The 71,232-nt window shown below is 45.3% G+C and overlaps 2 protein-coding genes across 7 annotated transcripts; one reads left to right on the top strand and one right to left on the bottom strand.

The window, feature by feature from the left end:
• Window positions 1–24,630: 24,630 nt before the first annotated feature.
• LOC144324916 (ribose-phosphate pyrophosphokinase 1-like) lies at window positions 24,631–48,814 on the top strand. 6 transcript variants are annotated; one of them, XM_077923011.1, is made up of 7 exons: window positions 24,634–24,938; window positions 34,630–34,813; window positions 35,321–35,419; window positions 35,788–35,912; window positions 36,219–36,392; window positions 36,730–36,889; window positions 37,332–48,814. In XM_077923011.1, the coding sequence occupies exons 1-7, from the start codon at window positions 24,817–24,819 to the stop codon at window positions 37,422–37,424; spliced, it is 957 nt and encodes a 318-aa protein (XP_077779137.1). In that variant the 5' UTR covers window positions 24,634–24,816; the 3' UTR covers window positions 37,425–48,814. The 6 variants fall into 6 exon arrangements, with proteins under 6 accessions (XP_077779138.1, XP_077779137.1, XP_077779139.1 ...); XM_077923013.1 differs by having other exon boundaries at window positions 24,637–24,903; XM_077923014.1 differs by lacking the exon at window positions 24,634–24,938 and adding an exon at window positions 24,971–24,990.
• LOC144326468 (myelin proteolipid protein-like) lies at window positions 47,356–53,654 on the bottom strand. Its single transcript, XM_077923017.1, has 7 exons — window positions 53,425–53,654; window positions 52,790–52,976; window positions 52,344–52,500; window positions 50,344–50,512; window positions 49,710–49,783; window positions 49,015–49,080; window positions 47,356–48,059 (listed from the first exon to the last, which is right to left on the bottom strand). The coding sequence occupies exons 1-7, from the start codon at window positions 53,471–53,473 to the stop codon at window positions 47,988–47,990; spliced, it is 774 nt and encodes a 257-aa protein (XP_077779143.1). The 5' UTR covers window positions 53,474–53,654; the 3' UTR covers window positions 47,356–47,987.
• Window positions 53,655–71,232: the final 17,578 nt, after the last annotated feature.

Below are 71,232 nucleotides of genomic sequence, written 5' to 3'. Positions count from 1 at the left end.
CATTAATACTCGGTAAGCACCTTTTTCGTACCCCATGAATATTCCATGCATACCACATTTGCTCAGCTTGGTGCTCTGAGGAGTGTGAACCCACATGTCAGAACCAAAAATTCTCAAGTGTTTAACAAAAGGTTTCCTGCCAAACTACTTTTCATAAGGTGTGCAACCTATTGGTGAAGAAATTCTTCTGTTTTGCACATGAGTAAATCAATTCAAAGCTTCAGCCCCATATGAATCAGGCAAATTAGCATCAGTCAAGTGAGATTTCATTCCCTGCTGGAGCGTTTGATTTGCCCTTTCACAGACACTATTTTGCCATGGAGCTCTGGGATTGGCAACATTATGTTGGATTTCTTTCTCAGCTAGAAAAGCTTCAGATCGCTGAGAAGAGAATTCTCCTCCCCTGTCAGTGAAAAGACAACCCACTTGTCTCTTGTGGACATTCTGCAGCCAAGCACAGAATTCCTTGAACTTAGGAAATGCTTCTGACTTCCGCTTGAGCAAGAAAACAAATATATATTGAAACCTGATCTATCAATACCATGAAATATTGTGCTTTACCTAAAGATGGCTTTAATGGACCAACAAAGTCTGTGTGCACAATTTGGTAGGGCTCTTTGGCTTCCCTGCCAGATATTTTACCCTTTGGAGCAACCTTGACCTTGTGCTCTGCACATGATTTACATTTCATGTGAAACCTGCAGGGTTTAATGGTCATCCCCTTTACCAGATCAGGCATCTTGGCAATGTCCTGAAAATTTAGATGACCAAGCCTCCTGTGATGGTCACGGATACAATTTGCATGCAAAATTTTGTTAGTAGACATTCCACAACACATCTCATTACTTTGCATATCAACATCATCATAGGATAATAAGAATAAGCTGTTCACACAGTCAGCATGTAGAAGGTCTCTTCTGTTCTTCCTGATGATGCATTTATTCCTGCTGAAGGAAATGTTCAAGCATTGCAATGTGAGCTGGGAAATGTTCAGCAAGTTGTCCGCCAAACCTGGAACAAAAAGAACATTACAAATCCAGTTATGATTGATTGGGCCAAAGATATAGGGCATAATATACAAATGGAGGATTGGGAAAGACTCTGGAAAGAAGGTTTAAGATTCACTGCGTGTACAGTCATAAAAGAAAATGTTATGAAAATGATGTATCGATGGTATGTAACACCTGTGAAGTTAGCAAAAATGTATAAGACAAGTAACAAATGCTGGAAATGTAAAGAAAAAGAAGGTACCTTTTACCATATGTGGTGGGAATGTAAGAAGGTAAAATGCTTTTGGGAGATGATTTATAATGAATTGAAGAAAATGTTGAAATATACATTTGTTAAGAAACCAGAAGCATTTTTACTAGGCATTACAGGTAATGAGATAAAGAAGAAAGAAAAGAAGTTATTTTTATATGCAGTGACAGCAGCAAGAATATTGATGGCCCAGAAATGGAAACAGGAGGAATTACCTACGATAGAAGAATGGAGAACTAAAATGATGGATTATGCAGAACTGGACAGAATGACAGGAAGGATCCGGAATCGACGAGATCAAAGATTTACAGAAGATTGGGAAAAGTTTTTCCAATATATGCAAAAACTGAGTGATAATAAAATTACGTTTGTAAGCTTTAAGGAAGCTCTGTGAGGGAAAAGGGTTAAAAGGGCAGAAATGTGTAAAAAGTAACAATAGGAAGGAATGGCAGACAAATTGAGGGAAGCCAAAAAAGAGAAGTAAGATGTAATTAAGATGTGTGGAATGTATAAATTTGTTTTTGTATTAGAAAACCAATAAAAATATATTATAAAAAAAAGAACATTACAAATCGTGGTCTGCCGACTTGGAAGCAATACAGTCCCAACGCCTTCCGATTCCAACGATTGACCTTCCACTTGGTGCACAGTTCCCTTCTGTGGCGTAAACGTGGTAAACAAATGTCAGTCTCAGTCAGTTTTATTGCACATAGCCAAAGGCTGCCGCAATGTACACAGAATTATTTGACAATTAAAAGAAAATATACTGAATTGATAAAAAAGACTTAAAACATTTATATTATTAAAACATTACATATTCTAAACAGAGCTATAAAAGTACCCCAATGTGCAAATAAAAACATTAAACAATAAAATTCATAAGCTAAAATCATCACATGGTCACTAATGTTAAAAACAAAATTAATACAGTGTGCAATTTATACTCAGAGTTTGGTGACAAAGATAGAGCATAGCCTGAGGTAGATAGATAGGATCAAATAAATTCATCTCCTTTACAGTTAATGGCTACCTTGGCTATATAATTTGCTCTAATTTTCCTAGCAGCAGTTGCAAAAAGTGCTACCCGCCAGGTCACATACTTATCTGTGTCTGCAAGGAGATATAAAATCATGTCAAGGGGGTTCTGGCCAGGGGACCCTGTCATTATACGTACCAAAAATCTTTTCCTTGCATCATTATATAACGGACAGTGCAAGATATAATGCATAAGGTCCTCTACTTCAGAACATCCTCTAATGCAAACACGTTCGTTTTTTGGTATGCCTCTGTGTCTCCCATCTCTATAAGCAGAGCTTATTGTATTTAGTCGTAGCTCTGTAAAAGCTTTTCAAAGTTGTGCAAAGGTCAATTCATTAAAATAAGATATGTGTTCGTTGGCCTCTCTAAGTTTAAAATACAATGGGGCGCATGTAGATGTGCACATAGAGTTTAGATCGTTTTTAGTTGCCACTGCCCTTATGGTTCGTTTAAAGATATTTTTCTGTGAATATAAGGGGAGTTCTTTAATCTCAGTCACTGAGAGGTCATATTTGCCCATCAGTTGGGCAGCATGATGTACCCAGTTTTTAAGGGGTAATCCATTTGAGAGCTCAATCAGGCATTTTTTTGGTAGCCTAGTGTTGTCTATCTGTTGAACTCTAAACCAGTAACAGAGAATTCTTTTATCTATTTGGCTCTCTATGCTCAACATGCGAGTTTCCAACCTGACCATGGCAGATTGCACGTCTTTGGGTAAACCTAAAAGAACTCTTAAAAAATAATTCTGTGGGGGTTCCAAACCCGAGACCTTTGAGGTACCCCAAACCTCTGCACCATATAAAATCTGGGCCATTGTTTTTGCTTTATACACAGATAGAGCTGGGTTGACCAAATTTCCACCTTTACAGGCAGCGAATTTCAGAATAGCTTTTGCTGATTTAAAGGCTTGCAACTGAATATTGGATAGTTGTGTATTCCAAGATGCCATTTCTGAATAAATCAATCCCAGATATTTAAACGTATTTACTTGGTTTATGATGTGTTCATCCAAGTGCCAAACATGCTTTTTAGAACGCTTCCCAAATACAATGACCTGCGTCTTATCATAGTTTATAGATAAAGCATTCCTCGTGCAATATGAACTTAATTTTGCAAGCAGCCATCTCAGGCCCACCTGGGTTCTAGATACAAGTACTAGGTCATCAGCATACATTAAAACTGAGAGTTTTTGGTCGAGAATTGTGACAGGGGCAAACTGTAGGCCCTCCAGTTCTTTAACCACGTCATTAATATAAAAATTAAACAGGAAAGGTGCCAAAATGCATCCCTGTTTGACTCCAGTAATGGTCTTAATTCTAGTGGTGAGATGGCCAGCCAGATCCACCTTTACTTGTATTGCTGTGTCAGTATATAATGTTTTGATGAGAAATAATAGATGGAGGTCTATATTTGTCTTTTCCAATTTTTGCCACAATGCATGTCTTGGGACCGTATCAAAAGCTGACTTTAGATCGATAAAAGCAACATATAATTTTTGCTTCAAATTATGGATGTATTTACATAGCAGAAAGTTCATCACAAAGCACTGGTCCAATGTGGATTTCCCTCTTTGGAAACCTGCCTGAACTTCAGATATCACCTTATTTGTATCTGCCCATTCTTCTAGTCTCCCAAGAAGGAGCCTGGCATATAGTTTGGAGGCTACATCTAACAAACTAATGGGTCTATAATTGGCAGGGTTTTTCTTATCACCCTTTTTATATATTGGGGCAATTATACTCAACTTCCACCCTTCAGGTATGCGACCTGAGCTGTTAATGTATGAAAACAATTTTGCAAAAATGGGAGACCAGAAATCAGGTCTTATCTTATAGATCTCCATTGGGATCATGTCTTCTCCTGGAGCTTTATTAGCTAGTTGGCTTGCAATTAGCCTCTTAATCTGATTGGGCGTGACGTCTGGCCATTCTGGCAGTTCTGATAACTGAGTGTAGTAAACTTGTGGGGGTGGGTCAGGACAGGGGCCATATATTCCTGTAAAATATGTCATCCAATCCTTTCCTTGGACAGATGCTTCTAACGAGTAGCCCAGCCCATTTGTGCCTTGGGCAACCAGATGCCAAAATTTTCGTGAATCCTTTTGAAGTGCTGCATCTCCCAATGCTTTCCACTGTTGTTCATAATATATTTGTTTCTTGCTTTTAAGTAATAATTTATAATTGTATCGTAATTGGGCTACCTCAGCTTGTAGAGCAAGATTGTGCTTATCCTGTTTTGACTTCAATTTTCTAAGTTCCCTAGCTAGGAATTTTTTGCTATTCTGACATTCCTTATCAAACCAAGTCTGTCTCTTAAACTTTTTGTTTTTTATCACACTAGTTGTGGTCATCAGTGGGCGCATTCGGTTGATTATGTTCTCATAAAGTCCGATTATGTTTCCTGTTTCTAACAACATTTCCCCCTTTAATAAAGCAAATTCATGGGAGTCCAGGGTCTGAATCATTTTTTCTTGGGCCTGTGCATTCCATTTTAACCTTCTTTTTCCAAGTATCAGATATTCTGTTTCATCCAATAATTTAGGAAAGGCAGGAGAAACGAATGATGTCAGAGATAACTCAAGTGGAAAGTGGTCACTTCCAGCTCTGGGAATTATCCTGAAGGTATCTCGGTTAACTGGCACATTATTAGATGTTAGGATATAATCTATGGTGCTAGTAAATCCTCTGGGGGAGATAAAAGTAAAATAACCCTCCTGATCCCCTTGACCGTGCCCATTGCATAACAAAAGGTTATGCTTAATTATAAGTTCACAAAGATATTTCCCAGCCCGATTAGAGGTGGTGTCCATTGCAGCCCTCTGACAGATTTCGGGTTCATCCTCCAAGTTTAGTCCAGATAATATTGTATTTTGTGGGGAAACAAGGCCGATCCGGGCATTGAAGTCACCTCCCAAGACAAGCCGAGGGTTAGGTGACAGAGAGTCTATACTTTCGAGTAGTTGGTCAAGTTTTTCCCAATATAGTGGTGCCTCGCAAGACGAAATTAATTCGTTCCGCAAGTTTTTTCTTCTTGCGAGTTTTTCGTCTTGCGAAGCACGGTTTCCCATAGGAATGCATTGAAAATCAATTAATGCGTTCCTATGAAAACCGCCTTCAGACCAGGTCCGGGGACAGTCTGTCCCCCGACCTCTTCTGAAGGCTGGGGGGGGGGGGGACAAGGGCTTTTCTTCCCACCCCCAGCATTTTAAAAAACCCCGGGACAGCGGAGGACTTCTCCGCTGTCCGGGGCGATCTTAAAATGCTGGCGGGCGGCATTTTAAAATCGCCCCGGGACAGCGGAGGACTTCTCCGCTGTCCGGGGCGATTTAAAAGCCCCTGGGAAGGCAGGCAGGGGGGACAAAGACTTTTGCCCCCCGCCAGCCTTCAGAAGAGATCCTGGACCTCTTCTGAAGGCCGGCGGGGGGCAAAAGTCTTTGCTCCCCCCTGCCTGCCTTCCCGGGAGAGCGGGAGAGCGGAAAGCTATCGTGGACGGTTTTTGAAGGCAGGCGGGGGGAGCAAAGACTTTCGCCCCCGCCCACCTTCAGAAGAGGTCCTGGACCTCTTCTGAAGGCCGGTGGGGGGCAAAAGTCTTTGCTCCCCCCTGCCTGCCTTCCCGGGAGAGCGGAGAAACGCAGCGCGAAGCAAGCCCATAGGGAAATTCGTCTTGCGAAGCAACTCGCAAACGGAAAACCCTTTCGTCTTGCGGGTTTTCCGTCTTGCGAGGCATTCGTCTTGCGGGGCACCACTGTATGATCTCAGTTCCCCACAAGACTTTACTGGAGGTATGTACACACAGATGAAATAAGTATTTCTCAGGAGACTATCAGAAAGGGACAACACTAAAAAATTAGGGGTGGTCAACGAGGGACACTGTTGAATTGATACATTAAGAGAGGTTGACACCAGCACCGCCAGCCCCCCACTAGGCCTTCCATACTTTACAGTTTTAAGAGCTGGTTGAGTGTAACTTGTAAAACCCTGTAATTCAACCATAGTGCCCTCTTTTGCCCAGGTTTCTTGAAGAAAGATGATATCGTGTTTGTAGATAAGAACAGAAATCACTGTCTTGGATCTTGTTCGTCCACCCTGTTACATTCCATGAGAGAAGTTTAATTGTTTTACAGTGATTTACTCTTAGTCAGTTGTTGGCCAATGTACTCTCGGAGTTTACCAGATTTTGAGGCAACAGAGTATTGCTAATGCTAGTGGAATAATCCAGATGTTCGATTATTTCAGTCGTCGTACATAAAGTGTAGCAGGAGACCCCCCCCCTTCATTACATCGTAATGCACAAGCACCACACGCACACCCCTCACCTCCCCGAGCCTTCTAGAGGGGCATCCCCCCCAAAAAAGCCTTCCGTAAATAAGGAAGCACTAGCTCCGCACAGAAGCCCTTTTATTTTTCATGTATTTTCCGTAACACTCCACCTCGCCCTATCTTTATTATGGGTAGACCGGTCAGTCGGCTGCCGCTTCAGCCAATCAGCGCTACCGAACAACGCCCCTTGTGGCGGCCACGCAGGTACTGGAGGCAGCAGGCGCCCGCTTTTCTATCTTTGACAGTTCTCAAATACAAAGTTTCCGAGTTCAATTGACCGTGACTGATTTAATCAAAATGTTGCCACCCGTTTCCGGAAAGGTGAAAGTGCTTTGAACTTCAAGGATAGTATTCTTTATAAATTCACCATAAATCAGCCGTATATCGGATTTTCACCGGGCCACTTTTATTCTGCTTCACATTACAAGGACTATCAAAGGGGGGTGGCCTGATACCAGTCGGCCACAATCCCTTGACCGAGCAGGCACGTACTCTGCAGCCCTTCCCAGTTGACACAACAGCTCTGATAGCCTGCTTGATGGGCTCAGACGGAAGACTATCAAGGACACAAACGGACTGCATACACTAGTGTATTCAACACAGACTTTGACAAAGAAACCATGGCCGGATTCCCTCAGGGGGGCAGGAAACTGCGCCTTTTCCTTTGTCTTCAGAAATGACTCATGGGGAGGGAAAGTGGGGGCTCCGGCCAGGTGTCAGGATACTCGGATTACCTGTGCAACCCCTCCCCTGACCCCTCCTGTTTTTAATGTAGTCATGATGTAAATATGATGTATGTCTAGGGGAGTAATTTAGGGGATTAGGAACTAATAAAAGTGGGGGTCTTCTTTTGTTCGGGGCTTCCATCTTGCTTCACTTTGTGGGCGGTGGGAGTCCTGTCGCGACAGTCTTTCTTCAATAAAGACCGAGCCTACAGGCTGCTGATTTGCTCCAAAGTTGCTCTGGTTGGTGTCTTGGTTTCTGCCCAAGGGAGCCCTCGGATTTTCCGGTAACAAAAGTACTCACATTTGTAATCACTGGGCCTTTTCTTTGCAAATTGCTTGCCAATGGGGATTCCTTGGGTGTATTTCCTGACTCCTCCTCTTCTAAATATCTCATCTTTGTCCAATACTCCAGTGGTTCTATAGTTATCATTCTGTTGTGGCCATTGGGTCTATTATCAGCCTCTGCCTCCGGTGCTTTAATCTCTTTCAATGTCTGGCTCATAAGATCAAGCCTCTTGATAACTGTTTGTTGCTCTTCCTGAGGGAGATTCCTAAAGGAGCTGAGAAAATCCTCTTCCAAAGGATTTACTTTTTTTAAAAAAATTATATTTTATTAGGATTTTTCCAAAAAATTAACAGCCAACGAAAGTCAACAAAAATCACAAAAAACAGACAACAAACATCAAAAATCCAAACAGAAAAACAGAAAAAAGAAGAATGCAAAAGAAAAAATTTAGCATAAAAAAAACCTCTTTCATATTGGTAACTTTCAAAACCTTATTCTCTTTACTTCCACCCGCCTTCCCTTCTTGTATTCCACTTTAAAAATTAGTTCAGCAAGATCATTCATTATTTATTTTAAACCTTTATCCCTCCCTTTATAGTCTTATTTATCTTAATCGCTAGAAACCCCTTCATTTCATTTTCAGAGCCCTCAGCATTCATAAATTTTACAGTATTTTTGTAGATAGACTTTAAACTTCTTCCAGTCCTCTTCCACCTGCTCCTCTCCTTGATCTCGGATTCTGCCGGTCATTTCTGCCAGTTCCATATAGTCTATTACTTGCATCTGCCATTCTTCCAAGGTGGGTAGATCTTGCGTCTTCCAATGCTTTGCAATAAGTATTCTTGCTGCTGCTGTAGCATACATAAAAAAGGTTCTATCCTTCTTTGGCACCAATTGGCTGACTATGCCCAGGAGAAAGGCCTCTGGTTTCTTCAGAAAAGTATACTTAAATACCTTTTTCGGTTCATTATAGATCATTTCCCAGAACGCCTTAATCCTTGGGCACGTCCACCAAAGGTGAAAGAATGTTCCTTCAGTTTCTTTACATTTCCAACACTTGTTATCAGGCAAATGATAAATTTTTGCAAGCTTGACTGGTGTCATGTACCACCTATAAATCATTTTCATAATATTTTCTCTTAAGGCATTACATGCCGTAAATTTCATACCGGTGGTCCACAACCATTTCCAGTCAGCAAACATAATATTATGACCAATGTCTTGTGCCCATTTTATCATAGCCGATTTAACCGTTTCATCCTCAGTATTCCATTTCAACAGCATATCATACATTCTCGACAATATCTTAGCATTGGGTTCTAGCAGTTCTGTTTCCAACTTTGATTTTTCCACCTGGAAGCCATTTTTCCTGTCCAAATTATAGGCCTCTCTTACTTGAAAATAATGTAACCAATCCTGCACCTTATTTTTAAGTTTCTCCTAACTCTGCAATTTCAACCTGTCCCCTTCTTGTTCCAAAATTTCTGAATATCTCGGCCATTTAGATTCCATATTGAGCTTTTTAACAGCTTTAGCCTCCATTGGCGACAACCACCTAGGAGTCTTACTTTCCAACAAATCTTTGTATCTAGTCCAGACATTAAATAATGCTTTCCTGACAATATGATTTTTAAAACCTTTATGAGCTTTAGCCTTATCATACCACAGATATGCATGCCACCCAAAAACATTATTAAAACCTTCTAGATCCAAAATGTCTGTGTTCTCAAGAAGTAGCCATTCCTTCAGCCAGCAAAAGGCTGCTGCTTCATAATATAACTTAAAGTCCGGCAGGGCAAACCCCCCTCTATTCTTAGTATCAGTAAGGATTTTGTATTTTATTCTGGGCTTTTTGCCCTGCCAGACAAATCTAGAAATTTCTTTTTGCCACTTCTTGAAACAGTCCATCTTGTCAATAATTTGTAACGTCTGAAACAAAAACAACATTCTTGGCAGTACATTCATTTTGATAACCGCAATTCTACCCAATAAGGAAAGCTTCAAGTTTGTCAAAATTTCAAGATCTTTTTTCACTTCTGACCAACACTTCTCGTAATTATCTTTAAATAGATTAACATTTTTAGAAGTCATATTCACCCCTAGGTATTTCACTTTTTTCACCAATGATAAGCCTGTTTCTCCCTGAAACCTTTCCTTCTCAGTCGATGTTAAATTCTTCTCCAAAACCATAGTTTTCGATTTATTCAATTTAAAACCTGCCACCTGACCAAATTCTTGTATTATTTCCAAAGCTCTTTTAGTACTAGGAATTGGCTCCTGTAATGTCAGTACTAGGTCATCTGCATATGCTTTAAGTTTATAATGTTTAACTCCGACCTGTATGCCCTGAATCTGTTGGTCCCTTCTAATCATGTTCAGCAAGACCTCCAGGACTGAAATAAAAAGCAGAGGGGAAATTGGGCAGCCTTGTCGTGTCCCTTTCTCTATCTTAACTTCTTCTGTGACTGCATTATTCACTATTAATTTTGCCTTTTGTTCTGAATAAATCACACCTATACCGTTTCCAAACCTTTCTCCCACCCCCATCCCTTGCAAATTTTTCCTCATAAAAGTCCAAGAAATATTGTCAAAGGCTTTCTCCGCATCAATAAATATCAAAACAGCTTTTGTGTTAATATTAACTTGCAATTTTTCCAAAATGTCAATCAAATTCCTCGTATTATTTGACATATATCTGCCTGGAAGAAAGCCAGCTTGGTCTTTATGTATCATTCCAACTAAAACTTTTTTCAATCTTTTAGCCAAAATGTCAGCAAAAATTTTGTGATCCACATTAAGTAGGGATATGGGGCGGTAGTTCTTAAGTTGTGTCTTTTCAGACTCATTTTTCGGTATGAGTGTGATATAAGCCTCTTTCCACGATTCCGGCGCTCTTTTCCCCTCCATAATTTCATTACAAACCTCCATTAACGGTTGGATTAAGTAGTCTTTCAAAACTTTGTAGTATTTGGAGGATAGCCCATCCGGGCCTGGAGACTTGCCTAGTTGCAAATTCTTTATAGCACCTTCAACCTCCTGTTCAGAAATTTTTTCATTCAATATTAATTTATTCTCTTGAGATATTTTTTGTAATCCATTTGTTTCTAAAAATTTCTCAATTTTGATCTCATTCTGTGGCCCTTGTGCATACAGTTGTTTAAAGTATCTCTGGAAATAGTCTTTAATTTCCTTTGGGTTTTGTATGTTCCTTCCATTTACTTCCAGATTAGTCACGGTGTTTAGTTTTTGTCTTTTCTTCAGCTGCCAAGCTAGCAGCTTTCCACACTTATTAGCCGATTCAAATGTTTTTTGTCTCATCTGTTTGATCTTCCATTCTATGTCCTGATTAACCATTTTCAGATATTGTGCTTGATATGATTTAATTTCTCGCAGAATCTCCTGTGACTTAGGTTTAGACCTTAATCTCTTCTCTCCTTCTTTAATTTTCTCTAGAATCTTTTCTTTTCTCTCCTCTTGAAGTCTCCTCTTTATAGCATTTTGTTGAATCAAAAAACCTCTCATTACAGCTTTACTTGCGTCCCAGATTCCTCTTTTTTCCACCGTAGTCTTCAAATTTATTTCAAAATAATCTTTTATAGTTTTTGGGGCCTTCTTAATAATTTCTGGATCTCTAAACAAGGTGTCATTCATTCTCCATCTGAAGGAACCAATCGGTGTTAGTTTCATATCCATTCTCACAGGGTTATGGTCGGAGCAGATTTTTGGACAGATTTCCACCTTTCGAATCTTGGGTGCCATCCCTCTTGTGATCCAAATTTGGTCAATTCGTGTCCAGGTCATATTGGCTTCAGAGAAAAAAGTCCCCTCTCTGCCTAGAGGGTTTTTAGTTCTCCAAATGTCAATCAAGTCCATATTGTCTGTCATTTCAAAAAAAGTCTTTGGTAGTCTTCCATCTTTTGTGACTAACTGTCTTTCAGATTTATCCATATTTGTCGACACAACACCATTCATGTCTCCCATCAAAATGATATTTTGATCCATGTAATCCAACAAAGTCTCATGCAGTTTCTTATAAAATTCTGATTTCCCCTCATTAGGTGCATAGACTCCAATTATTAATACTTTCTCTCCTTGAAATTGTATTTCAATTGCTACAAATCGTCCGTGTTCATCTTTAAAGAGAAATTTTGGTGATAGTTTCTCTTTTGCATATATCACAACTCCTCTTTTTTTTACTTTGTCCGATGAAATAAATTCTTGGCCTAGTCGCTTATTTATCAATAGCTTCCTGTGGAGTCTTGTTATATGTGTTTCTTGTAGACAAATCAGGTCTAATTGTTCCTTTTTTAACATATGAAAAATTCTCTTCCTCTTGCTAGGGGAATTCAAACCCCTGATGTTCCAGGTTAACATCTGCAGAGACATGTTATGGTTATTGTAAAGTTCCTCCGACCGCTCCTAAGAGTTGCTCTTGTTCTGACGGTTGTGTCTCTTTCTCTAGTTGGTCCAACCCCAAGGGGTGTCTTCCCAAATCAAGTGGTCCCAATCCTGATATTTCCGGTTCTTTTGTTCTGGCCTCTCTTCGCAGGTCTTCACCAAAGTCTCTCAGGAAGCTCACTTTATCTTCCTTTGATCTTATCTTTATTTTCTTTCCTTTGAATGTGAACGAGAGGCCTTGCGGGAATTCCCACCTAAACGGAATGTTGTTTTTCCTTAGTAGGCCTACCAAATCTCCGTAGTTAGCTCTGAGATCCAGTAAATATTTTGGGATATCTTTGAAAATTTCAATTCTCTCACTTTCTATCACGAGTGCTTTCTGGTAGTGGAGATTCAATATTTTATCTCTTTCTTCCTTTGACCTTAACGAAATTAAGCAGTCTCTTGCTCTATTTTTTCTTTTAACCCTTCCCAGTCGGAAAGCACTCACTATCTTAAATTCTTCCTTTTGTGGATCCAGGTCCCAGAAAGCTTCAAATTCCGATGTAAGAAATTCAATTAGTTCCCCTTCTTCTGATTCTGGGACCGCCCTTATTCTCAAATTAGTCTGTTTCTCTTTAAGTTCAATCAGAGAGAATTGTGCCTTGTAATCACCCAATTTTCTATTTATTGGCGGTATCTTCTCCTCCACCGCCAAAACCCTCTCTTTCGCTTCCTCTGCTGTCTTCTTTGTCTCCTTGGATTCCTGCAGCAACTTGTCAATGGCCTGGGTATTAGAGTTCACTTTCTGCCCCACGTCGCTCACTTTCTGCCCTAGGTCATTGATAGTTGAAGTGTTTAAATCAATCTTAGCTGTCAAGTTTTGTAGAGCTGAAATAATCTTATCTAATGTCGTAGAATCCGTTCCTGCTCCTTTTGGTTCTTCTCTTTCTATGGCTTGTGGGGTAGGTAGTCCTGTTACAGATGCTCTTCTGTGCAATTGTTGTTGCTGTGCCAGTAATTGCTGCTGTAGTCTAGTTTTAGCTCTTGTTGATTTCTATTGAGACTTCTCCTGCGCCTTATCTTGTTGTTTGTCCTGATCCATTACTTAGCCTCTAAGAGTCAAGGTCATTCACACAGCTCACACAACTCCCAGGCTTGTTTCTTAACAATACAAAAGTGACAGCTGCAGTGGAAAATCCCCAGCTATGACACAAAGTTCCTCTAGGGGAGCAGGGGAGCAAAATGTTTCAAAGTGATGATTGTTAAACAGTAGACTTCCCAATGTTATACCAGTAAAGACAATTATAGACTCAGATGTATCCTTAAAAAGTTACCAGTCTCTTGCAGAGATCCACAGTAAAAGTTACAATGTATATAAAGCGGTGCACTCAAAATGACCTTTGAGTTGTTTAAAGCAGTCCGATGTCAAGGATTGAGTGATGGTTTTTTTTACCCCCTTTCCCAACTTATGGGGGGGGGGCTCTTTTGCCGGGCAGTGAGATTTAGCTCTTTAAAATCAATCAATTTCTTTGGTTCAAAGCTCCTTTATCCCTTGCTTTCAATCTATTTACAAGATCGGCAAAGCGGGCTTCCTGTTTACACTTTGCCGATTTCAGATCCAAATTCCGCAATAAAGTCCAAGATCAAAGTCAGAATCAAGTTCAAAGTTCGCTTATATTAGTTCTTATTCTTTGATCTTCTCCAAATTCCCCAGTTCTTACTCACGGGTAGATGTTTCAATTCGATGTTTCACAGGAAAAAGGTCAGCGCTCTCCGGTAATTGCTGTGCAGCTTCACTCCGCAGAAGTAGCGATCGACCCTCAGCACAGCGCGAACCCCCGCTCCGCTCCGAAGCTCTTTACAGAGCTTCTTTGACAGCTCGGGGGGGGGGGCGCAAAATGTGCCCGCTGGGTCCCACGGCCCCAGGCTTCTCCCGCCTGCGGGTTTTTTAAGGGTCCTCCGCTTTCGCTGCAGCGGTGGACCCGATTTCCGCGGAGCTTCTCCCTCCGATTCAGAGGGAATCCGCCATTACCGCTGGCGCCGCCTCCGGAAGCCCCCTCTTCCAAAGGATTTACAGAGTGCTCAGATTCCTGAAGATGATTGTCTAGAGGAATCGGCTGTTCCTTTTGGCTCACCTGGTTATTTTGATGTTGGGCATGATCCTGCGGATTCAACTCAGGCATGTCTGTTTCCTCCCCACCTGCCAAGTTTTTTTGTGATGTCATTACTTCCATTGGGGATCCAGGTTTTGGTTTTGTGAGCCCCTCTGAAGCAGCAGTCCTCATCTTACAACAACAACAGAATTACGAAATACCCGGGTTGGAAAAACTCCTCTGCTTGACAATCTGCATTTCAGCTTGTGAATCAGTGAGGGCAGTCTAGTAGAGGAAAAAGTTAACATAATTTTTTGGATTTGATTTGTGGTATTCAAGAGTTCAGTCCTAACAAGGTCGATCTCTGTAAGTCCAATGCCAAGTAAGTCTGATAAATGTCATTTGGAACGCTGGGCACCTTTCCAGCTAGGAGATTGATCTGGCCTTCCACAAATTGTCATGCAGATCTTTTTTGGTTGGAAGATTAAATAAGAAGAGTTTGTTTTAAGAGCCTCTGCGCGTTCTATGTTGAGCTTAGGGGTCTGCTCTTGTCGCCAATTCCCTTTGGTACTATGGTGTTCTGTTGATGCCTGCTTGTTATTAACTGATAAACTGTGGACCTCTTTGGATAATTGGGTTATTTGAGGCAATACCTCTAATTTGTTGGAAGATATGCTCAACTGTTCTTGCAATTAGAGTTAATTGGGTGCTATCCCTACTTGTTATTCCTTCCTCTCTTAGCGGCACAGGATCAACTTGCCCCGTTGCTGGATCCAGTTCCACGCTCTCACCTTGAATACTCTCCCCACACTCACAATCATCCTCAAGAGGAGAAAACCGGTTTTTTGTTGGAACTATAAAAGCAGATTTGTTAAAAAAGTCCTCTATTTTAGATTGGGAACCGGTGAGAGAGCTACATCCTCTGGGTCCCTGTGGCGTTTACTAGCAGGCATAGCGTCACTGTGGGGAGTAAACAAGGAGAGGTTTCCCCAACCAAAAAAGAGAGAAAAAATAGAAAGTGCTCAGTTTGTTCAATTTAAGAGCTTCTCTGTGTGGAGACTGCCAGGAGTTTCAGGAAGGGAGAAGGGAGTTGGCGGTTAATAGCTAGCAGCTGGCGGCCTGCCCAGGATGCTTCACAGAGCTTGCCCAAGATGTTTCTCATAGCATAGACAAGAAGGTTGGTAAGTTTAAAAGTAGAGAAGTAAAAAAGGAAAAATTACTTCCCTGGGTGGCAGTCAATGCTAATTACAGTCCTGTTATCTGCGGAGCTCCGAAGCCTGCTTGCTAAGCCATCGCCATCTTGGAGTCCGTCTATCTCGGCAAAGATGGTGGGTCGCCCCAGAATCTATAGCAAAAGACTTCTGGGTTCCTGGACTGTAACAGCGTGTGTTTCGACATGCAGAGGGTCGGGAGGCCAGCTGGCAAGCCCCAGTTGTGCCATCTCCATCCATCGGCCCGTGCTCCGACGTAAATCAGCAATCTGGACTTCAAAGGCCAGGGCACGCTATTAGCAGAGTGCACTGCACACACAGAATAGGCATGAGGCTTGTGAAGTCATACTACAGCTACAGATTTATTAAACATAAATCAAGACAAAGAAACATGTCTGTCTCTCACGTCATCTCAGGGAGAACGGGAAAAGCAAAAGCTATACACACAATGGAAGTTCCCAGCATACTGCACTGGAATGTAAACAGACATGTGACACGTAACAATCTCATGCCTGTTCCTTAAGGTGGAACGGAATTCTCAAAATCTGCCCCATTTCCATGTAACCTGTGGTGCAGTATTTCAACCCAACTGCAACCGCTGCACATAAACCTTAAGATGTTCTTTGTTAACAACCTTAGACAACAGATCTGCAGGAATTTTGTTTCCTGGCATGTAGGACACCTGAATGAGTCCTTTCTGGATATACTCCCTTGCACGATGTAACTTTATCTGCAAGTATTTGGTTATTTGCTTGCAACTCTCTGAGGCTAGCAAAGCCAAACAGGACCTGTTGTCTTGATAAACCTGTATAGGACATTTAACAGTAACCCTGACATCCTTAAACAGTTGCAACAACCATTCACAATCCATAAGAGAATATGACAGTGCATTGAGTTCAGCTTCACAAGAGCTTAGGCTTACTGTGGTTTGCCTTTTGCACAGCCAATCCAACAGACACTGGTTGTACGTGTAGCACACCCCGGACGTGCTTGTGCCATCTGTGGTGTCACTGCCAAAACTTGCATCTGCAAAGATTTCAAGACCTCCAGACTTCTGATTAGTGAATCTGAGTCTGTAGTGCATAGTACCTTTTAGATAGCGTGCTATGTGCTTGAGAGCTTTCCAGTCCTGAACAGTAGGATTGTTAGCATGTCTGCTTACAGCTATATCAGGTCTTGAACATCTGGCAATGAAGTTCAGTTTGCCTAGAATGCATCTGTACAATGTAGTGTCAGAAAATGCTTCACCAGTATCATCTACCTGGAAACCTGATACCATCAGTGTGTCCACAGGATTTGCATCAACCGAATTCAGCCTGGTCAACACATCAGCAATTTTTTGCATTTGGTGTACCAAGTTTTTCTCTACTTTCAGAGAAAGATAGTTGGATACCTCACTGTGATGGGATGATGAGCTGCTTGTGCGTAAAATGCAAGTCCCTCAGAGTTTGGTCAAGTTCTCAAACCTCTGCCTGCGACGGAGCCCCTCCGGCATGGCTGCGTCAGTCGCTAGCAGAATCCGAAAGTGGTCGCTTTCGGAATCTCTTCCAACATAAAAGCTCCTTAACGGAAACACGTCTTCTGGACTCTCGGCGTGACAGTTTCCGGCGAGGCCTCCCCACTGTTTTCGCTGGAAGTGTCTCTGAGCCATCCCTCCGACTCACTTTCCCTTGGAGTCCCTTCTCTCCCCCTACTGGTTCCCTCTTCAGCTGCTACGTCTCTCTCAACCTCAGTGAGCCTTTCCACCTCCCGTCCTTCCGATGGCAGTTCCCTGACACTCACCAAGATCCTTCATGTCAGAGTGCTCTTTCAGCTGAGCACCTTAAAAGGAACAGGCATGACTGTTGTGTGTCACATGCCTGTTTACATTCCAGCACAGCTTGCTGGGAACTTCTGTTTGTATATTGCTTTTCCTATACTGCTGTTTGCTTGGACATGGAGGGAAGCAGACATGTTTTTCCTTTGTTCCTGAACTATGCTGAATAAACGCCTGTAAATAATGCTTACACATGTCTCTGTCCGCCACTTCCATTGTGAAGATTTATTCACTCTGCTGATAAGAGCATACTCAGTCTCTAAAGGTTTCTGAGGCTCGAGTCACTGATTGATGCTGTTCCGAGAACCGGAGTTCGCCCGGGTGCCGGCTGGTGGCTGGAGCCAGCTGGAGGCCTGCCAAATGCCCCCGTCTTCCTGGCAGCATCCCAACAACAGGGTTTTGGGCCAAGATCCACGGCACTTACAGGAGAGTAAGGCTGCTGATGGCTGCTGCGAGACCCAGCAGAGACAGAGGTATGTGAAGCCGATTGTCCCGGCTGAGGCTTGAGGGCTTTGGAAGTCCGTGCCAAGAAGCAATTAGGCTGGAGAGAAGCAGGCCTCATAATTTACGACCTGCTAGAGATAAGGCGCCTGTGAAGAGACTACTGTTTCCTGGCTGCAGGAATGGATCTCTTACAGGCAACGTCCGATGGGGCTCCATGCCCACGTCTTAATGGCTACAATTATCAGAACTGGGCAAGGTACTGCAAGGGTCAGATGAGAAGGTTTGGGGTGTGGCACACTGTTTCTGAGGATCCCCCCGCCCCTCTGACAGATGCATGCCCTCTGACAGATGCATGGGTTGCAGCAGATTCAAGAGCCATGGGAATAATTCTGCTCCAGAAGAGTTAATTACCCTGGCTGGAAAAGCCAGCTCGCGTGAGATGTGGCAGGGGCTGGAGGCCTCACATCTCCGACAAGAAGCTGGGTCTGTGTTGCTTTACTTCAGAAAGCTGCACAAAAAGCGTTTGGGGCCAGAGGAAGACCTTAGAGCGTATGTCTTGCATTTGCAGCATCTGAGACAGGAATTAGTTCAAAGAGGTTTCACCATGCTGGAATCTCTGTTTGCTATCTTGATATTGGATTCTGCAGACAATAGTTATCACACTGTTGCAAGCCAGCTGGCAACTTTACCTGTGCAGGAGCTCACTGCTTCAAAGGTTTTGGTGACCCTCCAAAATGAATGTGCTAGGAGGAACGCAGCGGAACCAGCTTGTGTGTTTCAGGGGGGAGCAGTGTGGGACAGCATTCCAGCCTCCAGGGGGAGCCAAGGTGTTGGCAGCTGTGAAGTGCTGGCACTGTGGAAATGAAGGCCACTTGCAGCGTCTTTGTCCAAAGGCTAAAGGGAAACAAAAGAAAAAGCCTGCAGATGGCCGGAAGCAGGGAGGGGGTGAGAAACCCAGGCCTGTGCAAAACAAGACTTTGTTTGCTAGCACTGCTGCTCCAAAGGCCAAAAGCCATTTTATTGTCAATTCTGGAGCCACGAGGCACATCTGTGGAAATTGACACCTGTTTATTTCCTTTACGCCTCAGGTTGGGGAATCCAACAGGCTGATGGTAAGACTTTGATAACTGCAGGAGTCGGGACAGTGAAACTGGCAAGTCTGCACACCACCATCAGCAAAGTACTTTTTGTTCCACATTCTGCAGACAATTTGCTCAGCGTCCCACAGCTGACTGAGCAAGACTTTGAGATTTTTCTTCAAGAAGGGCATCTGCGTTATTAAGAAGGGCAAAGAGGACATTTTGCATGCTAAGTTTGTAGATGGCTTGTTCTTGCTAACTTATGATGACAAAGCTGTTGATGTGTCTAATGTTGAATCTTGTTGTGTTGCACAAACTAACAAAGTTCTTCATTCAGGTTGTATTCACGAACAGCACAGAAGATTTGGTCACATGTCATGGCAGGCACTGGCCAAGATGCCTGGGATGGTTCAGGGTTTGACCATAAAGCCCTGTAAGTTTCACATGAAATGTGTCTCTTGTGCAGAAAACAAAGTGAAGGTTGCTCCCAAAGGCAAAGTGTCTAACAGACAGGCTTCCAAGCCCTATCAGCTAGTCCACGCAGACCTGGTTGGTCCACTTGCACTCTCTTTGGGTGGAGCAAGGTACTTCATGGTTTTAATTTATTCTTTTTCCAGGTACATTCATGTGTTTGTGCTCAAGCAAAAGTCAGAAGCGTTTCCTAGGCTCAAGGCGTTCTGTGCTTGGTTGGAAAATGCCCACAATAAACGCATTGCTTGTTTATTTTCTGATCGAGCAGCATCCCAACAGTTTTGTGTGTGTTCTTTTTAATGTAGATATTTGTGTATATTGAATGTTAATTGGAAACTTGGATTCTATTTTAAATTGTATATGTATAATGGGTAACCGGGCTGGAGGGAAAGTACAGGAAGTGGTGTTTCCTGGGAAAGTGGCCTTGACAAAGTGATAAGGTACTGTTGTAAAACTGACTGTTTTGAGAACCAGGGTAGGCAGAGTGAATTGCTTTAATTTCACTTGGTTCTGAGTATTTTGAGTAGTTTAAAACATGGCAAGGGACAAGGTTTGCTTGGAATTGAGGGGACTTTTTTCTGTGTGGAAAGAAGAATTGATCAAAGAGGTGAAGGAAATTTGGGATAAGTTATCAGACAAGATTTGTGCCGGAATGGACGAAAATATTGAAATGGTGTTAGAATCTACTACTAGGATAGAGCCATTGTTAACAGAAGCAGTGAATGTCTTGGAGCAAGGAAGGGAGGAAAAATTAGGAAAAATGGATGAGACTAATATGGAAAAAATTCAGGAGACATGTAGGGTAGATATGGATGGTAGGGGTGGAAAGCAGGCAACACTTGAGGATGCCTCGATGGTTGAAAAGAGGTTGAAAATACAGTCTCTGAGACAAAGAGCAGCCTATGATGAAGGTGCGCACGATCTTAAACATGAGTCATCTGATAATCACCTTCTGGTGAAATATAAGTATGCCAAAGTTAGGAAAAAGAATGGGAAATATTTGTTATACAGTGAGGGGGGAATGTATTTGATCCCCTGCTAAATATGCCCGTTTGCCCAATGTAGTGGAAATGCAGAAGACAATTGTATTTCGAGGAGTTAGGTGGCATGTCCCTTTCCCTTTAACATCCCCAGTTTAAGTCTTGTGTTTCACACACCTGTCGGGAGTTTCTTGGGTTCTTCTGTGTTGCAAGTGCTGGCTGGATGCCGGCTGCAGGTAGTGGGAGACTCTCAGCCGCTCTGTATTAATCCTGAGTAATGCCAGGTACACTTAATTACATCAAGGCAGGCTATAAAAGCCATAGGTGGGAGGGGCCTGGTGAGCTTCCGCCCAGATCAAAGGACCTGATGCTGGGAGACTGACGTCGGGGTCTTTCTCCTGCTGCTCTACCTGGGGCTCTGAGCAGCTGAAGGGTAGCCCCTGTTGGGGATGTTTTAAGTTATGCTTTGTATGCCTGCTGTTTATTTGTTAATAAAACTGTTGTGGTTCCCCTTCCACCTCCTCATTCCTTTTGTCCTGATATCCTTGGAAAGAACTGCTGTATTTGGCAGCACACCCTCTGACAAAGAAATGACCAGTCCATAATTGTAATCGTAGGTGTATTGTAGCTGTGAGAGACAGAATAACAACAGGAAAATTTCCAGGCCTCCCCATGTCTATTATGCCCTTTATTCTCTCCTCCTCCCTAATCGTTCTTGCAATGACTTCCAATACCAAATTAAATAGCAATGGAGTTTAGGATTTAAAAAAAAAAACACTCTAAAATTTAAAATGGAAATGGGGGAAAATGAGAATTTTGATTTTAAAAAAATTAAAATGCAATAATATTTTTTTAAAAAATCAAAATAAACAGGGGCTTTGGCTGGCTCAATTGTCCCATCAGCCCATTGGATGACAGACCTGAAAGAATTTAAAGGATTTTAAAAGTTATAAAATTTAAAATTAAAATGGGAAAAAATGAGAATTTTTATTTTTTAAAAAAATTATGTGGGTTAAAAAACAACAACAACAAAACCCACACAGGAGCCTTGGCTGGCTTGACTGACATCTCCGCCCATTGGCTGACGGACCTGAAGGAAGGCATGTGCCTCAACGGGTTTTGGTACAACCATGGAATTCCCTAAATATCACCTTCCAGGACCGGGACAAATGTCCGGAGTGGCGGTCATGGGCGGAGCTTCAGACCGGGAAGGAGGATGGGGTGAGTGGCCACCCCCGAACGTCCCCCAAAATAATTGCAAATTAAATCACGATTTCATTCACAATTTAATTCACGGTTTAAAGGTTTAAATCACGATGTCAGAGAGGATTCTGTTGAGCAATGGACAGAAGAGGCAGAACAGGGGGCGGAGTGTAGCCAGGGAGAGCAGGGGCTCAGGGATGCTAGAGAGTCCTGCAACCACCCAGAGGCCCGGGAAGGAAGCTCAGACTCAGGAAGGGAGGTGGCTTTCAAATCAGCACAGATAAGGAGGAAAATGAAATGTAAGGATCAAAGGCGTATTGCGCGATTCCCAAGACTGCTTTGTTGGCGTGGGAATCGTAGGAAGCCACTCAACGTGTTCAGACGCGTAATTCTGAACTGTAGCTGTTCTTGTATATATGTAATAAAGACTGTAAATCTCATGCTGATTGTGTTGGAGTGTTACCTTTACACCACCTTTACACAAGATTTAACTCACAATTTCATTGATTTAGTTCCCAGTTTAAGGATTTAAATCACTATTCCAACCACGATTTAATTCACGATTTAAAGATTTGAATCGTTCCAATTACGATTTCACTCACAATTTGTCATGATTTAATTCACATTTTAATTCATGATTTAGAGATTTAAATCATGATCACGATTTAATTCAAGATTTTAATATTTAAATCATGATTTCTATCGCAATTTCTATCGCGATGGAAACCCTTCTTCCATCAGATTTGATTTAAATCCTTCCTTTACTGAAAGGTACAGCCTTGCTGTCATCCTCTTAATACAGACAAGTATCATTTTCAGAGCAGGGTGAATTTTATTTAAATTTGTTTTATTTAATTCCTTTATAATATGTATTTTATTTTATAATATTATATTATATTTTGTTTATTACATAGTATGAATATTCTATATTTTATATTTATTTTATAATATATATTTTATTATGTATTATATTTATATTATTCATTTTATGATAATATTAATTTTAAATATTTAATTTTATTCCAATTCAATCGATTGACTTGAGGGAAATCATCTCTTTACTGAAAGGTTCAGCCTTGCTGGCATCTGATTTTATTTTTATTTTTGAAGAAAATCGTTGGTTTTGATCCCATTTTAGGGCGCCCTCGCCTACAGCCTCAACTACTTCATCTACGCCACCTGGGTGCTACTTTTCTTGTTCCTGGCCGTGCTTCTCATTTGAGGTTTCGCACCCTACGCCTGCAGGTCGGGGATCCCCGAGGTAAGGCCAACTTTATTGATTTATTTCCAATGATTAAAATCCAATCTAAACCACATTTTCTCTAAGTCATATATACGTGTGTGTGTGTGTGTGTGTGTGTGTGTGTGTTCAAGCCAATTTTGGTGCAACTTCTCACGTGCTAGATTTCTGGCTGTGGGGATTTCATCCCCTCCTACTCCTGAAATATGAATAATTATTATAAATAGCATGATTGTCAACAGTATGAACATAATAAATAAAAAATGATTATGCATAGTATAAATAATTATAGAAATGAAATAAGTAATTATGAATATTAATATAAATAAAATGAATAATCATAACTATTATACTTGAAATATACTAGAAATATGGATCCCTAGATTTCTAGCTGTGGGGATTCCGTTCCCTCCTGCTCTCAAAATCCGAATGGGGATTTAAATCACCGGCATCTTTTCAACTAAAAATGTGGCGGGGGTTCATAATAATCAACCCCTTTGGCGACAGCCGCCTGGTCCTCTTCTATGCTGAGTTCCACGCCCCCTGGCACCTCCTCGAACTTGTGCCCTTCGTCCTGATGGGTGTCTTTGGTGGGCTCTGGAGCACCGCCTTCATCCGTGCCAACATCGCCTGGGAAACCCCAGAATTAAAAACTACAATGTCACTTTTTCTGTGTGCCATTGCATGTCTCTTCTTGAGTGAACATGCAATGTAAATCCTGGAAAATTTAATTGAAAATTCCATTTAAATTTATGGAAAAGATTAATTTAATTCTCCTGGATTTCTTCCCCGCAGGCAGCGCAAGACCACCTGGCTGGGCCGCTACCCGGTGGCTGAGGTCATGGTGGTGACGGCGGCCACAGCCATTTTGGCCTTCCCCAACCAGTAAACGTGCATGAGCACCAGCAAACTCATCTTGGAGCTCTTAAACGACTGCGGGCGCCTCAACACCTCGCAGCTCTGCGACTACATCAGCAACGGCACCCCCAGGGGTGCACCACACCATGTGGCAGCTGGCGCTGGCTCTCAAGGGCGTTGTCACCGTCTTCACCTTCGGGATGAAGGTTAGAGCAGTCTGGGCAGGTATGGCACCGAGATTGCACTGGTTTGGCACTGATTGTGCTCATATTGTTCTGATTGCGCTGATACTGCACAGATTTTGCTAATATTGCACAAATATTACGTTGATTGCGCTGATTGTGCTCATATTGCACTAATATTGTGCTGATACTGTGAAGGGCAAACATACCGCTGTGCATGCCTGGGTGGTGCCATGAACATCGTCCTCCCCTAAACCCCGATTCTGGTGGCTGGTAGTGGGTACAGCTGGGCACTATGTTTCCCTCCTGCTCCCCTGGCACCCACCTTGTGGGGAGTACAGCTGGGCGCTACATTTCCCATGCTGCTGAAACCTCCCTGTCAGGGCAGAGCCAGGACGCTCTGAGTCCCCATACATAGCTGAGCATGGGCGCTTAGAGACAGGAGCAGAAGAGGAATATGTGTATGCGGAAGAGGAGGGAGAAGAGCCCAGTGGGGCAGCGTCAACTCCCAACTGGACTCGAGAACCAGGAAGAGGTGGGGGGTGAACAGGCTGACTTACAAGCACCACAAAAGTTAACCTCTGAATGGATGGGGGAGGGAAATTTACATTGCGAGGACAAAAGAAAGGGTCAGAGGCGGGGCTCCCACACTTTAGGTGCTGGAGACCCTTTGTAAATCAACTCGACCTGATGTTGCAAGTTCCTTTCACTTCTTCTCACTTACACTTGCGCTCTGTAGGGGTCCTGCAGACTAAGGAATGTCAAGGGATCGCTATAGATTATTACTACTACTAATAATAAAATAAAAGAATAAAGAATAAAAGACTGGGAGAATTAAGGCGCTGGTGGGGTTTATTCCTCCGTTATTTTCCCGAAAAATAACTTTCCCATCCAGGAAAGAGCACATTTTTTGGCGGAGGGGCGTGCTTTGCTTTCTGCGCAAGCGGCTCCCGGCCCTATTCGCCGCCTCTCTTCTCGCCCTCGCGAAAGCAAGCACGTCTCTGCTTCTGCGCAGGCGCAGCTGTCTTGCGTGGGCGTGCCTCTGGCGTGACGCGCCTGGCGCGCCGCCCGAGGTAATATAAAGGCCCGCTCCCGGACGCGTTTCTCGGCCTGCTGGAGCGGCGCGAGGCGGGCCGCCGCCGGCGGGCCTGTCCCCGGGGTGGAAGAGGGCGAGGCCTCGACATCGCGCTCGGGATCGTCGTTCTCACCGGCGGCGTCGCTGGCCAGCAGGATGCCGAACATCAAGCTCTTCAGCGGCTCCTCGCACCAGGACCTGTCGCAGAGGATCGCCGACCGGCTGGGCCTCGAGCTGAGCAAGGTGGTCACCAAGAAGTTCTCCAACCAGGAGACGTGGTGGGTTGCGCGGATGCGCGGCCGCCGCGGGGCAGACTGGGAAGGGTGCGAGGTACGTGGTGGGTTGGGCGCATGCGCGGCCGCGGGGGGATGCTGAGAAAGATACCGGTAGTTCTCCGAGGCGGCCGAGCCAATGGGTCCGCGGGGAGCGCGCGGGGCAGACTGAGAGCTTTGGTTCCCGCAAGGGACGTGGTGGGTTGAGCGCATGCGCGGCCACGGGACAGTCTGGGAAGGGTAGTTCTCTGAGGCGACCGAGCTAGTGGGTCTGAGGGGATTGCGCAGTTCCCCCAGGCTTGATGTAATGCTGCGTCTCCAGGGGATTGGGGGCATGTCGGCAACTGTAGTTCTCCAAGCAGGAGATGGGGGGAGGGCAGCACTTTGGGAACTGTAGTTTTCCATGAAAGAGATGGGGAGCAGCCTGGGATGTATAGTTTTCCTTGGAGATGGGGGCCTGCACTCTGGAAAGTGTAGTTTCCCGTGAAAGAGATGGGACAGCACTCTGGGAACTCTAGTTTTTTGTGAAGGAGACGGGGAGCAGTCTGCCTGGCAAAGCAACTGGGCTGTGTACGTGACTTGTGAAGAGAGGAATGAAACAGGGATGCAGGGGTGTAGATTGATCAAGAATGGGTCTGGGTAAAAGGCGGATCTACACGGATCCTCATGGATCCTCCACTTTTTAAAAAATAACTCCAACAAATGCAGTGTCAAATCACGCCTACAAACTGGACTAGAAAAAACGTGGGTCCAACACTTTGCCACGCTGCAGCACCACAAAAACATGGATCTGAGGCACGGATCCTCATGAATTCATATGATTTTTATATTGAAACAAAATAAAAACACCATGATACTGTAGACCACATCTTAGTCTGTAGGCAGAACCAAAAAAATCACGCATCCACTGTTTCGTGGTGACGCAATGGCGCAAAAACATGGTTAAAAAACACGGATCCTCATGAATCCTCTTGATTTTTGCACTAGATCAGCCCAAACTCACCGTCAAATTACACATCATGTCCAGGGGCACAGCCTGCACCACAAAAATCACGAATCCACGGCTTCCTGGTCATACCGTGGCCCAGAAACGTGGTTTTGAAGCATGGATCTTCATGGATCCTCACGCTTTTTGCATTGGGCCAACCCAAACTCACTGTCAAATCACATATCATAGCCAGGGGCACAGCCTACACCATAAAAAACTCGGATCCACGCCTGCCTGGCCATACCGTGGCCCAAAAACGTGGTTCCGAAGCATGGATCCTCATGATTTTTGCACAAGACCAGCCCAAAGTCACCATCAGATCAAACATTATGGCCAGGGGCACAGCATGCAACACAAAAATCACGGATCCACGGCTTCCTGGCCATACCGTGGCCCAAAAACGTGGTCCCGAACCAGGGATCCTCGTGGATCTTCACGCTTTTTGCATTGGAGCACCCCAAACTCACTGTCAAATCACACATCATAGCCAGGAGCACAGCCTGCACCACAAAAATCACAGATCCACTGTCATCTGGCAACGGCATGGCCCAAAAACGTGGTTTTGAAGGTCGGATCCGCATGGATCCTAACGCTTTTTGCATTGGGCCACCCCAAATTCACTGTCATATCACACATCATGTCCAGGGGCACAGCCTACACAACAAAAAACTCGGATCCATGGTTATCTGGCAACGCCATGGACCAAAAACGTGGTTTCGAAGCACGGATCCTCATGGATCCTCATGATTTTTGCACTAGATCAGCCCAAAGTCACCATCAGATCAAACATCATGGCCAGGGGCACAGCATCCACCACAAAAATCACGGATCCACGGCTTCCTGGCCATACCGTGGCCCAAAAACGTGGTTTTGAAGGTCGGATCCTCACGGATCCTAACGCTTTTTGCATTGGGCCACCCCAAATTCACTGTCAAATAACACATCATGTCCAGGGGCACAGCCTGCACCACAGAAAACTCAGATCCACGGTTATCTGGCAACAGCATGGCCCAAAGACGTGGTTTTGAAGCACGGTTCCTCATGGATCCTCACACTTTTCGTATTGGGCCAACCCAAACGCACTGTTAAATCACACATCATGTCCAGGGGCACAGCCTGCGCCACGAAAATCACAGATCCATGGCTTCCTGGCCACTCCGTGGCCCAAAAACATGGTTTTGAATCACGGATCCTCATGGATCCTTACGCTTTTCGCATTGGGCCAACCCAAACTCACCGTCAGATCACACGTCATGTCCAGGGGCACAGCCTGCATCACAAAAATCACGAATCCACGGCTTCCTGGTCATACCGTGGCCCAAAAACGTGGTTTTGATGCACGGATCCTCATGGATCCTCACGCTTTTTGCACTAGATCTGCCCAAATTCACCATCAAATCACACATCATAGCCAAGGGCACAGCCTGCACCACAAAAATCACGAATCCACGGCTTCCTGGTCATACCGTGGCCCAGAAACGTGGTTTTGAAGCACGGATCTTCATGGATCCTCACGCTTTTTGCATTGGGCCAACCCAAACTCACTGTCAAATCACATATCATAGCCAGGGGCACAGCCTACACCATAAAAAACTCGGATCCACGCCTGCCTGGCCATACCGTGGCCCAAAAACGTGGTTCCGAAGCATGGATCCTCATGATTTTTGCACAAGACCAGCCCAAAGTCACCATCAGATCAATCATTATGGCCAGGGGCACAGCATGCAACACAAAAATCACGGATCCATGGCTTCCTGGCCATACCGTGGCCCAAAAACGTGGTTCCGAACCAGGGATCCTCGTGGATCTTCACGCTTTTTGCATTGGACCACCCCAAACTCACTGTCAAATCACACATCATAGCCAGGAGCACAGCCTGCACCACAAAAATCACAGATCCACTGTCATCTGGCAATGGCATGGCCCAAAAACGTGGTTTTGAAGGTCGGATCCGCATGGATCCTAACGCTTTTTGCATTGGGCCACCCCAAATTCACTGTCATATCACACATCATGTCCAGGGGCACAGCCTACACAACAAAAAACTCGGATCCATGGTTATCTGGCAACGCCATGGACCAAAAACGTGGTTTCGAAGCACGGATCCTCATGGATCCTCATGATTTTTGCACTAGATCAGCCCAAAGTCACCATCAGATCAAACATCATGGCCAGGGGCACAGCATCCACCACAAAAATCACGGATCCACGGCTTCCTGGCCATACCGTGGCCCAAAAACGTGGTTTTGAAGGTCGGATCCTCACGGATCCTAACGCTTTTTGCATTGGGCCACCCCAAATTCACTGTCAAATAACACATCATGTCCAGGGGCACAGCCTGCACCACAGAAAACTCAGATCCACGGTTATCTGGCAACGGCATGGCCTAAAGACGTGGTTTTGAAGCACGGTTCCTCATGGATCCTCACACTTTTCGTATTGGGCCAACCCAAACGCACTGTTAAATCACACATCATGTCCAGGGGCACAGCCTGCGCCACGAAAATCACGGATCCATGGCTTCCTGGCCACTCCGTGGCCCAAAAACATGGTTTTGAATCACGGATCCTCATGGATCCTTACGCTTTTCGCATTGGGCCAACCCAAACTCACCGTCAGATCACACGTCATGTCCAGGGGCACAGCCTGCATCACAAAAATCATGAATCCACGGCTTCCTGGTCATACCGTGGCCCAAAAACGTGGTTTTGAAGCACGCTTTTTGCATTGGGCCACCCCAAACTCACTGTCAAATCACACATCATAGCCAGGAGCAGAGCCTGCACTACAAAAATCATGGATCCACGGCTTCCTGGCAACGCATTCTTGTCTGGGGGCTTGATGGAAAAACAGAAAAGTGACCCTCACCTAACTCTCCAATGCCCTTCAACAAGAATGCTGTAGGAAATATTGCTAAGCCCAAAGGGAGGTGTCAGGGAACTGACATTGGAGCGAGAGGCGAAGGGAAGGCTCCCAGATGATGCTGGCAAAGGGCCCAGCAGGGGGAGAGGCAGCTCAGTAGAGGGGGAAGCAAATCAGCCCAACACCAGGGATAAAGGGGGGCAGATGGGGAAATCGGAGAGAGGGCTCCAGGACTCTTCACTGGACATCAGCGGAGAGAGCACAGGTCCTCCGCTACCCACGCCCTCCCTGCGCAGAAGACTCCCGCGCAGTGAGAGGAGGAGGAGACTGGGCGTCAAACAACTTTTATGTTGGAAGAGGTTTAAGAAACGCCCACTGACGGATTCTGCTAGCGACTGAGGCAGCCACGATGAGAAGGGCTGTGCAGTCAGAAAGGATTAACAAGGCAATTTAGCCTAGAGAGGCGGCAGTTTACGCACGAGCAACCCATACGCATTACAGGAGCAAGAATTTGCTTCAGCTCACCTTGTTAATGGCAGAGCAAAAGCTATGTGTGTGTCATTCTCAATCAGTCTACTTTCAGGACTGATTTTAGAACCCTCTTATATCAGGCCACATGGTCACTGAAGGTGGCCCCATCATGCAAACATGACTATCCACACAGGGACCATCTATTTTTGTTTTTTTCTGATACTGGATTTTAAGTTACAGTTACATCTTTTAAAACAGCTGTCAGTATATCACACTGTATTCCACTTGCCTTCCAAAGGAACACGTGGCTCTCCCCACATAGCGGGTTAGGTTGAGACTGCTGATCCAAAGTGATCAGTAATTTTTACGGTAATTACAATCCTGCTTTCCCTTGTACCAGCTTACCTTGACTTCAGTAATGCCTTTGAAGAGGTCCCCCATGATATTATTGCAAAAAAACTAGTAAAATGTGGGCTAGACAAAGCTACCGTTAGGTGGATTTGTAATTGGTTGACGGGCTGAACCCAAAGAGTGCTCATCAGTGGCTCACCTTCATCCTGGAAAAAAATGACTATTGGGGTTCCACAAGGTTCTGTCCTGGGCCTGGTGCTATTCAATATTTTTATAAATGATTTGGATGATGGAATAGAGGGCGTGCTAATCAAATTTGCAAATGGCTGCAAACTGGGAGGGGTTGCTAATACACCAGAGGACAGGGTCAGAATTCAAAATGACCTGAATAGCCTAGAGAGCTGGGCCAAAACCAACAATATGCAGTTCAATAGGGAGAAATGTAAGGTACTACACCTGGATAGAAAAAATGAAATGCACAGGTGGGGGACACTTGGCTTGACAACAGTACCTGTGAAAGGGATCTGGGAGTCTTAGTCGACCACAAGCTGAATATGAGTCAACAGTGTGATGTGGCAGCTAAGAACACCAATGCAATTCTGGGCTGCATCAATAGGAGTATAGTGTCTAGATCAAGTGAAGGAATGTTACCACACTATTCTGGTTGGTCAGACTACACCTGAAATACTGTGTCCAGTTGAAGAAGGATATTGTCAAGCTGGAGCATGTCCAGAGGAGGGTGACCAAAATGTAAAAGGTCTGGAATCCAAGCCCTATGAGGAGAGACTTAGGGAGCTGGGTTTGTTTAATCTAGAGAAGAGAAGATTAAGGAGTGACATGATAGCCATGTTTAAATATTTGAAGGGATGTCATGTTGAAGAGGGAGCAAGCTTGTTTTCTGCTGTTCTAGAGACTAGGATGCAGAATAATGGATTCAAACTATGGGAAAAGAGATTCCACCTGGGCGCGGTAATCCAGTCAGGGAAAAAGGGAGGCAGACTATGTTTAGGGCACCGTTTCCAGCCCCTTCCCCTTTTCGGGGTGAGCATAGTGGATCCTAAAAAGGGCTGCTCAGTCATGGATACAGCTGCTGAGCTGCTCAACTGCCCCATTCCTTGAGTCAAAACGACTGACCGCCCATGTGTCAGTTCATGACTAGGGGCTTCACATTCCTGCCCCCGTAGCCATTTAGTGATCGCCATGGGGGGAGGATTTGGGGGGGTTGTGTTGGGTTTTTGGAAGACACCTGTGCGTGAATTTGTTTTATGTGTGTAGATCAGTGCACGCTGACCAACGCACAGTCTTCGCAGTAGGGCTCTGTTCTGATGGCATGAGTAGTCACGGCGAACTGGTGGATCCTATCTGCTGCAGCCTTCATCTGCCTTCACAGCCGTTGTAACACACTGCTTGTTATCACCCGCCTGTTCTGCCATTGAGGACTTCTTGGATCATTCTTTGTCTAGCTCCTTCCCTGTTATGTACTAAGCTTGGATCCTAGAACAATAGGCAAGTAGGATCCTAGAATGCAAGAACTGATTGGCTTGCAGGAAAAGACCAATCAGGCTCCAGGAGGGAAGCAGAATCAGCCAGTCAGACGGGACTCATTGTGAAAATAATGTATATAAAAGCCTGAGGTTTGGGGGGAATTCAGTCACTGTTTTACAAGCTGCAATAAAGAGCATGAAATCACTACAGGACTCTGAGCATATTTAATTTTCTTTGACCTTACCACCTTGGGTGACCCTGCTGGGAGTACGAGATTCCCAACGGCTTCGCTCACAAGGGTCATAGGAATGTGCAAGCCCACTCACCATGACAAGTGAGAGAACTGAGATAGATTGCACTGAGCCCTGGTCTCATTAGACAAAGTGTTCCACCAAAAAGGCTCTGGCTCTGGTTGAGGACAGCTGGATATGTTTTGGGCCAGGGACCACCAGTAGGTTGCTGTTAGATGAGCGTCACACTCATTGGAAGATAATTCCCACAGATAAGAAAGGTCACAGACTGTTTAGGGCTTTAAAGATTAGCACCAAAACATTGAACCTGATTCAATACTCCACCTGGAGCCAATCCAGCTGATGAACAACCAACTGAATGTGGGATCTCCACAAAGTCCAAGTAAGAACTCATGCATCTGCATTTTAGACCATTTGGAGTTTCTGGAGCAGTCTCAAGGGTAGCCCTGCATCTCTCTCTCTCACTCTCTCTATCACATTTATACCCTGCACTCCCCGGCTCAGGTGTACAGCAAGTTAAAGTAGTCTAGTCTGCAGGTGACTACTGCATGGATCACCATGGCTAGGTTGGAAAGGGACAGGTACGGTACCGATTGCCTAACCTGACATAGATTCAAAAATTCCAGTTTGGCTACACTTGTGACCAATGCCTCCATAGAGACAGAAGCATCCAGAATCACACCGGGATTCCTGATGGCAGCTACAGGTGACTATTGCGCCCCATGAAGAGCTGGGAGCTGGCAAACCAAACTGAAATTATTCTGGCCCAGCCATTGGACGCCCATCTTTAATGGATAGAGATTCAGCCGACTCCGTTTCCTCCATCCCAGCACACCCACCTAAAAATTGGCCAATATATCCAGGGTAGCATCTGGCCAGGGCCATGAAGCAGTAGATCCATGATGTTTGTGGTCAGATCTGTAGTTATGTACAAGATATTTGAATAAAGCGTGACTTTGGGGTTCCCCAATGCAAAAAGTGTGAGGATCCATGAGGATCTGTGCTTCAAAACCATGTTTTGGGGCCATGGAGTGGCCAGGAAGCCGTGGATCCGTGATTTTTGTGGTGCAGGCTGTGCCCCTGGCCATGATGTGTGATTTGATGGTGAGTTTGGGCTGATCTAGTGCAAAAAGCGTGAGGATCCATGAGGATCCATGCTTCAAAACCACCTTTTTTGGTCCACGATATGGCCAGGAAGCCGTGGATCCGAGTTTTTTGTTGTGCAGGCTGTGCCCCTGGACATGATGTGTGATTTGACAGTGAGTTTGGGTTGGCCCAATGCAAAAAGTGTGAGGATCCGTGAGGATCCGTGCTTCGAAACCACGTTTTTGGGCCACGGTATGGCCAGGCAGGCGTGGATCCAATTTTTTTGTGGTGTAGGCTGTGCCCCTGGCTATGATATGTGATTTGACAGTGGGTTTGGGTTGGCCCAATGCAAAAAGCGTGAGGATCCATGAGGATCCGTGCTTCGGAACCACGTTTTTGGGCCACGGTATGGCCAGGAAGCTGTGGAGCCGTGATTTTTGTGGTGGGTGCTGTGCCCCTGGCCATGATGTTTGATCTGATGGTGACTTTGGGCTGGTCTTGTGCAAAAATCATGAGGATCCATGCTTCGGTACCACGTTTTTGGGCCACGGTATGGCCAGGCAGGCGTGGATCCAATTTTTTGTGGTGTAGGCTGTGCCCCTGGCTATGATATGTGATTTGACAGTGGGTTTGGGTTGGCCCAATGCAAAAAGCGTGAGCATCCGTGCTTCGGAACCACGTTTTTGGGCCACGGTATGGCCAGGAAGCCGTGGATCCGTGATTTTTGTGGTGGATGCTGTGCCCCTGGCCATGATGTTTGATCTGACGGTGACTTTGGGCTGGTCTTGTGCAAAAATCATGAGGATCCATGCTTCGGAACCACGTTTTTGGGCCACGGTATGGCCAGGAAGCCGTGGATCTGTGATTTTTGTGGTGGGTGCTGTGCCCCTGGCCATGATGTTTGATCTGACGGTGACTTTGGGCTGGTCTTGTGCAAAAATCATGAGGATCCGTGTTTTTTAACCATGTTTTTGCGCCCCTGCGGCCCCACGAAATAGTGGATGCATGATTTTTTTGATGCTGTCTACAGAGTAAGACATGGTCTACAGTATCATGGTGGTTTTATTTAATTTGAATGAAAAAATCATATGAATTCACGAGGATCCGTCTAGATCCGCCTTTTACCTTTTTCCATCAAGAATCATATCAAAATAGTTTAAACCCAGTCAACGCAATGCTTTCATTGCTGACACAGATGGCTTACTCTATATTTGTTATAATTCCTCATAGCAATCCCACCTGATCACTACAGAAACTGTAGTTCTCCAAACAGGAGATGGGACAGAACTCTGGGAACTGTAGTTTTCCACGAAAGAAACACTGAGCACCACTCTGAGAACTCTATTTTTCCATTAAGGAGATGGGCAGCACTGTGGGAATTGTAGTTTTCCGAAAGGTGGATTTGATTTAAATCCCTAGTCAGTAAAACTTGATTTAAATCATTTTTTAACAGAAAGACTCATTTTTGCTGGTATAATCTTTCTATTGACAACCAGATGAAGGTTTTCTTTTAGGAATGATAAATTTTCAGAGTCGTTTGTACAGTTATATCAAAAATGACTGATTTGGTTCTACTCTTAGAAATACACTGACAGATAATTATGAAATTATGATGAGGTTTATTAAGTTAATGGTTTCCATTTGGACAACTTTTCTGCTGTGCTTGATTGGAAAGATAACCATTGCCTTAATTACAGTCTAAACAATTTATTTCACTAAAACAATAACATGATAGCATATGGATCCATGTTTGTTAACTGGTGTGATTCCACAATTTTTTTTAACAAAGACTGTGTTTTAGCACACACGAAAAGCTTATTTCCTGATATATTATTCTTATTATTATTATCCCTAATCCCTATTCCTAAGTTCTATTGCTGTCTCTAACCCTTATCTTTAACCATAACCATAACAACAACAATTATAGGCTACAACTGAACTAGTTACAAAATAATCAATCCTTATTTCCCGCTCAATAGCCTTTGGACTAGAACATATCTCAAAGAGAAAATTTTTAGAAAGTGTTTTAATTTAAAAATCCAGTTTGAATCAAAAATACCCCTATAAATGGAAAATATCCAGTTTAAATTGGGGGGGGGGGGGAGTCTGATTTAAATTGGGAAAAAACTGATTTAATTAAATAAATAAATCTGATTTAAAAATTTTTTTTAAAAAAAGAATCCTTGAATCTTTCTCCCCGCAGCGTGGAGATCGGTGAGAGCGTGCGCGGCGAGGACGTCTACATTGTCCAGAGCGGCTGCGGTGAGATCAATGACCACCTGATGGAGCTGCTCATAATGATCAACGCCTGCAAGATTGCGTCTGCCAGCCGAGTGACAGCAGTCATTCCCTGCTTCCCCTACGCCCGGCAGGACAAGAAGGACAAGGTTTCCGGGGGGACGGGATTACTGACGCACCAGGGAGGGGGTGAAGTTGCCCGGCGGACTGGACTGAGGGCAGCCATGCCCCAGTCTTGCTAGCTAAGCTGGGTTATAAAGGTAAAGGTAAAGGACCCCTAAAAGTTAAGTCCAGTTGTGAACGACTCTGGGGTTGCTGCGTTCATCTCGCTTTACTGGCTGAGGGAGCCGACAGTTTTTCCGGGTCATATGGCCAGCATGACTAAGCCACTTCTGGCGAAACCAGAGCAGTGCACGGAAATTTCACGGAAAGGCTGGGTTATATATAGGTGGGATGAATTGGAGACCTGCCTGCTAGGCATGCTGGGAGTTGGAGTCTGGCTAGCTAGGCCTGATTGTAGCTGGGATCCTAGCTGCTAGGTAGGATGGGAGTTGGAGTCCTGCTAGCTATGCTGGGTTATAGGTGGGATCCTGCCTGCTAGGCCTGATGGGAATTGTAGCACGGCGCCCGTTTCAACAGCCCCCTTTCCATTGCAGAGCCGGGCGCCCATCTCCGCCAAGCTCATCGCCAACATGCTCTCGGTGGCCGGCGCCGACCACATCATCACCATGGACCTGCACGCCTCTCAGATCCAGGTGGCGCCTCCAGGGCTCATCTAGTCCAGCCCGCATAGCCACGTGTGAACTTTCTGAATATTATGACTATTCAACACTTATGTTAATAATGTACTTTTAAATTTTAATTATTATTGATTTTGTGAAATATTTGAGCGCTTTTTTGGAGGGGATTTTCAGGCCAATACAGTATTATTACGTTGACTATGTTACTAAGGTCTGCTTTTTATGACGTTTTCCAACTGCTTTTATCAGATTAATAATGATGATGATGATGATGATGGGGAAGCCCAGCCAGATGGACGGGGGTATATGTTTGTTTGTTTGTTTGTTTGTTTGTTTGTTTGTTTGCTTATTTATTCATTCATTCATTCTGCTTCCTGTCCCAGGGCTTCTTTGACATCCCTGTCGACAACCTGTATGCCGAGCCGGCCGTTATGAAGTGGATCAAGGAGAACATCGCCGAGTGGAAGAACTGCACCATCGTCTCGCCGGACGCCGGGGGGGCCAAAAGGTGACCCCAGAATTTCCCAAAATTTGTCACAGGTCCCTTCCAACTCTACCATTCAGAGATTCTGCATTGAGATTCCTGCTTTGCCGGGGGACGGACTGGATGACCCCCGGGGTCCTTCCCAGCTGCTCCATCCTATTAATCTCCCATTATAATAATAATAGTAATAATAATAATAATTAATACCTTTGCTTCTCCATATTAAGAGGGTGCCAGCAAGGCTGAATTTTTCCATAAAAATGGATTTAAATAATAATAATAAAAGTATTTTAAATCAAGACATCTCAACCTAGAACCTCCTTCTCCCAGGGTGACATCCATCGCCGACCACCTGAACGTCGACTTTGCCCTCATCCACAAGGAGCGCAAGAAGGCCAGCGGGGTCGACCACATGGTCCTGGTGGGCGATGTCAAGGACCGGGCGGCCATCTTGGTGGACGACATGGCCGACACCTGTGGGACCATCTGCCACGCTGCCGACAAGTGAGTCTGATTTAAGTGGTGGGGAAATCTAATTTAAAATTTAAAAAATCCAGTTTAAGTGGGGGGGAAATTCTGTTTTAAATCAAAAAAATCAATTTAAATTTTAACAATCTGGTTAAAATTTTAAAAAATCTGATTTAAATGCTTAAAAAATCTGATTTAAATGCTTAAAAAATCTGATTTAAATGCTTAAAAAATCTGATTTAAATTGAAAAAAAATCTGATTTAAATAAAAAATATTCAGATTATTATTATTTTTAAAAATCATTGATTTATACCCACCCTGCTTGGAAGGCAACCCCTGTGGTCATCCAGCCCAACCCGCTTTCCCCCGCAGGCTCCTCTCGGCAGGCGCCACCCGAGTCTACGCCATCCTGACGCATGGTATCTTCTCCGGCCCAGCCATCTCCCGGATTAACGGCGCAGGGTTCGAGGCCATTGTCGTCACCAACACCATCCCGCAGGAGGAGAAGATGAAGCACTGCCCCAAAATTCAGGTAGGGGGATTATTATTGTTATTGTTACTATCTATCTGGCACGTTCCTGATCATTCTCACATCTTTCATCAGCTTCGTCATTTATTACTATTATTAATTATTTTTATAATCTCTGGCACGTTTCTGGTCATTCTCACATCTTCCAATGTCAATTGTTTATTATTATAATTTATTATCATTATTTCTCTGGTCTGTCCCAGATCATTTGGCCCCTTCCTCGTGCCAACTTGCCGCATCCCGTGACTTTTAATTTCTATTCTTTGTCTATCGTCTAGTTTTATTGTGATGGCCGAGGGCTGGCGCAAGTCAAGATTCATTCATTCGTTCGTTCATTCGTTCGTCTTTTTTGCTATTGCCAAGGGCTGACGCAAATACTCATTCATATCACACACTATAACCCGGCGCCCAGTTAACCCTGCCTCTCCCTCTCTTTCCCCCCTAGGTGATTGACATCTCCATGATCCTGGCCGAGGCCATCCGCCGCACCCACAACGGCGAATCCGTCTCCTACCTGTTCAGCCACGTCCCGCTATAGTTCCTGACCCTGGCACACAAATTCTACAGTCCTCTGTGCTTGTACAGAGTGCTGAGTTGGCTTTATCCCACGATTCCCCACTTTTCGATTCAGGGCGCCTGGTGGGTGGGAATTTTAGCGCGAGTCTAATTTGGGGGTCATTTTATCCACTCGTTTCTCTGGTTCTTTCACTTCCCGAAATCCCCTTTCAAGTTCAAGTTTTATTGCGGCAAAGGCCAGTAACACTAAACACCACAAGATCAAACAAAAAGAAATCAACAACAACATCAGAAAAAAAAAGGATTACACAAGGGAACTTCGCAGTGTGCCATTCAACAGAAGCGATTTACGCTTCCTGATTACTAAAGTGCAAAATTTGGCCACCTCATATGATATTAAGCTTGAGGAATCTTCCAGAAGGTATTTTCGTAGGAATTCGGGAGAGGATTCCAAATAGTGTTGTAAGGGTATAAATTTTGATAAAAGCGGCAAAATAAGTTGAACTCGTTCTTCACTATAAAGTTCGCAAAATAGAAGGATGTGTGTGACAGATTCTACCTTATTAGACATACAGGGGCAGAGACGTGCATGCATTGGTACCCGCGTGAATTTGCCGTACAGCACTGCTGAGGGCATTGTCTCAAAACGGGCTCTAGAGAAAGCCCATCTATAAGCTTCGTTAGTGATGTTAGTTAAGTAAGGGGCAGCTGCAAAATTAGGGCAAGCTTTTAAACATCTATACGCCTCCGGGAGTAGGGTGTCTTGTTGTAATTCGACATCGTAAAGTCTCTGAATGATAATTGCTTTTGCCTTGTTCAGAGTTCCAATAAAAAGATTTTCAGGGTTTAGGCCAATTTGTTTGATCTTATTAGTTATTTGCATAAGCCAAGGAGGATAGGGAACTGCGGCCAGGAAGCAAGGTAACAGTCCCTTAGGATTGTAATGGATTTTCAGCCAGAGGGATATTGCTTGCTCCCAGACTTTTAATTCCACTCTGGGCAGTCCTGCCTCTTGCCTTAGGACTGCATTAGGTGTACACTTTGGGGTAGCAAATAATGATCTTAAGAATTTTGATTGTACTGTTTCAAGGGTCTTAAGGTTGGCAGAGGGGCTAATTTGAGAGCCATACAGGAGTTGGGCTAAAGATTTTGCCTGAAAAACTTTTAGGGCCATCGGGAGGAAGCCAGCTCCTTTCCTTCTGAATAATCTAAGGATGGCATTTGCACTTCTTTCTGCTGATATAGCTGATGTGGTCAGGTGTGTTGACAATTTGGCATTATAAGAGAAAGTAATGCCTAAGTATTGGAAGGTCTTAGTCTGTTCAATGGCGTTTCCCTTTACGCTCCAATTATCTTTCCTGAAGGAGCGGTTAAAATGTACAATTTTGGTTTTGGCAAAATTAATTGTCAACAGTTCAGTGTTACATTGGTCACTAAACTTTCCTAAGGCACGTTTCAGACCCACTTTGGTTTGAGAGAGAAGAACAGCGTCATCCGCATACATTAAAACAGGTACTTTTCTGCCGTTAGAGAACACGGGGGGGGGGGGGTTTCGATTTCACGGCAACATGTGATCAGGGAGTTAACATAGATGTTAAATAAAAATGGGGCTAATAAGCATCCTTGTCTAACACCTCTTTGGACTGGGATTTCTCTAGAGAGTCTGCCGTCCTGTGCGAGTCTTATCTGGAGGGTATTGTTCTCATGAAGCTTAATCATCAGAAGTAATAACCTTCTGTTGATACCCATATTGGCCAATTTGGCCCAGAGCCTACCCCTGGATACAGAATCAAATGCTGCCTTTAGGTCCACAAAGGCCGCATACAATGACTTTTTCCAATGTTTCACATACTTATAGACAAAATAATCTAACACTAAGCAGTGATCTATGGTGGAATGTCCAGATGTAAACCCTGCCTGTTCAATTTCTAGCAAGTCATTATGATCTAACCATTCACATAATTTTAGGCATAGATGTTTTGTATAAAGTTTGCAGATCACATTCAGAAGACTAATTGGTCTATAATTAGATGGATCAGAGGGGTTGCCCTTTTTAAATATAGGAACAATTATAGCCAGTCCCCAATCTTTAGGGATTTCAGTTGTCTTATCTATATATGAGAATAGATTTGCAAGAACCGGGGCCCACCAGTTTATTTGCGATTTCAGAAGTTCAGCGACAATGAAATCACTTCCTGGGGCTTTGCCAGATTTCATTTGTAGAATTAACGAAGTGATTTCAGTTTCAGATGTTGGGGGCCATGGTGTATCATTATCTAAGGGGATGTTAAGCAGTGCAGAAGGACGATGTTCCCTAAACAGTACTTTATAGTGCTCTTCCCATGAGTTTGCAGGGATTATTGTGCCCTCATTAGGAGCTTTGGTTTGACTGGAAATAATTTTCCAGAAGTTGGTATTGTCTTTTTCTATTGACGCTTTTATGAGGGCCTGCCAGATGAGAGAGTCTGCGGTTCTTTTTTTCGTTTTTAGTAACTCTTTGTAGTTCTTTTTTTTAAGTTGTAACTCTAATTTGGTGATAGGGTTAGGATTTTGCTGGAAGATCTTAAAGCATTCCCTGAGTATAAGTTTTGCCTGGACGCATTCGCGGTCAAACCATTTTTTGTTGGTAAGGGGCTCATTGTGGTTAGGTCTCCCGAGTCTTGACAATAACGGTTGGAGTTTTCGGATTAAAGTGTTGTAATGGTCATTTGGGGAGGTCTCTTCAGTTTCGTTGGAGGTCAGATCAGCCCAGAGGAGTTGACCTTCCATTGATTGTGTCCAAATGCTAAAATTGTTATTAACATAAGGGGACCATTTAATTCTGGATCTACCTATTTGTTGTGGAGCATTAGGATCAGATGTCTGTGGGGCGAGCCCACCTCTAGAGGGTTCCCAAAATTCAGTCCTTTTAAGATTTAGGGGTAGATGGTCACTTTCGGTTCTTATGTCTACAGTAAATTCAATATATTCATCAAAGAGTTCTTGGGAGACAAGGATGTAGTCAATAACAGAGTGCCTTAAGCCTGACCAGTAAGTAAATTGGCCAGGGGAGTCTCCCGAGGAGAGGCCGTTTAAAATAACAAGGTTTAATCTAAGTGCCATTAGAAAAAGACATGTACCAGCAAAATTGGTAACTGGATCAAGTGAATGACGCCTGAATATGGGCCAGTGTTCATCATTAGCATTTAGGGGACCCATTCCACTTTCGTTGATTAGTTGTTCATCTGAGTGGCCTAGCCTTGCATTAAAGTCCCCACCAATAATTAAGGAGGCAGAGGGAAACTTATTTGAGACAAGGAGGATGCAGTCTTCCAGTTCGTTCCAGATGTTTTTAAGATCAGTTTGTTTCATAAGTGGGTGAATATAAACATTGATGCATATGATCTTAAAGTGGGTAGAAAATATTTTAACAGCCAAAATCCATTTTTTATCGATTTTCAATTGGATAGGGGAGGTTCCTAGATCTGCCGATACGAAGGTGCTCAGACCTCCCGCCGGTCTTCCGCCTTTTGGGCCGATTGAGGCACAGGAATGGAAAGCAAAATAATTGTGTAGTTCAAAAGGATTTTGCATCCAGGTTTCTTGGAGCAGGATGATCTTGAACTGTGATACGTAGGTTAAAACGTCTTTGTCCATTGTTTTCGATTGCCATCCAGCAACGTTCCAGGATAGTAGTAGAGGTGGGAGTCATTTTGTCTCTTCAATAGCATCTAGGGCTTTCCCGGGGTCATGGAAGATGCATCCATTGGATGGTGAAGTCTCCGATAATGTGACTAGGGGCGCCATAGAAATTTTGGCGTGGATTTCAGTTGGGCAGAGTAGGGGTGTGTGTTCTGACGTGACCTGAGGAGATTCATATCCCATTTTTCGCTCCAAGATAGATGGGGTATTTGCCTCTTTTGTGGGCGCTGGGTCTTCAGAGTTGCGGAGATGGAGTAATAACTCATCTAGTCTGTCCGTTATCTCTGTTTGTTCGGCTTTTGGCAGATGGGAGAAGGAAACAAGTAACTCCTGCTCCATCGAATTCTCTAGATGAGTAGCCTTTGATAGGAGGGGCATGGGGGTCTCTGTCCAACTAATTAAGTCTGAGGGTGGAGAGGTAGAGCTCGTAGTGGGTGGGGTGCCCTCATTTTTAGTTGCTTTCCTTCTAGCTGGAGAGTAGGGTATAAGAGGGCAAATCTTAGTGTTGATAAAAACTCTTGTGATAAAAATTCCATAGTTAGTCAGGTAGCTTCGTAGAGACATCATATAAGTTGGAAACTTTTTAGATTCGAAGGTGAGCAGTATCCTCTGCATGTGTGGCTTGCTGTAAATGTGGGCAGTGGATTTCAGATCGATGGAAAGGGGATTTACGCCCAAAAGCTCAGCTAGATGCCTTCTTGCGACATGTATAGACGACCAGTTAACAACCTGACCTTTGAAGGGGAGGATAATTAAACAAAGTCTAGTGGCTTGCAGTGAAAGATTGTAGGAAGATATGGTGTGTAAATCTTCCATGGTTTGTTCATTTTCAAATTTGCAGCCAGTCTGTGAAATTGAGCGCAGTAGGACAGGTACTCCAGGTGTTGGTTCGGTCCTATCCTCCGGTGAGGTATCTACGGGGCTGACATTAGCTTTTGGGGATACAAAGGATATAATCTTCTCTAGGGAGCCTTTGATATCTCTCATGTATTTAAATATACAGTCAACGGTTTTAGCCACTAGGTCTAACGTGGTAGAGTGTTCAAGTAGTAATTCAGAGAGATGGTTTTCTTGTTCTCTGATGCAGTCTTCCGCCTGAATGGACATAGTTGGAACTTTTTTGGGACCTTTTGGTCTCGTAATGGTGTTGTTTAAGGGGTTAGTGGGTTGTTTAGCGGATAGTTCCTTCGGAGTAGTTTCCTTATCTATTATCTCTGCTAATGGAGAGAAGCTATTCGAGGTCGGAATATTAAAAGTATCCTTTGTTTTTCCATAAAAGAATTCGCTGATTTTGGTTTGCTTGGTGAGGGGCAGACATGCCATTTCCTCTAAGTCCTCAGATTCTCTGCAGTGTTTTCCAACCCCCCTCCTCGCATCAGCGGGGCTGCCTAATTGCTGAGTCATCTCTCCCTTTACCTCGCTCTTCTATCTTCCCTAGGTTTTTCAAAGAGACGAGGGAGTATTTCCTCGAAAGTATCCTATTCAAGGAGGAGTAGTGTGCCAAAGGTTATTGGCATAACACTATATTATACTCCGTCTGTGCCTCCAAACTTGTGGTGGGAACAACCCATGAATTTTCCTGTAAACTCTTCGCACTGTGATAAGATAGTCAGTTCAGCTTTAAGCTTCCAAGAAGAGTCAGGAATACAAAGCGTGGGATAGAATGCGGTAAGGTGCTTAAATTTATCTGGGCTCAGTGTTCATTAAAATAGTCTTTAAAAGGAGTAAGAGTAAAATAGTCTTTAAAAGGAGTAAGAGAGAATAAAAAGAATAAAAAGATAAAAACAACGGGCTCACATTAGTAGAGTGCTGGTCGCCATCATACCGGAAGTCTGTTGTGAAATCCCCTTTCAATTGGGGGCGTCTGGTGGTCGGAATTTAAAATGCGGTATTTATTGTTCATTTCCGATGGGGCGATCCAATCCCTTGGTGTTGGCGCTACAATTCCCCGCCCCTTGATTTGGTGTTTCGACGCTATGGCTCCCAGCCCCAAATCCCATTCGTTCCCCTCTTTTCTGGTATCCCATGCTTGTTTCCTTCCCCCCAAAAACCCACCATTTTTCGGGAATCGGGGCGCCTGGCGTTGGCCCTAGAATTTCCCCCGAAGCGCCCAGTGGCGCCACGACTCCCCTAAACCCCATTCATTTCATTCTGTCTCCTGTCGCCCCCCCAAGTACACTTAATTTCGAACTTGGATCCAGGCACTAGAATTCCCCCTTGGCGCCCGGCGGTGCTATGACTCCCCTAAGCCCCATTCATTTCGTTCTGTCTCCTATCGCCCCCAGAATACACTTAATTTTGCGCTTGAATTCCCTGCCCTCGAGTATTCATTTCATCCAATCTCACCTCTGATCCCCATTATTTCCCCACCCACCCACCCAATTTTTTCAGATTCTGGTCTCTGATCCTGGGCAGCAGTGTGGGAATTCTAGCGTGTTTTAAATTAAAAAATTATACCGTATTTTTTGCTCTATAAGACTCACTTTTTCCCTCCTAAAAAGTAAGGGAAAATGTGTGTGCGTCTTATGGAGCGAATGCAGGCTGCGCAGCTATCCCAGAACCCAGAACAGCAAGAGGGATTGCTGCTTTCACTGCGCAGCGATCCCTCTTGCTGTTCTGGCTTCTGAGATTCAGAATATTTTTTTCTTGTTTTCCTCCTCCAAAAACTAGGTGCGTCTTGTGGTCTGGTGTGTCTTATAGAGCGAAAAATACGGTAATGTGGGGTGTGTCCTGTTCATTTCAGAGGGGAAAATCGCTGCTGCAATTCTCCCCACTCAGAAAACCCTTCACCCTTGGGTGCCCGGTTGAGAATTATAGACTCCTGGAGCTCCTGCCCCCCCCCCCCCCCCGTTCCAGGTTTGAGTCCTGGCGATGGATGAATGAATAATAAACTCTCATTTAAAAGCCCAAAATCTCTATTTCTTCATTTGCGGGGTGGGTGGACCGCAGCTCGGCATGCTGGGAGTTGTAGTTTCTTCCTCTTCTACGGTTTCCTTGAGATAGGGAAGCTTTTTATATTTGATGAATTATTGTGTTCATGAGACTTTCGGTTATAGGGCGGCATAAAATAAATATTTTTCAGGAAGCCAGATGGGCAGGGTATATATTATTATTATTATTATTATTATTATTATTATTATTATTATTATTAATTTATTTATTTATTCCTCCAAAGATTTTTATTGAAACTTAACATATATGCATAATAACCAAAATTCCCAATGATTCCTTCACATAAAATATAATATCTAAATTACAACAGCTACTTAATTATAAAACCCACCACCCACCCTCTACTTCTCTCCACAGCAATTCTACTTTTTTATATTTCTTTCTACCTTTTTTCCTTGCATTCTATAATAAATTTCATTCTGATTTTTCCTTCTTTCTTTATTGTTTTTGTTATTGCTTACATTTTTTATTCTAAGCCTATTAGCATCTCATTTTTAGAACAATATTTTGACATATAATCTTCAAAATTTGATTTGATTGATATCTTATAATTGAAGTTAATTTTACCAATTCTATATACTCACTTAATTTACAAATCCACGCTTCCTTTGTTGGTGCGTCCTGAGATTTCCATTTAGTGGCAATTACTGGTACTACCCTGGCAGCTGTTGTTGCATATAAAAAGATTGTTTTTTTTTTCATTTGTGGTACATCTTTGCCCACCAACCCTAACAGATAAGCTTCGGGATTTTATCAAGGGATTTTTAACATTTTCTTAAGTACCTCATGTATTATTCCCCAAAACTTCTTTATTTCCTTGCAACCCCACCACATAAGAATTATCGTTCCAGGTTCTTTGTTACATTTCCAACAAATGTTGGATTTTAATTTATATATTTTGGCGAGTTTGACTGGTGTTAAATACCACCTGTAAAACATTTTAACAAAATTTTCCTTTATCATGTAGCAGGCGGTAAAGCGGATATCCTCGCGACAGAGTTTCTCCCATTGTTCTAAATATATAGCGTGGCCGATATCTTGTGCCCATTTGCCCATTGTTTATTTTAAAGGTAAAGGTACCCCTGCCCGTACAGGCCAGTCTTGACAGACTCTGGGGTTGTGCGCCCATCTCACTCAAGAGGCCGGGGGCCAGCGCTGTCCGGAGACACTTCCGGGTCACGTGGCCAGCGTGACAAAGCTGCATCTGGCGAGCCAGCGCAGCACACGGAACGCCGTTTACCTTCCCGCTGGTAAGCGGTCCCTATTTATCTACTTGCACCTGGAGGTGCTTTCGAACTGCTAGGTTGGCAGGCGCTGGGACTGAGCAGCGGGAGCGCACCCCGCCGCGGGGATTCGAACCACCGACCTTTCGATCAGCAAGCCCTAGGCGCTGAGGCTTTTACCCACAGCGCCACCCGCGTCCCCCATTATATGTTTATTTTACCTCTTCATCAAATCATAGTCCTATAGTAAAAGGTAAAGGTACCCCTGCCCGTACGGGCCAGTCTTGCCAGACTCTAGGGTTGTGCGCTCATCTCACTCTATAGGCCGGGAGCCAGTGCTGTCCGCAGACACTTCCGGGTCACGTGGCCAGCGTGACATCGCTGCTCTGGCAAGCCAGCGCAGCACACGGAACACCGTTTACCTTCCCGCTAGTAAGCGGTCCCTATTTATCTACTTGCACCCGAAGGTGCTTTCGAACTGCTAGGTTGGCAGGCGCTGGGACCGAACGACAGGAGCGCACCCCGCCGCAGGGATTCGAACCGCCGACCTTTCGATCGGCAAGTCCTAGGTGCTGAGGCTTTAACCCACAGCGCCACCTGCGTCCCTAAGTCCTATAATAGAGTGTAAATTTTTGATAATAATTCCTATTCTTTTGTAATATAATGGTGCTAAATAGTGTTTGTTCTTTGGCAAAACCTTTTCTTTGATCTGCATTAAAGACACTTTTTAATTGTATATATTGCCAATTATCCATCCCATATTGTATTAATTCTTCATATGTTTTTAATTTTAACTTTCCTTGGTCTTCTTCCAGTATTTGTCTATATGTTGCCCAGTTCGGATTCATATTGAGTTTTTTAAGTCCATGGGCTTCTAATGGAGAGATCCATAAAGGGATTTGTGGCTCTAATAACTGTTTAGAGGTGCTATTATTACTATTATTATTATTGCAAGTGCCTGAACTGCATGACCCTCGAGAGGCCCTAAAAATGTCGCAGGGGACAGATTGGGGCATCCCTATTTCCACCATGGAAAAGAAGGAAGGAGCTCCAGTACCATTTTTCTAAAAATTATTATTAATAATAATTTTATTTCTGTCCTGTTGAAAGCCGCCCAGAGTGGCTGGGGAAAGCCAGCCAGATGGGTGGGGTAGAAATAAAGCTATTACAGTCATACCTCGAGTTACAGACGCTTCAGGTTGCACGTTTTTGGGTTGCGCACCTCGCAGAACCCGGAAGTACCGGAACGGGTTACTTCCGGGTTTTGTCGCATGCGCAGAAGTGCTAAGTCGCGCTATGCGCAGAAGTGCTGAATTGAGACCCGCTGCAGGTTACGAATGCTGGGGGTTGCAAACGTGCCTCCCGCACGGATCACGTTTGCAACCCGAGCGTCCACTGTATTATTATTATTAGGGATAGGGTTGTTGTTGTTGTTATTATTCTGCCCAGAGTGGCTGGGGAAACCCAGCCAGATGGGTGGTGTATAAAGAATAAAAGTCGTCATCCCTGTTGTTGGAATTGTAATTGGAAGGGAGGTGTTTGGTTTGATTTCATGAGGGATATTTTTAAAATATTCATCGGGAATAATTTAAAGTCTGATACACACACATACACACAGATAGATATGATATAAATACATATATAAAAATATAAATATGGATATATATCTTATATAAGCTAACATATATATAAATGTGTGTGTGTGTATATGTGTGTGTGTGTGTGTGTGTGTGTGTATGTAAATATCTGTATCTATGATAGCTTTTATATATATATATATATATATATATATATATATATATATATATGTATATTCCTTTATTTCAAACCAAGGAAACTAGAATTATAATCCTTGTTGCTGGAAATGTAATCGGAAGGGAGGTTTTGGGTATGATTTCGCCACAATATTTGTTGCATTTTCTTCGTTGCGTTTGACAGATTGTTGGATCGGTACCGTATTGGCCTGAATATATGCCACTGTTAAAACTTCCTGGTTGGAATTTGGGGGGAAAGGGAGGCTTTTATTCCTGACAATACGGTAGTTCCATCTGATTTCCCCACCAAAACGGAGCGAAGCATTAAAAAACCGACAAGCTCTTCTCATGAAATTCACCCTTCATTTTTATTTCAATATTATCCTTCGTTATTCGTCCTTCGTTATTTCGGCTTTCTGCGCGCCATGTTAAGAACGGTCGATTTTCACATTTTTATATATGTATGTGTGTACACACACACACACACACATTTTTATTAGCCTCTTACAAAAAAAAAATGGTGTTATCTCGTCGAATAATTTCCTGCCGTTTGAGCATAAAACTGCACTTATTTTTTTTTAAAAAAAGACTTTCTTTTTGGAAACTTCAAGGGACGGAGTGATTTTTCCTCCAAAAAGCAGGACTAACAGGTTGTAGGACCTCTCTCTCACTCCGACGTTGGTTTCCCGCGCTGACGAAATCCCCAGACCGGGAATAATCCTGTTTTCGGGTCCGGCTGGGTCAAGTGAGATCATAGAATCATGGTTGCATTTGAAAAGGTACCCCGGGGTTATGTAGTCCAACCCTGGTGGATCGGGACAAGCCAACTGGCTGACGGGCAGTTAGAGCAGGAGGTTGGCGGCCGCCTGGTTAGAGCCTCGCGGTTAGAAGACCAGTCCAGGGTGCAAATAATACGAGGGTTATTATTATTATGAAGAGGGAGGGAGTCTCTTCGCCCGGGAGGGGTGTGCCGGGTTAGAATTTCGTTCCCCGGCCCATCAGCCTCAGGATGGCGAAGTTGTAGGTGGCCGCGATGATAAATGTCACCTACGGAGGAAGGGGAAGAGAAACAGAATTGCTAGAACCCATTCCTCCTGGTTCTCCTGATATCTCAGCAGCTTTGAAGACCATCAAGAATGGTCTCCTGCTCTTTCCTCCTGATTCCCCTGATATTTCAGCAACTTTGAAGACCATCAAGAATGGTCTCCTGCCCATTCCTCCTGCTTCTCCTGATATCTCAGCAGCTTTGGTGGTCTCCTGCCCATTCCTCCTGGTTCCCCTGATATCTCAGCGCCTTTGAAGACCATCAAGCATGGTCTCCTGCTCTTTCCTCCTGGTTCCCCTAATATCTTAGTGATAGGAATATTTGCTCATACACATTTGCCTCTACACATTTGCCTCTACACATTTGCTTACACAAATTGCTCTGAGTCTGAAACATTCCTTCCTGGAATGTTCAGTTCATGAAACATCGCATCTCGACCTGCCTTATCTCTGTACATTCCTTTCTTACCACCCTGGAATGTTTAGTTCACATTAAGTGCACATCCTGACCTGTTCTTATCCTTCTGTATATTCTTCAAGTCTCGCTATATCAATCATTAGTAGTTGTTTACTAAGGAGGCTTTTAGGCCTGTCTAACTCTGTTCCTTTTATCTATTGATGATTAATGTCTTATATGCAACCCTCGGAATGTATTTGTGTTAACCAATCAGCAACAAGCACATACGTGGCAATGCTGTAATATTCAATAAAAGGGACTCCCCGAGACATGCTCGGGAGATGCCTCCCACATGACACTTGCTACTCGTCTGTCGTTTATTTCAACCCAACAATCTCAGCAGCTTTGAGGAGACCATCAAGCACAGTCTCCTGCAGGCCCATCGGAAGGAGTCCTGCTGATTTTCCAGGGTTCTGCCAGAGACCTCCCTCCCATCCTTTGCCCCACGTGTGGCTCAAATCCTCCACCCAGAGATGAAGAGTTGTGGGAAGCCGTCCTTACCAGAGCCACCAAGGTGACCGCTGCTCCCACAAAGGCCGCAATGAACAGGTTGAACGTCATCTGGAACTGTAGGATGATAATAATGATAATAATAATAATAATTTATTTATACCCCGCCCATCTGGCTGGGCTTCCCCAGCCACTCTGGGCGGCTTCCAACAAAATATTAAAATACAGTAATGCATCAAACGTTAAAAGCTTCCCTAAACAGGGCTGCCTTCAGATGTCTTCTAAAAGTCTGGTAGTTGTTCTCTTTGACATCTGGTGGGAGGGCGTTCCACAGGGCGGGCGCCACTACCGAGAAGGCCCTCTGCCTGGTTCCCTGTAACTTGGCTTCTTGCAGTGAGGGAACCTCCAGAAGGCCCTCGGCACTGGACCTCAGTGTCCAGGTAGAACGATGGGGGTGGAGACGCTCCTTCAGGTATACTGGACTGAGGCCGTTTAGGGCTTTAAAGGTCAGCACCAACACTTTGAACTGTGCTCGGAAATGTACTGGGAGACAATGTAGGTCTTTCAAGACCGGTGTTATGTGGTCTCGGCGGCCACTCCCAGTCACCAGAGAAGAAGGAGAAGAATGAGGAGGAGAGGAAGGAGGAGGAGGAGAATGGGTCACCCATTGAAGGATCTCAATGTAGAAACACAGAATGGTAGAAAGGACCAGGAAGGTCCTCTAGTCTTGACCACTGAGAACTCACCTCGGATGTCTTGCAGATGGAGAGAAGGCTCTGGCCACACACTCTTCCCGGGGAAGCGTTCCACGGCAGGACACCTGTGTCAGGGCACCGAAACACAGAACGGTTGAGAGTTGGAGGGCCACCTCGCCCCACCTCCTTGACCCCTCTTGACATGTGATGCTGGAGGTCCACCAAGACCCTGAGAACCTGCTCCCAGATTGTGATAGCAAGCCGGTGGTCTACCAAGACCCTGAGCCCACCATCAGGGTCCATCGGATTCTCCCTAAACGCAGGACCTGACCTTTCCCCCACTTGAAAATGCCTTGGGTTGATTCATGTGATGTTGGAGGACCACCAAGCCTGAGATCTTTCTCCCGGGTCCTGATAGCAAGCTGGCAAGACCCCGAGGTCCTTCCTGACCTTCGTCCCTCTGGAAATTCATTGGGGTGAGACCCGTGGGGCGATGGGGCTCCCCCAGGATCTTGAGATTCTCCCGGGTTCTGCTACCAAGCTTGGTGCTCCATCAAGACCTCAAGATCCTTCTTCCAAGCTTGGTGGTCAACCAAGACCTCAAAAACATCCCAGGTCCTACTGGGAGACCCCTCATGAGGTTCTTCCTCCCCAAGGTGGCCCAGTAAACTAGGTTCTTCCTCACCATACATCCGGGCGTCTGTGCAGAGGTTCCCGATGCCGGCGGCCGTCTTGGTGGGGTTGGCGATGGAGTTGCAGGTGGTCCAGGCCGTGAAGTAGACGTAGATGGGGACAGCCGAGCAGGCCAGGACCAGGAGCCAGAGGACGGTCAGGACATAGGTGATGCCCACAAACTGAAAGAAGGGAGAAGAAACGAGTGTCAGCGATGGGCCGGGAGCTTCCGGAGGACGGGGCATGAGACTGCAGACCTTTGGGACCTGAGGAACTCCCAGCCACTTGGACCTTTCCTCCCGATATTCCCACGAGGGGTGGGCAGAACTTGAAAAGTCCCTATTCCCAGGTTCCTATGATCCATTAAAATCCTATTTTCAGGGGCGGCTTATATTTGGGTATTTCTCAGGTGATGATGGAGACCTCCTATTCTATCCTATAAAATGAAAACAGACCTCCTATTCCATCCTCTAAAATAAAAATAGAGACCTCCTATTCCATCCCAGTGTGGCGTAGTGGTTAAGAGCGGCAGTCTTGTAATCTGGGGAACCAGGTTCGCGTCTCCGCTCCTCCACATGCAGCTGCTGGGTGACCTTGGGCCAGTCACACTTCTTTGATGTCTCTCAGCCCCACTCACCTCACAGAGTGTTTGTTGTGGGGGAGGAAGGGAAAGGAGAATGTTAGCCGCTTTGAGACTCCTTAAAGGGAGTGAAAGGCGGGATATCAAATCCAAACTCTTCTTCTTCTTCATCCCCTAAAATGAAAAGAGTGGCCTCCTATTCTATCCCCTAAAATGAAAACAGACCTCCTCTTCCATCCCACAGATATTTATCTGATTAAAATACGGACTGCCTATTCCATCCCGTAAAATGATAATAGCCACCTCTTCTTCCACCCCTCACAAGTCAAATCTGGGACTGAGAAAACAGGGATACTCGGATGGCCCGGGATTGGGGGGGAGGGGACCTCCATAGGCACAGCAGGTGGTTTTCTGATTGCACCACGGGTCACAAGTACAATTCCTTTGCTGCCTTTAGGAACATCCTTCCGGGATGGAGGCCCGAAGGGTACTTATAGGGTAGGAAGGGGCTAAAAGTACCCTGTTGGATTCCTTATACGTGGAATTTCCTCCTTTTTCCACCAATGCCACCTGCGACAGCACAGGCAGCGGACCTTGGAATTGTAAAGCCATTCCGAATGACTGCTCCAAGAATCAAGCGGAGGAGGGTTTCCTTTTTGGAAGGATAAAATCGGGGTCCCCAAACTAAGGCCCGTGGGCCGGATAAAGCTTGAGGGACTCGTTTATCCAGCCCATGGCGAACCCCGCTGCCCGCTGCCACCACCCGCTCTTACCCGTGCTGCACTGCGCGGCTGCCCACTTCCAGGTCTGAGGAGCACCAGAAATAGCTTGTGCGCATGCGCAAGCGTTATTTGCGCATGCGCAAGTTATTTCCGGTGCACATCTGGGTGGGAGGAGGCCTGTGCACATGCACACAAGCTATTTCCAGTGCTCCTCCAACTCAGAAGTGTGCCGGAAATAGGGTGTGCGCACGTGTCTGGGCACGCGCTCCCCCACCCTCCGGCCCAACACGCAATTGGCACTGGAGACACCGGCCCGAGGCATGGCAAGTTTGCTGACCCCTGGATAAAATCCTCCTTTTACAGAAAGGTTTGGCCTTGCTTGCCTCCTCTTAATATGGACAACCAGAGGAAGGTTTCCTTTTTGGAAGGATAAAGTCATTTTATAGAAAGGTTCAACCTTGCTGGCATCCTCTCAGTATGGACAACCAGTGTGAGTGAAGGAAGGACAAGACTTATTCAATATACCCTGTTCCTAACGCCCCCCACCATTGGCAGTCTCATGCCCCGGGTTTGAACGGCGCCGGCACCAGGTGCGAAAGAGGAGAAGATCACCTTATCGGGATGGCCCAGCCATTTTCCCACACAGTGACACACCAGCTCCCAGGAGTGGCCGGGCCGGTGTCCTCGGGGCCCCCTCCCCTTGTGGCCTACCGTGGCGCCCAGGCCCTTGCCGCAGACGGTGGCCCGGTAGTCGCCGAAGACCTGCCGGACAGCGCTGGTGGTGTAGAAGCCTTCGGCCAGCAGGAGGGCACCAAAGAGGAAGAAGAAGCCGGCCACCCCGTAGATGGCGTACTGGAAGTCGTGGATCCTGCAGGGGAGAAAATAGGAGAGGGGGGCTATCGGTACAGCAGGGGCACCCAAGGGTCATCCAGTCTGTCCCCCCACCAGAGCTAGGAGGGATATACAGTTGGGAAAGGATTGCAGAATATTATTTTGATAGAAGACAGGTCGTGTGGCCGTAGTTTAACTTGATGTGGACATGCAGTGAGAAAAGGATTGCAGAATATGAACGGGGGAACAAACCGGTAAACAAACAAGAAAACGAACGAGGGAACGAACAAAGGCGGCGGAGAAAAGAAACGTTTGGAGGTGCTTACACATCGACCAGGTACTCGTAATCCTGGTAGTTTTTTGAGAAGTAGGTCTCGATCAGGTGCTCGGTGCCGGTCAGGGCTTCGTGGCTGCAGCCGCAGAAGAGTGCCACCCCCAGGAAGCACAGGGCCGTGGCCACCAGCGAGGTGAAGGGTGCCCCCACCAGGCAGCGGGCACAGCACTCTAACAGACCTGCAGGGAGAGGGGAAGAAAGGAAGGAGGGAAGGATAGAGACCTCTTGAGGAAGAGTTGCCTAACCCCTATCGCTTTCCCTAACCCCTATCATTAACCACTATCCCTAACCCCGATCCCTATCCCTAACCCCCATCCCTATCTCTAACCCCCATCCCTATCTCCTTTCCCTATCCTAAACCACTGTCCCTAACCCTAACCACTACACCTAATCCCTAACCCCTATCCCTATCCCTAACCCCAAGGGTCATCCAGTCCAGCCCCCAGTCAGGCAGCAACCTTGGCGTCGAATCACAGGTGGCACCAGTGCTGGATTTACATCTAAGCTCAACAAGCCGTAGCTTAGGTCCCCCCCTCTCTTGGGGGCCCCCAAAAATATAAAAGGGGGGAAAACCCTGGATGTACATTTCCAGAATAGAAAATAAAAAGCAAATAAAATAAAACCGACATGCAGCAACAGTGTGTTGTGTTGTATTGGCTCCTGTAATGTAAGTCATGGGCCCCGCCTGCTCCCTAAAATATCCCTGGTTTCCTCCTGTTACAGCTTGGTCTCTCCCACAGACAGGAGACAACTCTGGCTGTTAATTATTTCAGATTTATTGCAAAAACAACAAACTAGGACGGGGCTCCTCTACTCATCCTCCTCCCCAGAAGATGGAGTTGCCCGGACTGAGCTCTTCCCCCTTCCCCAGCACGGAAGCCCCCACCTTCTCTTCCGGTATCCTACAAGATTTGGCAGAGAGTGTTTCCTGCATTCCATGCATTCCAACGTCTTGCCCACTATCAGAGTTCTCACACATCTGTCTGTCCCTTTGGCCAGAGCTCAGATTACAGTTACTCTCCCCCTCCTCTCTGCTTTCTGCTGTTAACTGTCCTCTCTCTGTGCCTGCTTCTCCTCCTCCTGTCAGCATCTGAGCTTCGCTGACACCTCCTTTCTATATATAGGGTGCCGACATTCTGCATGGTCTGGTTGCCTGGCAACATGTGGAAATGGCTTTAGAGACCTATGAGGTCCATCAATGACCATATAGCATATATTCAACACAAAAAAACAACGACAATTTGTTGTGGACAAAGGACAGCTGCACATAGAAATGGCCCCATTACCTTCAGGAGCTGAAATGCATTTCAATCTGGCCCTGAAATGCATTTGCCGGACCTTGGGATCAGTAAGGAAAGTCTTTTAAACTTGCTTCCCAGTGGGGTGGATTTGATTTGAAATCAAATCAGTTTCAGTCACGATTTAAATCACAATTTAAATCGCTAGTCAGTAAGACTTGGCCTTGCTGCCATCCTCTGAATATTGACCACCAGAGGAAGGTTTCTTTTTGGGAATCATAAATTCGTTTTCACACATACATAAAAAATGGCTGATTTGGTTCCATTATTAGAAATACATAGACCAATAATGATGAAATTCTGGTGAGGTTTAAGATGTTTCTATTGGGACCACTTTTCTGCTGGACTTGATTGGAAGGAGAAAAACCATCATAACCATTTAAACCATTTATTTCATTAAAACAATAACATGATAGCATATGTATCAATGTTAACTGATGTTGTTGAACGATATTATTATTACTCAGTCCCACCACGGAAAGGTGGGAATCTCAACGTGGCCTCGCATCGGAAGGCAACCCAGCCCTGCTAGGCAGGCCCTGGGTATCTCAGGCTTCAGATGGCTACCTGGAGAACCGGCTTGGGGTACTGTATCCGGGTTCGAGTTCTGCGGAGCCGCAGTTGGTTGGGGTTCGGGCCCGCCGCTAACATTATCTACATTGCGAAAAATACAAGGGTCAGCAGGACAGGCAGGCCTCCCCATGGCTCCTTCCTCTCTAATAATAATAATAATAATAATAATAATAATAATAATAATAATCCCCGAATGCTGAGACACCCCCCCCCCAAGGGTTGTCAAATCGGACCCCTTGACAAGGCAGGAATTTCAAAATAGGAGCAGAAATCTGGATTTGACCCCGACGGTCAATTGGTCCAATGTTCTGCTTAATCTCTGCTGGTAACAAGCAGCTGTGAGATGCCAGAAACAGTGACAGGTCTGGATTCGAACTCGCAGCTCATCCTCAATTGTCCATTGTCTTTGGGACAATGGAGCCTTGATATCTCCATCCCACGTTGCCCCCACATCCCACCCCAGGGATGGTGAGGAATGGTCCGGTTAGAGTCCTGGGAAGAGGGCCCCGGGTTCAAATCCCTGAGACATACCTGGCAGGGTGAAAATAGGGACCTGCCCAATTCTATCCCCCCAATATTTCTCTGGTGAAAAGACAGAGCTCCTGTTCTATCCTCTAAAATGAAAATAGAGACCACCTATTCCATCCCCTAGAATGAAAATAGAAACTTCCTAGTCCGTCCCCTAAAATGAAAATAGAGATCTCCTATTCTATCCCCTAAAATTAAAATAGAAACGACCTATTCTATCCCCTAAAATGAATTTTTTTAAAAACGCTTTCTTCGTTATAAAAGTGTACAAGAGAAATACAATGGTACCTCTGGTTACGTACTTAATTCGTTCCGGAGGTCCGTTCTTAACCTGAAACTGTTCTTAACCTGAGGTACCACTTTAGCTAATGGGGCCTCCCGCTGCTGCTGCGCGATTTTTGTTCTCATCCTGAAGCAAAGTTCTTAACCCGAGGTACTATTTCTGGATTAGCGGAGTCTGTAACCTGAAGCGTATGTAACCTGAGGTACCACTGTAATCAAGAAATGTTAAAATCCTTAGTTTCTGAATGGATGCTTGTTTTGTACATTAATTAGCATGACCTCTGTGATAGGAATTTTGAGGTCTAGATATATGGTAATGTTCATAACTGCAGGTACATAGATCAAGCACAGGAAGACTGACCAAGGGGAAGCTTCAGGATCCATGAAAGCCCAGATAACAAGAAAAGTGTATATGCCTTGATTTAGCAGGAATGATCCCTTAAAGAGTTAAATTAACTAATTTGGACAAGTGCCCTTTTAAGAATGGTTTTGTTTTAACAGATTGGTTTGAAAAGTTGAAAACCATGGGCATATATAAATTCAAATTGGACTCAGTTTGAATTGGGCAAGTGTATCCAGGCTGCAATTAGCTTTTTGGTCCTTTAAGAGCAAGTGAGCAACTTCCCATGAGTGCAAGACCAGAGCCTATAATAATAAAATCCCATAGAATGGCCAAGGCAAAGACATCTCTCTCATGACATGCCCAAACCTGTGCCAGCTATGGTGAATGCCAGGCGACATGGTTGATATGAAAGCCCCGAGGGGATTCACCAGGATGTGTTGCTGTACCACTATGCCAGTGTGAGACCGCAGAAGAGCTATCTTGACACCTGAGAACACACACACAAAAACGACGGAGCTAAAAAGCAAACTGCATTTTTCAGTCAGTAGTGGACCTTCCTGCTAAATGTAAAGCATAGACCACTATATGATATATTTACACAAAGGCATCCATTTACAACATACGATGTTATTATTTGTGGGGCAAAAATGTTTAAGAAAAATTCTAGCCCCAAAGGAGGGATAATGTGATAGGAATTTTGAGGTCTATATATATGGTAATGTTCATAACTGCACGTACATAGATCAAGCACAGGAAGACTGACCTGAAGCCATTTTTTCCCCTAAACTGAGCAAATGTTTCTCTGCATGGTCAAAATGGAAAAGCCTCCCCATTGTCTCTTCCTTCACAAATCCTGTCTTAAGGGTATGTCTGTGTTTGAATAAGGGTGTGAGCCTGTGACCTGGCCCAGGAACTATTTATCACTACAGTGGTGCCTCGCAAGACGAAATTAATTCGTTCCGCAAGTTTTGTCGTCTTGCGATTTTTCCGTCTTGCGAAGCACGGTTTCCCATAGGAATGCATTGAAAATCAATTAATGCGTTCCTATGGAAACCGACTTCAGACCAGGTCCGGGGACAGTCTGTCCCCGATCTCTTCTGAAGGCTGGGGGGGGGGGGGGAAACCAAGGGCTTTTCTTCCCACCCCCAGCATTTTAAAAAACCCTGGGACAGCGGGGGACTTCTCCGCTGTCCCGGGGCGATTTAAAAGCCCCCGGGAAGGCAGGCAGGGGGGACAAAGACTTTTGCCCCCCGCCACCCTTCAGAAGAGGTCCAGGACCTCTTCTGAAGGCGGGCGGGGTGCGAAAGTCTTTGCTCCCCCCCGCCTGCCTTCAAAAGCCGTCCGGGACAGCGGAGAAACATGCTGCGTTTCTCCGCTCTCCCGGGAAGGCAGGCGGGGGGGGGGAGCAAAGACTTTCGCCCCCCGCCGGCCTTCAGAAGAGGTCCAGGACCTCTTCTGAAGGCGGGCGGAGGGCGAAAGTCTATGCTCCCCCCCCCCCGCCTGCCTTCAAAAGCCGTCCGGGACAGCGGAGAAACACGCTGCGTTTCTCCGCTCTCCCGGGAAGGCAGGCGGGGGGAGCAAAGACTTTTGCCCCCCCAGGCCTTCAGAAGAGGTCCTGGACCTCTTCTGAAGGCCGGCGGGGGGCGAAAGTCTTTGCTCCCCCCCCCCCCGCCTGCCTTCAAAAGCCGTCTGGGATAGCGGAGAAACGAAGGCTGGCGGCGGGAGGAGGTCTCTCCGCCCGCCGCCAGCCTTCGGAGGAGGTCCGAGGACAGTGGGGAAGATGCGCTGCGCTTCCCCGCTGTCCCGGAGATTTCCCTATGGGCTTTCGTCTTGCGAAGGAAGCCCATAGGGAAATTCATTTTGCGAAGCGCCTCCAAAACGGAAAACCCTTTCGTCTAGCGGGTTTTCCGTCTTGCGAGGCGTTCGTCTTGCGGGGCACCACTGTATAAAAGACTGGCCAGGCTCCGCAGGCAATCCAATCAAGTAACCTGCCAGACAGGAAATAAACAAGGATAAGAGAAAAACAATATTGAAATTTCTGTTTTAAGACCACCTTTTCTGTGATGTATCTGAGGGGTGGTCTTAGTTTACACCCCTTCTGTGATGTATGTATAATGTTTCTGGGGGTGGTCTTGATCTACAGGATGGGAATTTCAAAAGTCTTTATAAGCCCTTGCACAGCATTTTTTTGGGTCCTCCTCCTTTCCTGCGAGTGAGGGGAGCACCCTGTTGCAACAGATCAATAAAGATCAAGCTTACTAGCTGCTTTGCTTCTCAATATTCTCTGGTTGGCCTCTGTTATTTTCTCCTACCAATAGGGAACCTATGTAAGGACTCTATATGGGCTCTTGGATACCCCATAAGGGAAAAGGGCATATTTTTGTTTACAACACCTCCGATCTTTCCATTTTGTTCCTGAATTAGGTTCTTTAAATACGCACAACTTTATTTCCTCCCCATTACTTCACTGACTTTAAATTTGATAAGGTTCTCCTTTTTACACACAGAAACTGTCGAAACCTGATATTTTGACCATGTTCTTTTACGTAGACTCTGTGTATTTCCCATTATCTGGTAAATTTTTCATCTGTCACCTTGCTGATAGTCTTGCTAGTTCGACATCCTCTCTTTCTTTATTTATTTAAATTGATTTAATTTATTTAATTGATTTTGCCAGTCGGATTTGATTGTGATATCCTCTCCCTTCCCACCTTTTGAGATTAAAATATTGGCAGCAACTCTCCATAAAGACTCTCTTAAACTTTTTTTAATTCCTGCCAGGAATTATGGGAAACGAAATTCCCTAAAATAAAAATATGGAATAGGAGGTCTCCATTTTCATTTTAGGGGATGGAATAGGAGGTCTCTGTTTTCATTTTAGGGGATAGAATTGGGGGTCTCTATTTTCATCCTGCCAGGAAGGTCTCGGGGTTTTGAACCCGGGGCCCTCTTCCCAGGACTCTAACCGGACCATTCCTCGCCTCTTCATCTCGGGGGTGGGATGGATGGAGGGAATTTGGAACAGAGCAAAGCGGAGAGATAAAAAGGCTCCCATTGTCCTGAAGACAATGGACAATAAGGGATGGGCTGCAAGTTCAAAACAATGCCCTCCTTCATGGCACCTCCAGGAGAGCGGCCCCGGTTGGTACGGAAAACACCAGAGCTGAAAGGAACCCCCGGTGGTCATCCAGCCTGACCTAGGAATGTCAGGGCAGTTTTGCAAAAAGAAACATGGGAAATTGGATTCAGATGGTGTGAAATTGTTAGGAATTTCAGGGGCCCATTAATGGACAGTTTTATTTCACAGGAACATCGTTTTTTATTCGGTATATATGGCACAGATTAGTCCTGCCTAGATATGGGAAGGCCTAGGATAAAACCAGGAAAATTGGAAATAAAAAATAGTTTGATATAGTTTGAATACTCCACACCCCTTTTTTCTCCTTCAAATTTCCGGGGGGAAACAGGGTCACCCCCCCCCCCATTTTTTCAAGGGGTTTTTTCCAGGCCTGGATGAATCTCAGGGTCCCTTCCAACTGCCGAGCCAATCTCCTGGGTCCCATTCCCTCCAGTTGGCTATAGTTCCCATCTCTCTGGCGGTGTAGCAGTTAGAGTCCTGGGTTTGAATCCCCTCGCTTCTTGGCCGAGACCTACCTGGCCCGGTCGTGGTGAAAGGGAGGTGAGGAGCTGGAGGGATATAGCCCACCTACCCAATATTTCTCTTGTGAAAATACAGACCTCCTCTTCTACTCCCTAAAATGAAAATAAGAACACCTGATTCTATCCCTCCAGCATTTCGCTTGTGAAAACGCAGACTTGCTATTCTATCCCCTAAAATGAGAATAGGAACATCCTATTCTGTCCCCCAAATATTTCCCTTGTGAGAATACAGACCTCCTCTTCTAACCCCTAAAATGAAAATAGAGACCTCCTCTTCTATCCCCTAAAAGGAAAATACAGACCTCCCCTAAAATAAAAATGGAGACCTCCTCTTCTACCCCCTAAAAGGAAAATAGAGACCTCCTCTACTATCCCCTAAAAGGAAAATACAGACCTCCCCTAAAATGAAAATAGAGACCTCCTCTTCTACCCCCTAAAATGAAGATAGAGACCCCTTCTTCCAGCCCCCCAATATGTCTCCAATGAAAATAGGGAGGTCCTCTTTCCCACCCTGATGTCCCCAGAAACACGTCACATTTCAAAGGTCTCAGGACAAGTGGTACAGTCCAGGGTGGGATCGGAACCCGGGGTGGCTTCCCAAATCCCTGAGATCCACCTTGGCCAAATTAATGGGTGATGGAGATACTGAGAAGTTTCCCCCTGGTCCAACTCACCCATCGTCTTGGGGTTCAGGTGAAGTCGCAACTGTTCTCTTCTTCAGCTAGGACAACCCAGTCGTCTTCTTCTCTTCTTCTCCTCCTCCTATTCCTCCTCCTCACTTCACTGGATTTCTCTCTGCTCCCTCAGATCCTCCAAAGAAAAAGGGTTCTGTTGTGTAGAGCCATGCCCCTTAAAGGAGAAGCTGGCCCTGTCTCCTCCTGCTCCTTCTCCTCCCTGTTAACTCTGAGATGGACATGATCTGCTTGATGGAAAGTCCTAAGATCTGTGGGAGCTTCCAGCTTTGGTGGAAAGCTCTGAGCTCAGGCTGTAGGAACGTGGCTCACAGTCTCTGTGGACCACCAATTTTGTTAACAGGGCATAGGAGAAGGATCTCAGGGTCTTGGTAGACCCCCCCCCCCCATCTTCACCTGAGTCCAACCCAAGGGATTTCAAGAGGTCAGGTTGTGCCTTTATGGAGAATCAGGTGGACCAATAGAACGATGGTGGACCTCAGGGTCTTGGTGGACCACCAGATGGCCACCAGGATATGGGAGAAGGTTCTCAGGGGCTTGGTGGAGCTCCGTCTTCACATGAATACAACTCAATGGATTTTCAGAGGGACAAAGGTCAGGTTCTGCATTTAGGGAAAATCAGTTGGAGCAATAGAAGGGTGGTGGACATCTGGGTCTGGGTCTTGGTGGACCGCCAGCTTCATATCAGTCTCACCAAGTGAATTTCAAGGAGGAGGAAGGTCAGGGTCTGCACTGAGGGAGGAGTTACCAGATCTAAGATAGGGGACACCTGGTTTTCTAGAAAAACATGGGAGATTCTGCCCTGCTCACCACAATTTCATTGTGATAGGTCTATGTCTTCCTAAGAGCAGAAGCAAATCAGTTACTATTCCAGAAATGAATTTGCCAGATTGGTCAATAGGAAGGTGATACCAGCAAGGCTGAGTCTTTGTGTAAAAAAGAAAAGGATTTGTCAATTGGAAGGTGATCGGAAACTGGGACGGCTTCTTTAAATCAGAGACGTCCCTGGGAAATAGGGATACTTGAAGGATCTGGTCTTTCTCCAAGGAAAATAGGGCTTATTCTTCTGTTGGAGAACTGCCTTGACCAAAGGTGTCCTGGGCTTTGGAGACACTTGAACTCGGGACGCGAAGGAGAAATGGGCTAAGAGGCAGGAACCTTCACCGGGAAACCCCACTGTGGAAGGGCATGCGGATCCAGAATTGGCCTCCACAGTCACTTACGGACTCACCGGAAGAAGAAGAAGAAGAAGAAGAAGAAGAAGAAGAAGAAGAAGAAGAAGAAGAAGAAGAAGAAGAAGAAGAAGAAGAAGAAGAAGAAGAAGAAGAAGAAGAAGAAGATTCTATTCTTCTATATCCTATCCTTCCATCCTCCCCAGTTTGGCCCAGTTCCCCCAGCAGGTGTCGCGAGGGATGCCTTTGGCCCTCTATGGCTTCCTTCAGGATTTGGGGGCCGCCTGGCAGGGCCAGTGCGGAGAGGAGCCGGCTGGCAGAGCCACCCAGGGTGAAAAACAAGACCCTCTTTGTTGATTCCCAACAATGGAGAATGGAGAAAATCCGAACAAAGAGGACCATAGATCCTCCAGCAGGAGGGCAGAGAGGTCTTTGTCCCTCAGCAAACAAGGAGAGGCATTGTGGGGAGAAGGAAAGGAGCCCTGAGGGTCATCCAGACCAACCCCACTTCCGATGTTGCAAGGCAACGGTTCCTTCCCCCTCAGCCTTGCTGGCATCCCCTATTTTAGAACGTATTCTTTTTACGTGTTTTATTATATATATTTTATTTTTTTATGTATTTCATGTTTTAAAATATGTATTTTATCGTGCATTTCTTTGATTATGTGTTTCAGAATGTATTATTGTTCTTACGTCTTTTATGACTGGCGCCAGGACATGAACCCGGGGCAGGAATCTCAGGAATCTCAACATTGAAGCATGGAGTTGGAAGGGACACCCAGGGTCATCCAGACCAACCCCCCTTCCAACACCGATTTCTTCCCTTTGTATGCAAATATTCAGCCTTGCTGGCATCCCCTTCATCTTGACCAACCCGGAAGACATACACCGATAACAATGAAATGAGGGTGAGCAGGTCAGATTTGATTTAAACCCAATCAACTGAAATCCCTTTTTTGCATAAAGACTCTGCCTTGCAATAATAATAATAATAATAATAATAATAATAATAATAATAATATTCATTACAATTTATATACTGGGAGGTCTCAGGGCGGCTCACAAATCAATGATTCATTAGTGACCTCATCAGCTGAATTTTAAATGAATTTCATATTTTTGTTGGGGGGAAAGTCAAAAGCAAGAATGTGGAGTTGTATGCAGTCTGGACCCGTTTTTCATGATTGTGGGGCCCCCGAGGGTCGTCCACTCTGAACCCCTGCAAGGCAATACAGTGGTACCTCGCAAGACGAATGCCTCGCAAGACGGAAAACTCGCAAGAAGAAAGAGTTTTCCGTTTTTTGAGGTGCTTCGCCAGACGAATTTCCCTATGGGCTTGCTTTGCAAGAAGAAAGCCCATAGGGAAATCTCCGGGGACCTCTTTTAAAATGCTGGCGGTCGGGAGCAAAGACTTTTGCCCACCGCCGGCCTTCAGAAGAGGTCCTGGACCTCTTCTGAAGGCCGGTGGGGGGCAAAAGTCTTTGCTCCCCCCCGCCTGCCTTCCCGGGACAGCGGAAACTTCTCCGCTGTCCCGGGGCGATTTTAAAATGCTGGCGGGCGGCAGCGAAGGCTTCGCTGCCGCCCGCCAGCATTTTAAGATCGCCCAGGACAGCGGAGAAGTCTCCGCTGTCCCGGGGGCTTTAAAAATGCTGGCGGTCGGCAGCAAAGCCCTCCTGTCCCCGGAGCTTGCGGGGCGGGAGGTGGGGAGAAGGGCTTTTCTTCCCACCGCCAGCCTTCAGAACAGCCTTCTGAAGGCTGGCGGGGGGAAGAAAAGCCCTTGTCCCCCCCCCCCCCCCCCAGCCTTCAGAAGAGGTCGGGGGACAGATTGTCCCCGGACCTGGTCTGAAGGCGGTTTCCATAGGAACGCATTGATTGATTTTCAATGCATTCCTATGGGAAACCGTGCTTCGCAAGACAAAAAACTCGCAAGAAGAAAAAACTCGCGGAACGAATTAATTTCGTCTTGCGAGGTACCACTGTATATAAAAAAAGATTTTATAGATAAAATTGGGTGTGGCCATCTTTCAGCAGGAGTTCTATGATTCTCATGTAGAAATACTAAAAATAAAATAAAAACAGGTTGAAATGTAAATATATATATATATTAAAAAATAAATAAAAAATTTCTGAGAATATGAGGTTTAGCATTGTTACGGAAGGGGGGGGGGCATGTCTTCTTCACTACAAATATTTGCTCAATTTCTCTAGGACTCCATCACCCCTGCTCAATTTCTCTAGGACTCCATCACCCCTCCCCTGTCCTCCATAATCTCTCAAGTAAGGTGTCAAGACCCTAATCCTGTCAAAATCACTCTGCCAAACCTTTCCTCCTGGCAATGCCAGGTGACAGACTACGCATACATGGACCATTGTCTTCTCGGGATGTGCTTATCTGCGCATATCTCCAGCTCTGCATATTCCCCCCTCCCTCCTCCATATCTCCAGCTCTCTGCATATTCCCCCCTCCCTCCTCCATATGTTAATCCAGTGTAACCCAACGTCTCCTTAATGTATTCATGATGTAATCTGTGTAACCCAACCTTTCCTTAATGTATTCATGATGTAACTGGGATGTATTTTGCACTGTATTCTGGGACATGGAGGGAGTTTCAAAAGTTCATGTCACCCCTTTTTCGCGGTTCAATCTCGTCTTGAACCTGTTGCGCAATAAACTTGGATCTTCTGCAGTTTGCTCCTTTCTGGCTGAGGTCATTTTCTTCCGCAGGGACCCGCGGACACTTAGTCCGACGAGCTGGGTGGCAGAGTAGCCCCGCACCCAGATTTAGCCGTAACAGCATCTTTTAAAAACTGACTTAAAGCATCGTGAATACAGGAATAAAATGGGGTTTGCATCTGCTACTCTAATGCTAAACATACTTACTGTGGGGGCGGGACACTTTTGTTGCAGAAAATGACAACAGATTTTAAATGTAAACGACCTAAATTCCTCTCCTAAGGGAAAAGCACTTTTGTTTAAAAGAGCGATTTTGCCCTCGTCAAACATGGCGGCGCCGCCTTCACTGCCCCCTTTCCGCAGCCACTTCCGCCCTCAGTCCCTCCCCTAAGCCTCCACTTCCGTCCTCAGGCCCTTTCGCTTCCGCCGCGCTTTAATGGACCTCCGCCTGCCCTCGTCCAAGATGGCCGGGCCGGCTTCGCCCGTCCGCTACCACGGCTCCTTTTGCCCTCACTTCCTCGCCTGCCAGAGTCTTTTTACCGGAGATTATAGGAAGCGAGGGCGACCCTAAGCATGTGCAGAAGGCCCTGCCCAGGCAAAGCCCCTTCAGCCATCTACACCAAGCTCCTTCTGCACCCCCCTCTTCCTTCCCTCCAAAGGTCCTCCTGGAAGACTGGATCGTATTAACGAGTTGCAGGGATCCCATGGGTCATGCTTAGGATAACATTTTATTCTCTTGTCAATGGTGCCATTTTAAATGTGCATTTTAGAAGAAGAAAACGAAGAAGTAGTTGTTTTTTTCTGGGGGGACGCATACCCCTAAACATTTTGCGAATCGAGGGGCAGTATTTCAATAGGAGTAGGAAAAGGGGACGCGGGTGGCGCTGTGGTCTAAACCACTGAGCCTAGGACTTGCTGATCAGAAGGTCGGCGGTTCAAATCCCCACAATGGGGTGAGCTCCCGTTGCTCGGTCCCTGCTCCTGCCAACCTAGCAGTTCGAAAGCATGTCAAAGTGCAAGTAGATAAATAGGTACCACTCTGGTGGGAAGGTAAACGGCGTTTCCGTGTGCTGCCCTGGTTCGCCAGAAGTGGCTTAGTCATGCTGACCACATGACCCGGAAGCTGTCTGCGGACAAACGCCGGCTCCCTTGGCCAATAAAGCGAGATGAGCGCCGCAACCCCAGAGTCGGCCACGACTGGACCTAATGGTCAGGGGTCCCTTTACCTTTACCTAGGAAAAGGAGAGTAGCCCTAAACGGGGTTTTTTTAGGGGGGGAAGTAATAATAATAATAATAATAATAATAATAATAATAATAATAATAATAATAATTCAACCCGCTGCATCGCACTATCCATGGACCGTCTGCCACCGATATTTCTAGGCTTCTTGGATAAATGTCTCGCCTGTCCTTCGGGGTCTTTTTCAACTCTTCCATTCTATCCTCTTCTTCCTTGGAGATTTGCAAGGAGAGCTTTGATGGCCATCATCATCATCATGATTTTATTATTTATACCCCGCCTATCTGGCTATCTTGGAGGCTCCATAGCAACCTCCCTGGCACTAGTGTCTATCTCGAGGGCTTCAGGGCGACCTCCCCGGCGCACCCAACCCTGCCGAGATGCCACCACTACCACCAAGTCTTGCCTGCCTCTGGGCGGCGCAGCGGTTGTGCTGGGGAAACAAATAATAAATTATTATTATGATGCTACTGGTGGTGCTACTGGTGGCTCCTCCCCTTTCCAACCCGACCCGTGTGCTCGTCTCCGCCCCATGGGCCGCCTCCCCCAGCGAGCTATCTCGAAGTGGGCAGCGCCACCATCTAGAGATCTGGCTGGATGCCACGGAGGGACAACTGTTGGACAGCTCGGGCGAAGGCTTGGTGGTGGCATCTCCGACGGGCTGGGGGTGTGCCAAGGAGGAGTTCTTCTGGCTCAGAGGAGACCTGTCCTGCTCAGGAGCAGCTGCTGGACTGCTTGGGCAAGAGGAAGAGCTTGGTGGTGACATCTCAGCAGCGTTGGACGCGGCCAGGTCTTCAGGGAACCCTCCAAGATTTACCGGTTGGGTCCTCCTGGCTCAGAAGAGTCCTTTCCTGGTTGGGGGCAGCTGGGGCAAGAGGAAGAGCTTGGTGGTGAACATCTTGGCAGGGTTAGTGGTGGCCAGGTCTTCAGGAACCCTCTGAGATATACTGGTTGGCTCCTTCTGGTCGGGCGCTTAGCTGGGAGCAGCGGGACCCGTTCTCCTGGACCGTGGTGGGCCACCACTGCTATCTCCACTGGTGGTTCCTCACCTCTGCTGAGTCCTGCCCAGCGCCATGTTGACCTTCTCCTCTGAGGAGGAGTGGAGCCCTTGACCAGCCCGGAGGAGGAGACCCCATGGCAGGGCTACCAGTGTAGCCCCAGGGGCAGCCTCACCATGATCACCACCAACCAAGCCTTGGTGCAGCTGGTCTGCCAGAAGAACCTCTACCGGCCTGCCGACAGGACCCTCCTCTCCATCCTGCTGTTCTTCCGCAGGTGGGTGTTGTTAGGGAGGCGAGGGGGGGCATTCGGTGGCACCCCAGACCAGGACCACCTGTCCTGGTGCTGGAGCTGAGAGACGTGGCTTGGGGCTGGATGACCACCACTGATGGTCCCATCCTTCTTTTCGGTTCTGCCTCCTCGGCTGTGGCTGGGAGGACGCTTCCCCGGAACAATAGGAAGCATGCGAGCCGACACGTGTCGTGTGAGTGTGTCTGGGCGTGCCTTACCACACGTGTCTCCGTACGTCGGGGGCCCAGAAGCAGCTGGAAGATCCCCCGAGGAACGGGAATGTGGAATCAGAGGGTCCCAGGGGTCATCTAGTCCAACCCAATTATTATTATTATTATTATGTCATGATTCCAGAAGTGAATTCGCCGGGTTGGTCAATAGGAAGGTGGTGTCAGCAAGGTTGAGCCTTTGTGTAAAACCGGGGAAGACAGAAGACATCATAGGATTGCAGCGTCGGAAGGGAGTTGGACTGGATGACCCTGCGTATCCCTTCTATTACATAAGAAAAGACATAAAAATAAAAATACATAATAAAAATACATAATAAAAAAATACCTTTATTGTCAATGTACAACCTGTGTACAATGAAATTAACCGAGCCTCCCTCCTCCACACAAAAACCCTCAATCTCATTGCACTCTGTGTGCTTGTCGCACAACACACCAACCCTGAAAGTCAGTTACACTATATTATTTTCCGTTCAGCAGTCTAACAGCCCACGGATAGAAACAGTTTTTTAGCCTGTTGGTACAGCTGATTTTACTTCTACAGTGGTGCCTCGCAAGACGAAAAGAATCCGTTCCGCGATTCTCTTCGTCTAGCGGTTTTTTCGTCTTGCGAAGCAAGCCCATTCACAGCTTAGCGGATTAGCGCTACAGCGGTCTAGCGGCTTTTCGCGATCAGCTGTTAAGCGGGTTATCAGCGGAACAGCTGATAGGCGGCTTAGGAAAAGGGGGGGGGGAGCGAAAAAAACCCGCGGGGACGCGCAAGATTTTTTCATCTTGCGAAGCAACCCCATAGGGAAATTCGTTTTGCGAAGCGCCTCCAAAACGGAAAACCCTTTTGTCTAGCGGGTTTTCCGTCTTGTGAGGCATTCGTCTTGCGGGGCACCACTGTATATCTTCTTCCCGAGGGTAGATGATTAAAGAGGTGCTGGCCAGGGTGTGAGTCATCCCTGATAATTTTTCTCGCTCTCCTAAGGCAACGATCCCTTGCGATGTCATCTAGCGGGCTCAGGGGACAGCCCATGATATCATGTGCTGTGTTCACCACCCTCTGTAGAGACTTTCTGTCCATGGCTGTCAAGCCAACGTACTACACACTGATACAATATGAGAGGACACTTTCTATTGTGGAACAGTAAAAGGAGGTCATCAATTGTTGTTTAACATTGTTCTTTCGCAAGACCCTGAGGAAATGTAGTCTCTGTTGGACCTTCCTAACCACCTGAGTTATGCTGTTTTTCCAAGTGAGGTCTTCACTAAGGTAAACTCCCAGGAATTTAAAGGAAGAGACTCACTCTACACAACCCTCCCCCCCCCCAATACACAATGGGGCTAGTTCCCCTCTCTTCCTCCGAAACTCCAAACCATCTCCTTTGTCTTGCTAATATTTGTTGTTCTTGTTGTTTAGTCCTGTCACTGCTGAGTTTTCCAAATTTGCTAGCATATTGAGTGTAGCACCTTAACAGCATCATCTTTTAAAATTTTAAATAGTTCAGCTGGAATACCATCACTTCCACTGGCCTTGTTATTTGCAGTGCTTTCTAAGGCCCATTTGACTTCACTCTCCAGGATGTCTGGCTCAAGGTCAGCAACCACACTACCTGGGGTGTATGAGACATCCATATCTTTCTGGTACAATTCCTCTGTGTATTCTTGCCACCTCTTCTTGATGTCTTCTGCTTCTGTTAGGTCCTTACCACTTTTGTCCTTTATTATGGTAATCTTTGTACAAAATGTTCCTTTCATATCTCCAATTTTCTTGAACAGATCTCTGGTTTTTCCCATTCTATTGTTTTCCTCTATTTCTTTGCATTGCTCGTTTAAGAAGGCCTTCTTGTCTCTTCTTGCTATTTTTTGGAAATCTGCATTCAATTTCCTGTATCTTTCACTATCTCCCTCACATTTTGCTTGCCTTCTCTCCCCCGCTATTTGTAAGGCCTCATTGGACAGCCACTTCACTTTCTTGCATTTCCTTTTCATTGGGATGGTTTTCATTGCCGCTTCCTGTATAATGTTACGAGCCTCCATCCATAGTTCTTCAGGCACTCTGTCCACCAAATCTAAATCCTTAAACCTGTTCCTCACTTCCACTGTGTATTCATAAGGGATTTAACTTAGATTGTATCTTACCGGCCCAGTGGTTTTTCCTACTTTCTTCAGTTTAAGCTTGAATTTTGCTATAAGAAGCTGATGATCTGAGCCACAGTCAGCTCCAGGTCTTGTTTTTGCTGACTGTATAGAGCTTCTCCATCTTTGGCTGCAGAGAATAGAATCAATCTGATTTCGATGATGCCCATCTGGTGTTGTCCATGTGTAGAGTCGTCTCTTGTGCTGTTGGAAAAGAGTGTTTGTGATGACCAGCTTGTTCTCTTGGCAGAACTCTATTAGCCTTTGCCCTGCTTCGTTTTGAACTCCAAGGCCAAACCTGCCAGTTGTTCCTTTTATCTCTTGATTCCCTACTTTAGCATTCCAATCCTCTATAATGAGAAGAACATTCTTCTTTGGTGTCATTTCTAGAAGGTGTTGTAAGTCTTCATAGAATTGGTCAATTTCAGTTTCTTCAGCACCAGTGGTTGGTGCATAAACTTGGATTACTGTGATGTTAAAAGGTCTGCCTTGGATTTGTATCAAGATCATTCTATCATTTTTGAGATTGCATCCCAGTACAGCTTTCGCCACTCTTTTGTTGACTATGAGGGCCACTCCATTTCTTTTACGGGATTCTTGTCCACATTTAGGTGCAGGTTATTCTCTAGGCACCATGTAGATACTTTTTGAACCTCCCCCCGTACGCTGATTCATCTCCACCTGTAATTAGACCCATTATGGCAGTATCATCTGCAAACTTAATAATTGCAGTAGATTAATCAGATGAAATACTGTCATATGTATACAACGAGTACAGGTAGGGACTTAGCACACATCCCTGTGAGGTGCCAGTGCTGAGCTTCAGGGAGGTAGATGTAACAAGCCCAATCCTTACTGTTTGTGTCCTATCCCTCAGAAAGTCTTTAATCCAGTCACAGATGGTAGAAGAAAGGTCTAGTTCCATCAGCTTTTTGATAAGAATGTCTGGAAGGATGGTATTAAAAGCCGAGCAATAATCAATAAACAACATTGTAACATAATTCCCCAGTCTCTCCAGATGACTCGCTGCAAGTTGAAAGGCTGTTGAGCTATTTCTCCTATAGGCAAACTGATGTTTATCAAAATCTGGTGGAAAACATGTCCTAAGGTGTTGAAGGACTGTTACGGAAATTACAGGGGGGGGGGGGCACATCTTTAAAGTTAAATATTACAAATATTATGCCTGAATATATCCTTCCAACTTGACAGCTCAGGGAAGTCACCTAACTTTAAAAATAATATAAAATCATCTCCTTTCCCAGATTCCCCCCATTCCAAAGCTATTTTCCCCTTGCAAAAGGACTCCAGGAAATTATCAGAGGTGAAAATTGCTGGGCTCATTGTTAGCCAAAGGAAGCCAAATCTCATCACCTGACTTGCCTCAGGCTCCAGACATGCAAAGGAACTTCTATTGTACTTTTGGGTGGTGGGTACTTAAGACATATTTGTCTATGCTAATCTTATACAGTGGTGCCCCGCAAGACGAACGCCTCGCAAGACGAAAAACTCGCTAGACGAAAGAGTTTTCCGTTTTCGAGTTGCTTCGCAAGACGAATTTCCCTATGGGCTTGCTTCGCAAGACGAAAACGTCTTGCAAGTTTGTTTCCTTTGTCTTAAAACCGTTAAAACCCAGGGTGCATTGCTTGAAGAGGTGCAGTTGTGACTTGACTTCGAGGAGCAACACATAGCACGCGGTGTGGTAGCCTTTTTGAGCTTTTTAAAGACTTTGCTGAATTTTTGAAGCTTTTCCAAAACTTCTTTTGCAGCCATTTGGTAAGTTAAACTTTTGAAACTTTTTTTGGGGTTTTTGGATTTTGGGTTGGGGTGTTTAGAATTCAAGGACTTGGTGTTGTGGAGAGGTTTGCAAGAATCTGGGAGCTTGTGTGGTTTTTTTCTGCATTTTTATGATTTTTTGTGACCATTGGGCCATGTTGTTTTTTTAAAAAAAAAAATCTGGGTTTTGAATTTCTGTGTGCTGGGTGGCTGGGGGAACAGTTGAGGAGGGGTTTGCAAGAATCTGGAAGCTTGTGTGGTTTTTTTTTAATTTTTATGATTTTCTGTGACCATTGGGCCATGTTGTTGTTTTTTTTAAAAAAAATTTGGGTTCTGAATTTCTGTGTGCTGGGTGGCTGGGGGAACAGTTGAGGAGGGGTTTGCAAGAATCTGTGAGCTTGTGTGGTTTTTTTTTTGAATTTTTATGGTTTTCTGTGACCATTGGGCCATGTTGTTTTTTTAAAAAAAAATTCTGTGGGTTTTGAATTTCTGTGTGCTGGGTGGCTGGGGGAACAATTGAGGAGGGGTTTGCAACAGTTGGGGAGGGGTTTGCAAGAA

Source organism: Podarcis muralis, chromosome W, assembly GCF_964188315.1.
Source record: "Podarcis muralis chromosome W, rPodMur119.hap1.1, whole genome shotgun sequence".
Taxonomy (NCBI): Eukaryota; Metazoa; Chordata; class Lepidosauria; order Squamata; family Lacertidae; genus Podarcis; species Podarcis muralis.
Note: the sequence above shows the minus strand (reverse complement) of the source record. Positions and strands in the feature narration are given on the sequence as shown.

What these genes read in the sequence shown, in the direction of transcription:
- LOC144324916 (XM_077923011.1), top strand. Translation starts at nt 24,817, where the DNA reads ATGCCGAACATCAAGCTCTTCAGCGGCTCCTCGCACCAGGACCTGTCG. An exon ending in TGCACGCCTCTCAGATCCAG is followed by an intron (nt 35,420 to 35,787) that starts GTGGCGCCTCCA and finishes TTCCTGTCCCAG; the next exon opens with GGCTTCTTTGACATCCCTGT. An exon ending in GACGCCGGGGGGGCCAAAAG is followed by an intron (nt 35,913 to 36,218) that starts GTGACCCCAGAA and finishes TCCTTCTCCCAG; the next exon opens with GGTGACATCCATCGCCGACC.
- LOC144326468 (XM_077923017.1), bottom strand. Translation starts at nt 53,473, where the DNA reads ATGACTTACATTACAGGAGCCAATACAACACAACACACTGTTGCTGCA. An exon ending in TACGAGTACCTGGTCGATGT is followed by an intron (nt 52,501 to 52,789) that starts GTAAGCACCTCC and finishes TCTCCCCTGCAG; the next exon opens with GATCCACGACTTCCAGTACG. An exon ending in CACAGACGCCCGGATGTATG is followed by an intron (nt 49,784 to 50,343) that starts GTGAGGAAGAAC and finishes GCCCTGACACAG; the next exon opens with GTGTCCTGCCGTGGAACGCT.